Consider the following 71,321-nt stretch of genomic DNA (forward strand, 5'->3'; position numbering starts at 1 on the left):
CAACAGATCAGGAGGGGACCGCCATAGAGAAGAGAATTGGTCGTGCTTACAAATCTCAAGAGGAGGAGGCTCGCCAGGCCCCGGGAGCTGCACGAGGTGGCACTAGGGTCTGTTAGGAGGCTGAGGGAGGGGGGGATCCCGTGGGCAAGAGCCTTTCATGTAGTTTCCGAGGGAAGGAGCGGGCGAGGCGGGGTAAGCAGGTTTGGGGCTGGCTAGTTAGAATAATCTCAGTGGGCTCTGGGGCACAGAGGGGTCCCTAGTTGTCTGATTAGGGTAGGTGGATGGCGCCCAGGAACGTGACAGCCTGATAGAGGAGGTGGTTAGGGGTGTGGGGTCTGCGCTGGTTGGTTTGCATTTGAAAGGTGCACTCCAGGGCGAGTTGTCTACCATCTCCAGAAATTGGCTAATCCTGGGCCGGGGAGTCCCTTCCTTCCAGGTCAGCACGGCCCCAGATATCAAAGCATCAGAACACAGGAAATAAAAGGCATGACTGACACGGGTTCATGGTTTATACTGCTTGGAATAACGTTCGGTTCATTTGAAATCCATTTATGTCACCTTCCCAGCAGCATTATTAGGAACAAGAGAAAAGAGGAACGACGCAAATGTCCACCAGCAGAAGAATGCTTAAGCAAACAATGGGCTCACCATAGTATAGCGTAATATACAGCAAATAAAAAGAACGACATGCCAGAGCGCCTGGGTGGCTCAGTCGGTCAAGCATCTGACTCTTGATCTCGGCTCAGGTCATGATCTCACTGTTTGTGCGATCCAGCCCCACGTTGGGCTCTGCGCTGACAGTATGGAGTCTGCTTGGGATTCTCTCTCTCTCTCTCTCTCTCTCTCTCACGCTCGCTCGCTCTTGCTCTCTGCCCCTCCCCCACTCCCTCTCTCTCTCAAAATAAACATTTAAAACAAAAAAAGAAAGACGTGCCTATGTGCACCGATATCTACTGTTCGTGGAGATGTGCTACAATTTTAAATGGCAGGATGATTCACGTACACAATACCATCCCATTTGCGTAAAAACGAAAGGACTGACAACAAATCTTTATGTGGTATATGCACACACATGCACACAGATGAATAGGAAGACGTGTGCGGAAGAATCCACACCCGGGAGCTAGAAGTTGTTACCTCTGGGAGGTGTTGCAGGTTGGGTTCCCAGGGAGGCAGGTGCTGAGATGGAGTTGGGAGCGCCAAGGGTGTACTGGGAGGAGCACCCGGCAAGGGAGAAGGGCAGAAGCGGGACTGGGCAGGGGGAGCCGGCAGGTGGCAATGCAGCTCTGAAAAGTCTCTGGGAGCCCAGAGCAAAGGGTGCCATTGGGGGAGGGCTTGCGTTCCCGGGGAAACGGGGAAACGTCCAGCCCCGAGTGCCACGGTCTTGCTCAGCTGTTGGCTGGGTGGGCGGTGGAGAGGGGGTGTGGGGGGGCTGTCGACTGTGGGGGGTGGAGGGGGAGGAGGGGATCAGAGCAGCTCAGGCACGCATCAGCCACGGAGGACATGGAGTGTGGGGAGGAGGAGATGACAGAGAAACTTTTACTTTCCTAGCCCTTGACTTTGTACTGGAGACTGTATGCCTCTGTGTAAGTTATAAACAGAGGGACTGACGAATATTCTAACTGGCTCGCGCCTGTGACTCCTCCCCCTCAAGGCAAGTCCTCGCTTGCCCTCAACAGCTGCAGTGGCCCAGGGACCCACCCAGCTGCAGCTTTTACCCAGTTTCTTTTCGTCTGGCTTTAGCTAAGAAGACCATATGCTCGTATGCGCTTTCTCCGTTTCCGACGATGCTGTCCCAATATTAACGTTCCTTTCTAGGAACGGGATTGTGGCGCTTTGCAGATTCGGTGTGTCCAGTGCGATACTAATGCTGCGGACAGACGAAGCAAGAGCTTAGGTCCTCCCAGGGGAGATGGAGAGTCACATTTGCAGCTGCACGCTTTTTAGGGCGGCCTGTGCTCCTTGCCGAACGAGAAGTTCAAGTAAGGGGCCTTAGCATCCAGAGGAGGGGGGCATGGTTGTGACCATCTCAAGCATGGTTCACATCAAGGCAAGTTTCTTAGAGGGGTGGCGTTTGGACTTGGCCTTGAAAGATGGAGAAGGAAGGGAAGAGAATTCCAGTCAAAGGGAACAGCATCAATAATAAAAGAGGCAATGTGCAGTGTATTTATAGGCTCCAACATAATTCAAAAGTCCCAAAGTCAGATGGCCTTCAGACAAGTCCCAGTCCCGTGTCTCCCGTGTCTCCCAGGGTATCTTGCCACACGGCCCTGCGTGGTGTTGGCTTCATTGCCAAATTCCAAACAATGGCTCCCCTCCAGCTGTAGATTGCTTACAAAATGGCTGCCACCCTTCCAGACCTCACATCCTCACACTGGCCAGGGGAAAAGGGACTCACTCCTTCCGATAGCTACCAAGGAGGGTGCCGTTAGCCTCACTTTCCCATAAGGCTCCAGCACATGCTTCCTGACATCTCACTGGCTCTACTTGGGTTACATACCTATCCCTAGAGCAATCACTAAGGTCAGGGTAGACTTCTAGGCCCTGCAAGGACTTGATTGGAGATAGTTTCAGGTTAAAGACAACAATGCCAATTCCTGTGGTGGCAAAAGGGCATCAGAATTTACCATTTACTCCTAAGGCTAGAACAGGAGTCGAGATACAGATGTAGCGAAAGCCTTCAAAAGCATCGTTAGAGGGAAAGACAGGACAACACAGAGATCTATAATTTTTTTTTTCCTGCTACACTTTAATTGCCCTTCTCTGGCATGCGCCGCATAAATTAAGAGCTAGTTAATGCTGTAATGCGTAAAACAATTTCATGCATCTTAAATATTGCACTTGTACTTTAATTCCACATTAAGTGGTCCCCTGAAATTTTTAAATTTACAAAGTCACTGCTGTGCTACATGAAAAAGGTGCTAATTAAGTGTTAATCAGTAGCCAGATAACCTTCCCTGAACCCTGCCCAAGGTCTCCAAAATGACCCATTGCCAGAGCATGTGATGTGATGGCCACAGAACAGAGAACGAAGACACAGACGTGAAATGGTTTCTTAGCCACATCCCAGCCAATTAAGGCAGATTTGCCTATTATGCCGTTCTAATTAAATGACATCTACTATAGTGGACACGAGGCTAATAATAATAATAATATTTAATGCTGGCAGAGCTTTCCATATTCAAAACACTAGCTAATTAACAAGTGGGCATCCCTTCCTGGGCAAGGAGAGGGCTTCTTTCGGGTGGTCCTGCTAGAAATCTGAAGGCACGCACAAGGATGGATACGAGAAAAGTGGCTCCTCCCTTTAAGGGACTCACCATCTTATAGACGAGCGGTACTCAGAGTGTGGTCTGTGGCCCATGCTAGTCCACAGTAAGGTAAGCGTAAGAGTAGCCATTCTGAAACCTTGAAAGCAACTTGACCTTGTAACATCCAGGCCGGTGATGAGTGGACTCTTATTGAACAGGAAATTAAACACACACACACACACACGCACACACACACACACACACACACACACACACCCCACACGCACGTTTTTCACCACAGATGGTCTGAGAAGCACTGTCACAGACCTATTGGTGTAGAATAAGGGGATATGGATTTAGCTGCATTCCCACGAATAAAAGAGAAGAGGCTTAGCAGCATGCTATCTCACACCTCTATATTAGTCTGCTTGGAATGTTCCGCACCCCCAGCTCTTCCACGTTCTGTTCAACCTCTCTTTCACACACGTCAAGGCATCTCCGTTCCCGGACCGTCCCGCGAGGACACTACTTCCTTCGGGAAGGCTTCGCTGTGCCCCCTCCCCTCTCCCCTGCAACGGAGCCGCCCTGCCATCCTCCTCCCTCAGCCGGGTTATTACACTTTCCACGTGGCACCGAGTATGTTGCTTTGCCTGATGGGACTGACCGGTCCTTGAAGGTAGGGCTGATGCTCTATGGCTTTGAATTCCTAGCACAGGGCACATACTACATGCTCACTGAAGGTTTACAGATTCAGTTTTCAGAAAATGGTGGAGGGACCCCGGTGGGGGAGGGGCTCAGTCGAATAAGCGTCCAACTCTTGATCTTGGCTCAGGTCATGATCTCGTGGTTTGTGAGCACGAGCCGCTCATCAGGCTCTGTGCTGACAGTGCGGAGCCTGCTTGGGACTCTTTCTCTCTCCCTCTCTCTGCCTGCTCCCTCTCTCTCAAAACAAACTTTCTAAACAAATTGTCCGTAAAATACACATAACATGAAATTTGCCATTTTAACCATTTTGAAGCGTACAGCTCGGTGACATTAAGCGCTTTCACACGGTTGTGCAACTGTCACCACCATCTCCAGAACTTTTTTCATCTTGCCAAACTGAAACTCTGTCATTAAACACAAACTCCCCATTCTTCCCTCCCCACCCAGGCCCTGGTGACCCCCATTCTACTTCCCATCTCTATGAATTTGACTACTTTAAGTACCTAATATGAGTGAAATTATATAACATTTATCTCTTTGTGACCAGCCTATTTCACTTAGCATGTCTTCAAGGTTCACCCATGCTATAGCAAGTGAATTCAGAAGTGAATTCAATGGTTTTTGTTTATTTTTTTTTTTATGTTCATTTATTTTTGAGAGACACAGAGACAGAGCGCGAGCAGGGGAGGGGCAGAAAGAGAGGGAGACACAGAATCCGAGGCAGGCTCCAGGCTCCGAGCTGTCAGCACAGAGCCCGACGCGGGGCTCGAACTCACAAGCTCTGAGATCATGACCTGAGCTGAAGTTGGATGCTTAACCGACTGAGCCACCCAGGCGCCCCAAATTCAATGTTTTTTAAGTTTATTTATGTTTTTAGTAATCTCTATACCCAATGTGGGACTCGAAGCCACAACCCCGAGATCAAGAGTCGCACACTCCTCCAACTGATCCAGCCAGGCACCCCGTGAACCCAGTTTTAAAATCCTCCCATTATTATAGGGTTTTGCAATGAGCAGGGAGGGCATCCCCCCTCCCCACCATCCCGTTCTGCTTGTAGTTGAAGCAGAGCCGAGCAGAGAGAGGAAAGGGGTGATGGTGATCCAGGAGGTGGCAGCAGAAAACAAAGGGTCCCCGTGCTCCAGCAGAGTTCCTGGGCACCCATTCTGGCCCGTTTGCTCAGGTTCCTGGCCCAGCTATTTAGCCTCTTGAAAGTTGGAGTTCCCAAATCTGGACAGTAAGCCCAGCAAGGAACAGTCCCGAGAGGCCTTCTGACAATGGGCAGTGGAGTGTACATGACAGTAGGAATGGACTGGTTCTACCAGTACCCGCTGAGTGACCTTGGGCAATTCACCTAACCTCTCTGAGCCCGGTCTGTAAAATTGGGAAGATACTGCAGTGTACCTTTCTTTTCTTTTAAAAAAAAAAAAAAAGTTTACTTTTTATTTTGAGAGATAGAGAGGGGCACGGGGACAGGCAGAGACAGAGAGAAGGAGAGAGAGAGAATCCCAAGCAGGCTCCCAGCTGTCAGCACAGAACCCGATGCGGGGCTTGAACCCACGAATCGTGAGATCATGACCTGAGCCAAAGTCAGATGCTTAACCGACTGAGCCACCCCGGCGCCGCAATACAGTGTACCTTACAGGGTCGTTGAGGGGATCTGATGAGATAACGCATATAAACCACTCGGTAAACTTTAAAGAAGTGCATGTGCCAGCTATGGGTATTTTTATTACCAGTACAAAGGCCGCAATAAAGAAGACGGTAAGGCTCGCTGTGCACACTTCCTGCTGAGGATGTGAAAGATAGCTAGGGCGTGATTCGGCCTTCGTCTTTGGAGCATTTCGGATTTCATTCTTTTTTCTTTCCTCCTCCCTCTAAACCTTTGCCTTAAGAATGCGAGGGCCACCGCGCTGCCAATGCGAGAAAGAAATAGGCACCACGGAATTCACGAGGGCATCAGCAGGCGCGGGTGGGAAGCGTGAGCCGTGCAGCGGGTCGCGCGCTCATAACAAAACGCCAAGGGGCAGAGGCTTACCTTGGAGGAGCCCACGGCGGGCTTGAACCCATGAGCCATGAGATCAGGACCTGAGCGGAAAAGTCAGACGCTTAACCAACGGAGCCACCCAGGCGCCCCTCTGCTCCTTCTCTACTCACCTCTGTCCCCCTTTGCAGTTTGGGTAACCATGACCTCCTCCTGTTCCTTTGGTCCAGGGTGGTAACAAGTCGGGTGCTAACAGTTTCTGCTTCTTGGCTAACCCTGTGGTTACCCTACACCCACATCTCTGTTGATGGGCCCTTTGTACATAAATACTTCTCAAACTATCCTAATTGCTTCCTGTTGAGACCCTGCCTGATCCACGTGCCTGTGGTCAGGGCCATTCTAAGCAGGGTAATTGTCGCTGCCCGATGTCCCGCAGCCCCCCTCCTGCCTAGCTCTTCTCATTTTGGGCCGTGGTTGAAGGAAACAAAGGAGTCGGGCTACATCCAAGAACACGAGAGTTGAGGGTGGGGAAATGTCCTGGATGTTGGGAGAGACCGGGCTGAGCTCTTTGGGTGAGATCCCTGGGCCTGGGCGGGGCGGGGGGCGGGGAGGCGGTGGTAGGGTGGAGGGGAGTGAGGGAAGCACGGAAAAATCTCTTTTTAGGAATGCTGTTTGTCTGTGGGAACACACACCTCGCCCCTTGTGGCCTCCAGGGAGGCGTTTATTGGCCCCCATTAAAGTGGAGCCTGACCTCACCAGTCTCTTTCCGTTCCAGGCAGATCAGAGGCCTTCGGCTTTTCTGGAACATCGAAGTACGACAGCCACCACGTTCCCTTCTTCAAGAACCTACTTAGCCCCCCTTCCCAGAGATGCTGCTTCTCAGTCCCCTCTAAGGGGCCCCGAGGGCACGAGACCCTCCCCTCGGCCACAGGGGTAAGGGTAAGGGAGGGGCACCTGACCCAACCAGACCAATTAGAAGCCCTCCCAGGAACTTGGCCGGGGCGGGGGGCGCACCTAGGCAGTTCCAGGCAGTCTCCGTGGGCTACTTGAACGCTGTGCTCCAGGCACAGTTGTGGGCTCAGGGGAGGGCGGGGTGAACGCAGCGAGGAGGGTCACCCGAAGCAGCCACCTTCCACCTTGGGCACAGAGCAGCACCGGGAGCTGGGAAGGAAGAAGGTCCTCCTCGGAGGAAAGCAGCCATCAGAGAGCTCAGAGCCTCCGACACGGAGCGGGAGAGAAGAGGGCTGCCAAGGTGCCTGCCGGCCCCCCAGTTGCCGGTTCCCTTCCCCAGAGGCCGGCCGCGCTTCCTGCCCTTGAATCTCCGAGGTAGCCTCCTGTTCTTCCCATAAATTCTCCCTTTTTACTGGAGCTCGCGCAAGTGGGCTTCTGTTTTGTGCCGCTAGACCGTCCCTGCCCGAGGCGCACCACGTGATACAATTAGCTCACGGTCCCTCAGGGGCAATTTATCCTTTCTGCAGACTGTCTGCCATAAATTTCGAATCTCCACCTGGCTTCCCCTTGCCGACCAGTGAGTGTCCTTCTGGGTTCACTTTTGTTCTCGCGGGCCGCCAATGAGCTCGTGTCACCGGATCCGATGGCCTCTCCGTGCCCCGTCCCCTCTTGTCTCCTCACTGTTCCACATGGCTGACCGCCCCCTTCCTCCCCCACACTCCGCCCCACGTGGCTTCCCTGCCACCCCTCTCCCCTGCGTCTCTCTCTTCCTCCCTCTCCTGGTCTTCATTTGTCTCCTTGTCTGGCTTTCCTGGCGCCTCGAGTGCCCCACTTTGTTTGCCCCGTCAGCCTCTTCTGAACGTTCTTTCTGGCTCTCTTGGCAACCCCCCCCCCCCACTCTTACTGTGCTTTTTATCATCACCTGTCTCCAGACGCAGGTTTGCACCTCGGCCCCCGGTTCCGTCCCAGCTGCTGGAAGCCGCACGTGGGCCCCCCCACCAGCCCTCCGACTTTGTGAGCCCCGCAGTGGTCTCCGTACTTGCCCTCCCGGCCTGACCCTCTTCTTGTGTTCCCTAGTTTGGTTAATGAGGCAGAAAAGTTTCTGTGCCCTTCATCCGTGACTCTCGGAGCCGGGAAATTTTGGCAGGGAATTTTGGCCAGGCTCCGCGTCGCTTTGCCAGGAAATACCCACCTTGGGCCTCACTCAAGTCGTGATTCCAATTCCTCTGACTTTCTCCTTGCTGCTCACATTAGAACGAGTTACAGGAGCTCCTTGGAGCTAAGGTGCTCCCTGTCTCTCACACTCAGGTCCGGCCTGAGGCCCGTGAAGGAAGGGAGCCCCATGTAGCCGCTGTGTTATCCACACCGAGGAGGCTGCTCTGTCGGCCTTTGCCCCCCGGCCCTGAGGGATTCATTCCCTGGTGGGCATCAGTTAGAGACCTTCCATTCGGTGGCCTGGGAGAGCAACGTGAGGAAGGCCCCGTATGCTGACACCGTCAGTTCTGAGCTCAGCTCACTGCCTTCACCTCGCGACCGCAGATCTCAGATGACAATTCACAAGGCCACGTGTCCCTCTCTGGCACTGCCAGAGTGACCCCACTCCCCGCCGGCCACAACATAAGGACCCGTGCAGAAGGAAATGTGTTTCCTTGGGGGTGTCGCGGTCAGGGAAAGACGGGTGGGTATTCCCGAAGGACGGGCGGCTCTCCTCTCTAGAAGTGATTCAGGGCCCCACGTGCCTTCCATCTTGTTGCTCTGACGGGTTCGTTGGTACCAAGGTGTGGAAGGGGAAGGAACTCATGGGAGGCTTCTATGGGCCAGACCCGGCTGTGACATCCACCCTTTCTGTTCGCATGCCATGGGCCAGAACGAGGTCGCCTAGCCACACCTGGGAAACATAGGCAGAACCATTTAGGGAAGCGATTAACTCACTTCTGACCCAGGGCCTGACACACTGAGCACAGTAAACCATTGGTCTCAAGGCAGCATCGGCCGTTGCAGAGAGAGATTCTGAGGGACTGGGGCACAGACCAGGACTATCTTGGGGAAAGAAGGTGGAGGGTGGGGGTCTACCGGGAAGAAGCAGGGCTGGACCTCTGAGGAGGCCCCCCAAATCAGAGAGGTGTGCCTGAATTTGAGGTTACGACGGTCTCTGGCAGGACCCCCGCCTTCCACCCTCTTTCCCCAGAGGCCTTCCCACCAAGATAGTCCTGGTCTGTGCCCCAACTCCTGCTACACGTAAGCCCTTGCATGGAGACCCTCTGAGCGTCAACCCGGCCTGCTCCTGGCACAGCTACTCGACTTCCAGCGAGGGCCGGTCACCCCAGTCCCTGTGCTGCTGCGTCCCATAGCTGGGCAGTGACTGAGGAGACAGCCTCTGAGACAAGAAAGAGACAACCCAAGGCTCTGATGCTCACGACAAGAGACTCATCTATAAAAAGAAGTAATGGATCAGATAATCGAGTGACTGTGTCGTCCAACTCAGTAACCACTCGTCACGTGTGACTATTTACATTTAGTAGATTAAAATTAAATCAAATACAAAATTTAGCTCCTCGGTCACGCCAGCTACGTTCCAAGTGCTTAATAGCGACATGTGTCTGGTGGCCACTGTACTGGACAGCGAAGATGTGGAACATTGCCAGCATCGCAGAAAGTTCTATTGGGCAGCGCTGATCTGAAAGGTGCCTCACAGCGCTGGCGGCCCATGACTTGAGGAAAAACAATGCCCAGTAAAAATGTAACGTCTGGTTAGCCCGAGCACTAGACAGGGAGAGAGGGACGTAAGAAGGCTAGAGGAGAAGCAGAGGAAGGCACAGAGGAAACATCTAGAAAGGAGAAATGCCCAGATGCAAGACGCAGGGCGTCACAGACACTGGGGGTTGTTTACAAGATCAGAAGAGACTCAGGTGTCTCAAGCAAAAGGGGTTTGGCTGTGAGGCAGCAGAGTTCTGGAATTGAATAGATGGTGGGCTCTGAGGGGGTCCCAGGGATCTCTCTACCTCTCTCTTGTTCTGCTTCTCTCTGTTCACCAGCCATTCTCTGCTGTTCACAACTTAACCAGCCCCGGGAAGACTGACACTGCCTTCTGTCCACGCCTGAGTGGCTCAGATTCTCTGTGTAGCTAAGTGAAACATGGCCCAGTAGGGAGAACGGGACGGGCCAACTCGTCTTTCCTCACCAGACCACACGATGGCCATGGTTCCCAGATCAGCCTCTGATTGGCTGCTCCTGGGTCAGGGGCCCTTTCTCGCCCAATCGGCTGCAGTCGGTGGAATGGAGTGGGATGGACTACATGGAAAAGAATATGGCTACCCAGAGGGCAGGACGTGAAGGGTGGACAGGTTCCCTAAGAGGGGAACATGGGGGTGCAGACATAATGAAGCTTGGCTGGCCAGGATAAAAGGGAACCACATACCCATCAAAGATGAGTAGATAAGGGGGCCCCTCCACCCTTCCTTCCCCTAACAGACATTGTGCACCTATTATGGGTATCATTCTGTACTCAGCAGAACAGGAAAGGCCCAAATGAAACAGAAATAGAAATAGTGTTGCCTCTCCAATCCAGGCTCTTCTAGTTAGCTGTGTGACCTTGGGCAAATTACTTCCCTTCTCTGTGCCTCAGTTTTGCCGAAGATGATAACAGCACCTCCTTCATGGGGTTGTCGTGAGCTGCTTGGAACAGTGGCAGGCAACGTAGTGAGCATTATGTAAATATGGCTACGATTATTATCAGCCTGCGGGAGTTTATGGTCCTGTGTGGACCGCAGATGAGTAAATCAAATTGTAATGACACGTGATGAGTGCGATAACCAAGGTCGGGGAGAAACGTGCCTGGGTTCGAGGGCTAGGCAGTCCGTTCAGGCTTATAAAGAAAAAGCAGCAGCCTCTTTGGCTCTACCCCAATTTCTGCTACCCGGAAGGATCCGCTTTTGACTCTCTGATCTATTTATTTCTTCTCGTATTTACCTTCATACTTCTAAAGAATGTGCTTGTGCTGTTATTTCTTGATCTATTAATCCGAGACATTATCCATCTGTTATGGGTTGAATTCTGTCCTTCCAAAAGATGCTGAGGTCCTAACCACCGCCGCCCTCCCCGTACCTGTGAAAGTGACCTTGTTTGGAAATGGGGCCTTTGCAAGGTGATCGAGTTAAGATGAGGTCATTGGGGTGGGCCCTAATCCAATATGACTGATGTCCTGAGGAAAAGGGGAAATTCAGACCCAGACACAGACACGCACGCAGGGAGAACACCACGGGAAGATTGAAATTATGCCTGCCACAAGCCAAGGAGTACCAGAAGCTGGGAAAGAAGCCTGGAACAGATCCTTCCCTAGTGTCTTCGGAGGGAGCACGGCCCTGCCGATACCTCCATCGCAGACTTCTAGCTTCCAGAACTGTGAGACAGTACATCCTTGTTGTTTAAACCACCCGATCTGTGGTACCTTATGATGGAAGCCCTAGAAAACAAACCCATCATTGATTGTTTTTACTTGAAAGTCAAATTTGACTCCCCCTCTCCAAACCTGTACTGTCTCTTGCCTCTATTATCCTAGTAAAATTATATCACAATTTTTTTTTGTTAAATCAATATACAGTGTTGATAAGTATGTAAATGTATTCACTGCCATGTCGTGTAGTGTGCTTAGAATACCCGTCCCTTACTGTACAAAGTTTTGTTTTCCTTACAGTTAATATTTATCTCTCACCCCCTTTCGGTTTGTTCAGCTTCTGGATGCATTCCGATAACCGTCCCCCCACCTAGCTTCTTTGCTTTTTTTCTTTGAGACCCTGTTCCCGAATCCTGCACGCTGCTGCTGTGGTCAGCCTGGGTTCCGCTCCGGGCCTGTGGCCCAGCGATCCCCCTGGGATCTCCGCTCACCATCCAGGTGAGAATTCTTGCCTCTCTCCAATATGTGGGATTTCCAGTTTTCTGAATCCCGCGCTTTCCATGTCTATCGTCATTTTTTCTTTGGTAGCTGTCTATTGCTGCATAACAGATCACCCCAAAACTTCGTGGCTTAAGACGACAATCATCACTTAACTCCCTTTCCAGTAAAGCCCCGCCTGCTTTCGGCATGGCGCCCTTGCAGCCAGCTGAGCATGGTGTCCTGAGTCTAGAGCCCTGTGCATTCAATCTCCCCCAAGAGAGAGTGAGCTCCTAGGCTCCGCCAGGGCAGGAGATGGCAGATGGGCGTGAGGTCACCTGGCTGGGAGAGGTGGAAGGGTCTAATTGCTTCTTTCTTTTTTTCTTTTATTTGTTTGTTTGTTTGTTTGTTTGTTTTAGAGAGAGAGTGAGCACTAATGAGGGAGAGGGGCCGAAGGGGAGAGAGAGAGAGAGAGAGAGAGAGAGAGAGAGAGAGAATCTCAGGCAAACTCCACACTCAGCATGGAACCTGACACGAGTTTGATCCCATAGGAGGACCCTGGGATCATGACCTGAGCCGACATCCAGAGTCAGATGCTCAACTGACTGAGCCACAAGGCACCCCTCGAACAGACATGCCAACAGTCCTGTTTTCAGCCCATCTGTACCTTCTGCAGTACGTGGGGCCTCTGATTCCTTAGCCTTTCTTGGGTTCTGCTGTCTGAATCACCTTGATTCTTGCAGCTTCTACCTCCATAGGCACTGAGCTTCCAGCATTTTCTGGTCTGCTAAGTCAGTTACCTTTCATCCGTTTTCTTTCTGGCATCCAAGATGTTGACGACGTCTTTCTTTTTTTAAAAAAATTTACTTATTTTGAGAGAGAGAGAGCACCAGTTGGGGAGGGGCAGAGAGAGAGGGAGAATTCCAAGCAGGCTCCGTGCCGTCAGCTCAGAGCCTGACACAGAGCTCAAACCCGTGAACTGTGAGCCCGTGACCTGAGCTGAGATCAAGAGTCGGATGCTCGACCAACTGAGCCACCCAGGTGCCCTGACAACCTCTTTCAACGGCTATATTTTCTTCTTTCTCTCTTTTTGTCCCTGTGGATTTAGATCTTTTTTTTTTTTTTTTTTAAATCCTGTTACTGTCGTTTTCTTAGTGGTTTGGGGGGAGACAGTGGAGACAGTGTGCCCAGTGATCTGAGTGCTTCAGCAGAAACCGTGGCCTGTATTTCTTAGGTACTCTCTCTACAATAAATACTTACAGATTTCTGCCGAATCTTAAACTGGTGGGATGACAGTGGTGAGATAGTCAATTTTGAGGAGACATCTGAGGTGGACTGCCAGTCTCCACCAACCCTCTCTAGGATCCCTGCACCCTCACATCTTTCCCCTTGCTTGGAAAAAGTTCCCTGCTTCCTACCTCTGCCTTAGCATTCGGGGGCCCCGGGAGAGTCATTTGCTGAGTGACTCATTCACTCACGCCTTTGTTTCTTTGTGTTTCGTTTTGTTTTGTTTTTAAACTAAGCTTTAGGCCCAACGTGGGGCTTGAACTCAAGACTCTGAGATCAAGAGTCGCATGGTCTACCGACTGAGCCAGCCGGGTGCCCCTCACGCCTTTGTTTTTAGTACTTCACTTCCTGTTGGCTTGAAGATACGAAGAAGCATCCAGGACCTCCCAGAGCAGCCCACGGACAGGTTGGCCGAACGCCCCTTCTGGAGAGGCCGTTTGTTTGCGGACCGGCGTGTGCCTGTGGTGGGCGGGTTATATGGAGGGGGAGGTAATTCAAGTTGAGAGGGAGAGGGACAGGTCAGGGAAAGGAGAGAGATTGAGTCACAACACTGTGTTCAGGAACCCAAATTAGCAAAATTTGGGAGTTCCTAGGGAAGGCTGTGGTCAAGTAGCTAGAGCCAGCTTTTTTAGAAAAATTTATTTATTTTGAGAGAGAGAGAGAGAGAGACAGAGTGTGTGAGCAGAGGATGGGTAGAGAGAGAGAGGGAGAGAGAGAATTCCAAGTAGGTTACACACTGTCAGCTCTAGGCCCGATGTGGGGCTCGAACTCACGTACCGTGAGATCACGACCTGAAACGAAACCCAGTCGGATGCTTAACCAATTGAGCCACCCAGGCCCTCTATAGCCAACACTTTGCTACACAGAGGAAGCAGGGGAGAAAACAGCAAAGGTGGAGTCGTGGAGCGTGAACACGGCCTTGGCTCCCGCTGCTGCCCACGTCTGACCCGTTGTTGAGGGTTGAGGCACCAGGGGAAGGGTTTAGTAATTGGCCCGAAGGCCTTCTGGCTGCTCAAGGGCAGCCCGGATGGGGGCAGGGGACTGAGTTAAGGGACCAGGTGCCAGGAAAGCCCCCTTTTGAGAATGCAGCTTGAAATCCTCAGTACAGCTGGAACCCGGCTCCCTGGGCTAATAAACACCCAGCACTTACCTCCTACTTGTGCAGCAGGATGTGTGTGTGTGTGTGTGTGTGTGTGTGTGTGTGTGTGGTGGGGGGAGGGGTTGGTAAGCGGTTCATTTTTTTTTTCTTTTCATTTTTCTCTTGGCGTGCACAGATCTTAAATGTGCCGGAATGGCTCAGTTGGTTAAGGGTCCGACTCCTGGTTTTGGCTCAGGTCACGATCTCGTGGTTTGTGAGTTCGAGCCCCCACATTGGGCTCTGCGCTGACAGTAGGGAGTCTGCTTGAGATTCTTTCTCTCCCTCTCTCTGTCCCTCCCCCAACTCTCTCTCAAAATAAATAAATAAACTTAAACAAAAACAAAAAGCAAAAAATCATACAGCTCGGTAAATTTGTGTGTGTGTTTTATATATATATATATATATATATATATATATATATATATATGTATGTATATATGACCATCACCCAGATGGAGCTATACAACAATTACAGCACCAGCTCCAGAAGGTTCTGTCACGCTCTCTAGTCAACACCCGCGGAAGCAACCACTCTTCTGACGTCTAGCGCTATCGATTAGTTTTGCCTGTCCATGAACTTCTCATAAATGGAATCCAACAGCATTTACCCTTTTGTGTCTGGCTTCTTTTACTCCTCATAATGTCTGTAAGATTCGTTCCTGCTACTGAGGCCTCAACAGTTTGTTCTTTTATACTGCTGCGTAGTATTCCGTAGCGTGACTACACAATTTGTCCGTCCTTGCGTTGACGGGGATGTGCGGTTTTAGTGGACTCATTCACAACTTCGCCAGAGTACTGACACAGAGGCCCCCAGTGCCCCAGCAGTGTCTTAGGGTGGCAGGGTCCTTCCCTCGGAACCTCACCACACTTGCTGCGGGAGAAGTGGCCAGAAGATGAGGCCGTGGGTTCCTCGCCTGGGACAGCGACTTGTGTCTTAGATTCCCCCACCCGAGTTTCTTCTGCAGCTAACCACAGAGAGGCCCCCATCGCATATCAGGCCGATGACCAGGAACAACAAAAGCAGGAAAAGCCCCAGGGACGGGATTCCGAGCAGCTGACACGGCTTTAACCTCCTCACCCTGCCATTGTGAGGCCAGCCCGGACTGCGCTGTACTTAGTCCAGGCCTGCAGGCCCTTTATGAGATCTGCCTGCGGAGCAGGGGCCCCAGACAAAGGCCAGAGTTCTGCTGAGCTTATTGAAAGGAGAAAGAGCCCATTGATATGCGTGGGAGTCCCTCTGCCCCCCCCCCCTCACCCTCCCTCCCTCCTTCCCTCCCCCGGCCGGGGTGGAGGTCAGCTCAGCACAGAGCAGGCTTTGGGCAGGGCTGGACCAACTCTGAGGCAGCGACCCCTCCCAGGATCCACTTTCCTAGAGCACTGGGTCTGACCTGCACCCCGCCCCAGACTCCCCCCACCCCACGCTGGCTGTGAGAAAACAAGAGGAAGTTCCCTATCCCTGCCTCAGGCAGTGGGGCCTGCCTTCTACCAGACTCCTTGGAGGCCCCTGCCTCCTCCTGGGTGTTGATACCCTTCAACGAGCCCCCATTCAAGTTTGGCCTTGGTTCCAGCCTTGAACTTGTTGTGCCTTCTGCCGGGGAATGCCTTTCCCCTGCTCTTTGCTAGTCTGCCTCTTCCTGTCATTCACATCTCCACTCAAATGGCTCCAGAGAGGCCTTCCCTGGCCACCCTGTGGCTCAAGAGGTACCTCTGGGACACATCGCCTGTTCCATTTTCTCCATAGCATTGCTCGACTGTCTACTTTGGTGTTTATGTGATTATGAACTGCTCCCTCCATTAGGCATATAAACTTGCTATGGGCTGAATGCCCATGTGTCCATCCCCAGTCCCGCCAATTCCTATGTTGAAGCCCTAAGCCCCAATGTGGTGATATTTGGAGGTGGAGCCCTTGGGAGGTAATCAGGTTTAGCTGAGGTCATGAGGGTGGAGTCTCCACAATGAGATTAGTGCCCTTGTAAGAAGAGACACCAGAGAGATGCTCTCTCTTGGCCGTGGGAGGGCCCAGCAAGAAGACAGCCATCTGCAAGTCAAGAAGAGAGCTCTCACTAGGAATCAAATTCACTGGAAACTTGAACTTGGACTTCCCGGGCTCCAGAACCATGAGGAACAAATGTGTCTTTGCCTCAGGTCACATCTGTGGGTTCAAGCCCCACACGGGGCTCTGTGCTGACAGCTCAGAGCCTGGAGCCTGCTTCAGATTCTGTCTCCCTCTCTCTCTGCCCCTCACATTCTGTCTCTGTCTCTCAAAAATAAATATAAAAAAATAAAATAGCAACAGTCTTTTTTCTTAATGCTTCAAAGTTTCTGTGTGTCATGAATTCAGACAAGGTATAGCAGGGGCACCTTGTCACCCTTCTAGAATGACTGGGATCTCTTTTGGGAAGACTCCAAAGGCTGGTGGTGAAATCGGCCGAAGGTCTGTGCACTTCCCTGAGACCCAGTTGTACTGTCAGCCTGAACACCTACGATGCGGCTTCCCCAGGGGCTCTCTCCACATGAACTAGCTTGGGCTGCCTCACAGCATGGCTGCTGAGTTCAAAGTGGGAACATCCCAAGACGGTAGAATAAAATGGTGTCACCTTTCACGATGTGGGCTTTGAAATCAAATAATGTTACTTCTGCTATAGTTACACACCCACCGGGATTCAAGGAGAGAGCACAGGGGGTGCCTGGTGGCTCAGTTGACTCAAGCGTTGGACTTCTGATTTCAGCTCAGGTCATGATCTCACTGTTTGTGGGATCGAGCCCTGCTGTCACCTTGGAGCCTGCTTGGGATTCTCTCTCCCTCTCTCTCTGCCCCTCCCCGTCTCTCTCTCTGAAAATAAATATATATAAAACTGAAAAAAAAAATGGGGGAGAGAACATAGACCCCCCCCCACCCTTGATGGGGGAAGTCTCAAAATCACATCGTAAGAAGAGCTTAGGTTAGGATGTCTTGTAGTGGCCATATTTGGAAAACAGAATCTGCCACAGCACTGAGTAAATATTTGTTGATTAATGGCCACTTTATGCTCTCAACTTCTTTCTCCACCTCCGTGCTTCGTTACTTTACCAATTACACGACTCGGGAAAACTTACTGTATCAGTAGGTTCTTCAGAGAAATCAAACTAACAGGATACAAATATATATGTATGTGTATATATATGTATATATATACATATATATGTATGTACATACATATATATACATATATATACATATATATGTATGTATATATATATATACACATATATGTATGTATATATATACACACACATATATACATATTATATATGTGTGTGTATATATATATATATACACATATGTATAATACACACGCACACATGAAGACATTTATTTTAAGGAATTGACACATACAATTCTGGAGGCTGGCAAGTCTGAAACTTGTAGGGCCAGAAACTCAGGCAAGAGTTGATGTCACAGCCCACAGTTTGAAATTCACAGGACAGGCCAACAAACTGGAAACTCAGACAGGAGTTCACGTTGTAGTCTTGACGTTGAAATCTTTAGGACGGGCCAGCAGGGTGGACACTCAGATAGGATTTCTATGTCACGGTCTTGAGGCAGAATCCCTCATCAGAATCCATGCTCCTGTGTAATCCCCTCCCCTTGAGTGTAGGTAGGACCTGTTGACTCACGTTTAATGAACGGAAATAGAATAACAGAATTAGGCTATAGAAAGACTTGGTTTCCATCTTGCCCACCCTCTCTTGCTTTCTTGCTCAATCGCTCTGAGGGAAGCCAGCTGCCGTGTCACGAGCTGCTTCTGGGGAGGCCTATGTGGTGAGGAAATGTCTCCAGCCAACGGCCGGTGAGGACCTGAGGCCACTAACAGCCACGTGAGTGAGCTTAGAATTCCGCCCCCCCCACCCACTCCCAGTAAAGCCTGTGACTCTGGTCAACGTCTTGACCACAGCCTCACTGAAGACCCTAACTAGAGGTACCCAGTTAAGCTACACCTGGATTCCTGACCTGCAGAGACTATGACATAATAAACCTGTGTTGTCTGGGGCACCTGGGTGGCTCAGTCGGTTAAGCATCCGATTTTGGCTCAGCTCACAATCTCGCGGTCCATGAGTTTGAGCCCCACGTCGGGCTCTGTGCTGACAGCTTGGAGCCTGGAGCCTGTTTCAGATTCTGTGTCTCCCTCTCTGCCCCTCCCCTGCTCATACTCTGTCTCTGTCTCTGTCTCTGTCTCTCTCTCAAAAATAAATAAACATTAAAAAAAATAGGGGCGCCTGCATGGCTCAGTCGGTTAAGCGTCTGACTTCAGCTCAGGTCATGATCTCGCAGCTTGTGGGTTCCAGCCCCGCATCAGGCTCTGTGCTGACAGCTCAGAGCCTGGAGCCTGCTTCTGATTCTGTCTCCTTATCTCTCTGCTCCTCCCCTGTTCACTCTCTCTCTCTCTCTCAAAAAATTAATAAACATTAAAAAAAATTTTTTTTAAAAATAAACATGGGTTGTTTTCAGCCTCTAATTTGTGGAGGTAATTTGTTATGCAGCAATAGGTAACTAACACATTATATGGGTGATAAGTGCCTAGCACACTCCTTGGCATACAGTAGGTGCTCCATAAATGCAACTGGAATCTGATTCTTTAAAAAAAATTTTTTTTTAAATTTTTAAGTAATCTCCACACCCAACATGGGGCTCAAACTCACAACCCTGAGATCAAGATTTGCACACTCTACCGACTGAGCCAGCCACACGCCCCTGGAATCTGATTGCAACTGAGCTGTGGCCTCAAGTGAAAGTTCTTCCCGAGCAATTTGCACCTTCACAGAAAACCCCATTCCAAAGGCATTTTGTCATGGAATTTTCCAGCAAGCTAATGGGAGGGAGATTGCTTTTGAGACCACTTGAGGTGGTCCTCAGTTTTGATTCCAGGCAAGGTAGCTTTTCTCTCCCTCTTGTGGAAGAAACTACTAGCTGAGGGTGTCTCTGATGCAGGGGGCCCGGCACCTGCCTCAGGATAAGAATCTATATTGACAACAACAAATACCTACAGAGAAGGCTCTAGAGATACAGTGGGGAGCAAAAGCCCAGTGTCCCTGATTTCAGAGCCGTTACAGGCTCTGAAGAAACCTGTAGAAGAGGCTAGTAAATAATGCCGCCAATGCAAATATAATTACAAGCAGACACCAGTACTCTGCAGGGAAGGAATCTGTAAACTAAGAAACTGACCTAGACTAGAGGGCTCAGGGGAATTTCTTGGAGGTAGGGGGACACATAAGCTGAGATATAAGGACAAATGGGCACGAACTAGATGAAGAGGGGAAGGGAAAAGCATTGCAGACGGAAGGAGCAGCATGTGCAAATGTCCTGCGCTGGCAGGTAATATGGCGTACTTGAGAACTGATAAAAGATTGGTGTGTGACTGGAGGACAGACAGAGAGGGGGACAGGGTGAGAGAGGGGCCAGGGTGGTCAGCAGGGGCCAGACTATGCTGGCCTTGTACTAAGTAAGTTGGGGTGAGGGTTTGGATCTCTATTCGGAAAACAATAGGAAGCCATTGGAGAGTATGAGTGGGGACGTGCAGCAGCTGGGACCAGAGAGAAAGGTGTGCAGGTGAGAGACGGGAGGCCTCAAGCTGATGTAGAAGCGGCCCCCCTCCTTCCCAGTGGAGACGAAAGCCCAAAAGCATGAGCTAATGGAGGTGATATAAACAGATCTAGGGTCAAGTTCTGGATGTGCTTCTTACCAGCTGTGTGACCCGTGGCAAGTTTCTAAACCTCTCTGTGTTTCAGCCTCCTCATATGGCAAGTCCTACCTTTCGGGGGTCTGGGGCAGATCACATGAGAGAGGCCTGGCCAGTGCCAGGCCTAGAGCAGGACAGTGTGCTGCCCTCCCACCCCCCGGGTCCTGTGCGCCCCCGCAGACGTGCGATAAAATTCTGACCAAGATGATTTACTTTTTGCCACAACCGACACAGTGTGCCACAGAAGACAAGAAAGCAGTGGGACGGATGAAATTTGTCATTGATAAGGAAGTTCGCAAGCCGGGAAAAACGTCAGGCAGATAAGGTAGAGCATATGGGCGAACACAGAGAGAGAGAGGTGGAAGGAACGAGAGATTCCTAATATTCATGAGGCACTAAATATACAAGAGGCATGGAATATTCATGAGGCACTAAATATATTTCAGGCACCTGAGGCACTAAATATTCATAATAAACTAAATATACATGAGGCATATGAGGCACTCAATATTCAGCCACCCATTGGTAGCTCTCATTCTGGCCCCATGTGTCCCGTGCCCAAGAAATGCAAATAGCCTCCCCGGCCGCTCCTCGGGCTAATTGACGCACAGCCGTGGCCAGACACGCTGTTTCTGCGCCTCTCTGATAGAGCATGCGTGCGCGGTTGGCCCCAGGCACCTTCCAGACTTCTGTGCACCTCAGGCCTCCACCGTGGTCTCGTACCCACGCAACCAGTGGGGAAGGCCGACGGGGGCGGCGGAGAGAGACAGAGCATTGCCTGCACTCAAGCAGTGCGGTCCTTCTGTCCGCTTGGACCCTGTCCTCAGTATGTGAACCTAGCCCATCTCTCTCTCTCTCTCTCTTTGCTCCTCACTGTGTGTGTTTCCAGTTGCTTTGCCACACCGCCTGATTCAAGCTCTTTATCTTGGTTCGTGAGCCTTTCTTCCCTGTGATCTGGGGACAGCTTGCTTGGAAGTGTCCTCGGGGGCCACGGCTGCCTGGAGGTGAGTTCCCACCCGGCAACTGAGTAACGACGGCCGCGTGAAACTGTCCCGGCTCCGTGTCAGACGGAACGTTGTTCTGAGCAGGGCAGGCATGGAGGTTAGAGGCTTGGGAGGGAGATGGGGTGTGCATCGAGCCCGCTCTCCGGAAACCACGATTCTCCGCGATGGGGGAGCGCTTACCGATGCAAAACGCGCCGAGGGTTGAAGAGCGGTAGCCGGAGGGGCCTTGAAGACCCCCCCCCCCCCCCCCCCGGCAACTGGCGTAGGGAACTACTTGTGCCCACTGTGGGCTTGTTTCCTGTCGTAGGAGATTTCTAATCCCTTCAAGGACGTTACCAAGGATTCCCAAATTGGAAAACGGACACGAAACACCAAGAGGTTAAGAATCACTGGGGCGGGTGCCTCTATTTACTTATTCGCTTGTTTCTCTTTATTATTTGCCTCTATTTATTATTATTTGTCTGTTTATTTCCTTTTGGGAATTTTAAAAAGCTTTTTAAAGTTTATTTATGTATTTTGAGAGAGAGAGGGAGGGGCAGAGAAAGGAGAGAGAGATTCCCAAGCAGGCTCTGTGCTGTCAGCGAGGAGCCCAACGTGGGGCTTGAGCTCATGAACCGCGACATCATAACCTGAGCTGAAATCAAGAATCTGATGCTCGGGGGCGCCTGGGTGGCTCAGTCGGTTAAGCGTCTGACTTCAGCTCAGGTCATGATCTCACGGTTCATGAGCTCGAGTCCCATGTCGGGCTCTGTGCAGACAGCTCAGAGCCTGAAGCCTGCTTCGGATTCTGTGTCTCCTTCTCTCTCTGCCCCTCCTCTGCTCACTCTCTGTCTCTGTCTCTCTCTCACTCTTTCAAAAAATAAATAAACATTAAAAATAAAAAAAAAAGAAGCTGACGCTTAACCGACTGAGCCACCCAGGCGCCCCGATGGGCTGCTATTTAGAACATGGCCGTCTATCATCTATTGTGACAGAGGGAAAACAACTTCACCTCCTGGTTACAACCAATCAGTCACACGGCCCCAGTCAGCCTCAGCGGGCCAGGAAGTGCTGTTCCCCCACGTGCCTGGAAGGTGGGCAGCCAGAAACATCCAGCGGACATCTCTGATTTGACTTCCAGAGCGCCTTCCCCCGTGCGTTCAAAACCTCAAGGTCACAGAAGGGTTTGGCGATGAGGGAGTCCACGCTGGGCTGTAAGGCCCGGACCCCTGAGACCACGTTCAGAAGACCCTCCGAGGTTCTCGGACACCACAAACGTCCCTGCAGACTTCCTTCTGTGTCTTCCGCCTCCACCAAAGCATTTATCCCAGGCACAGTGGAGACGGTGGCTGATGGTTATCAAAAAAGACAGTCTCTGTCTTCTGGAGTGACACGGGCCGTGACCAGAGGGGAAGAAAGGTTCTGGGGAGAAAGGTGACGAACGGAAGGACGGCCAGGCAGCCGCGTCACCTTGGCACGACCTTTCCAATTCAACTCAGTAATAGGTAAGCACTTTGGGCTTTTTCAACAGCATTTCTGTTGCCTCCTAATAGGTGGTTTGCAAGTCAAGAAGTTTAGGTGGAGAGAGAGCTAAAGGTAAAGGTGAGAGGAGAGAGGGGCTTCTCGTTTTCTAGAATGAGCAATTAGTAATCATTCACTGGAAAGCAGGGGTGCCTTTCAAGGTGGAAACATTCCCCTGAGCAGTCATCCGTGACTGGATGCACTCCTATTACGCTTGACGCAAACACACACCCAGCTTTCTTTCACAGGTGGCTCCTGTGGCTTCGGGCCAATAGCCCTTTCTCTCCAACCCCCACTGAGTCCTGGACCAATGATACTTTACAAACCCCTTTCGGAGGCATTGCCCACTTGCCCAAGCCTGTTCCGGCATGTTCTGTTTCATCTACAGCCTTGCTAAAGAACACTGTGAAGGCAGAAGTTGCCAGATCCTTGGGAGTGTCCCGGGTTTCTGCCCCCTGGGGAGGGGAAGAGTGCCAGCCTGGAGAGCCGGCTCCAGTCAGATGGAAGGGGAGAGAGTTGGTTTTCTAGGAGGTCGCCGAAATGTTAGCCCCTGAGCTTGGGAATCACTGAGACTTGGGTCCGAGTTCCAGCTCCTGTGCTGCTATCTGTGCGACCTGGGGCTCGTTATATGTCACCTCCCCTGCGCCCCCGCCCCCCGAGCCTGTTTTCTCACACTGTGAGTAAGAGAAACTTTTCCGTATCGCGTTCTTTCAAGAATAAATGAAGCCGTGTGTGCTAAGTGCTTAGCACTTTGCCCAGCACGTAGGAAGTGCCCATTAAATGGCATGATTATAAACAAATATTGGAGTAATTAGATGAAAGTTAAACCCTAAGGAGGTCTTCAGCACAAGCTTAAATTTGAAGCTAGACCCCTCAGCACCTGCCACCAGGAGAACTGATTCCCCTGGGCACCTAGAACGTAGCTGGCTTTGACAGACATTATCTAGCTCCTCACGAGAGCCTGGAATGACTGTGCAGGTAGTCTATCACAACATCTTTTTTTTTTTTGTAATGTTTTTATTTATTATTTTTGAAAGAGAGAGAGACGGAGTGCAAGCGGAGGAAGGGCAGGGAGAGAGCGAGACACAGCACCCGAAGCAGGCTCCACGCTCTGAGCTGTCCGCACAGAGTCTGACGCGGGGCTCGAACTGATGAACCGTGAGATCATGACCTGAGCCGAAGTCGGACGCTTAACCGACTGAGCCACCGGGCGCCCCAACCTGTCACAACATTTTCAACAACCCTGTGGATTGTGGAAGGAACTTCAAAACAGCCAGCGGGCGTCTCCTGGTCTGTTTCTAGACCTAGGAGGGTTTTCTGACCTCAGCTTGTTTTAGACCCGTGTCCCAGGAGGATCCTGGCAGTCCCCAGTCAGCCCTTGGGCCTAGGTACCCAATCACCTGGAGGTGCTGCAAGTAACAATGACCCAAAGTCACGGTGGCCTGAACAAGATAGTTTATCTGTTTCATACACAGAGGTCCAGGAGAATGAAGTCAGGGCTGGTGTGGTGGCCCTGTTCCACTTTGTCCTCAGCTCTCCAGGTTCCTGTTATCTTGTCATTCAGCTGTGTGTAGTCTCCATTTCCAAGGTCACTTCTTGGTCCAAGATGGCTGCTCCGGCAGTGCCAGCTTTCATGTCCACATTCCGGCCAGCGGAATGTAGAAAATGGGGCAAAGGACACGTGTTGGCTGTATTCGAAGGAAGGCTCCTAGAAATTCGTCACATGGCTTTTCCCATTACATCTCCGTGGAGTCATGAGGCCACACCTGGCTGCCAGGAGGCATGGAGAAGTGGCTGGTCTGCAAGGGAAGGAAAATCGAAGGAGATCCGCAGAGTAGAAGTGAGAGGTGTGTGCCTCTGTTTGGAAAGTCTCATTTGGGGTTTCAGTTTTCTAGACGTAGTTTGTAACTTGCAACCAAAGAACAACTGAGACGATCATTGTCAAGATTGTTTCCCTCAGCCTGCACTAATGGAATTGCCTACAACAATGCCTAAGAATCAAGTGGAGGTGGTTGTTTAAAATATTGATTTTTTTCTGGGGCGCCTGGGTGGCTCAGTCGGTTAAGCGTCTGACTTCGGCTCAGGTCATGATCTCTCGGTTTGTGGGTTCGAGCCCCGCGTCGGGCTCTGTGCTGACAGCTCGGAGCCTGGAGCTTGCTTTGGATTCTGTGTCTCCCTCCGTCTCTGCTCCTCCCCCACTCAAGCTCTGTCTGTCTCTCCCTCTCAAAGATAAATAAACATTAAAAAAATTTTTTAATAAAATAAATATTGATTTTTTTTTTCCTGATCTTATCCCTCAGAAATTTCAGTTCCTTGAATCTGGAGTAGGGTCAGGGCTGTGTTTTTAGCAAACCTCTCTCCCACCCTCACCCACCCTGTTGTGGGAAATCCAAGGACTACAGTGTGAGAAAATACTGGTTTACAACCAATTCAGAAGGGTGTCAGTTACCATTGTTATATAACAACCAGCCCCAAATTTGGTGGCTTAATACGGTAACCATTTTATTTTGCTCACAGATTTTGTGGGTCAGGAATTTGAAAGGTTATAATAAGGACAGCTTATCTCTGCTCCATAATGTCTGGGCCCTCAACTGGGAAGACTCGAAGGCTGGGGGCTGGAACCATCTGGAAGCTCCCTCAGTCACCCGTTTAGGGGTTGATGTTGGCTGTTGGCTGGGACCTCAGTAGGGTCTACTGAGTGGAACACGAACACGTGGGCTTGCCCATGTGTCTTGGGCTCACTCATGGCGTTATTACTGGGTTCCAAGAGGGAGAGGCCCAAGAGAGAACCCTGAGGGCATTTGCTGGCCTTTAACGACCAAGCCTCAGAAGTCAGACAGGGTTACTTCTGCTGTAGTCACAGGTCAGCAGATTCAAGTTGTGGGGGGGAACATATATCCCACTTCACCTTACATTGTAGAAGGGCTTCTGGGATGAATGGGGGTTGTTGTGGTAGCCATCTTTGGAAAATATCATCTTCCACACGATTGAAACCCGTGCATCTACAGAGGGACCTTCAGAAATGGCAGGCAGGCACGCTTCTGGTCCCCACTCGGCCAGACCCAAATCTTTCCCTCCTCCCAACCGTTTTATGTGAGGTCCTTTATTATCAGCCAAGATTCTGCCTTTCCCCCACGTCCTGACCTGGAAGAAGCCTGAAGCTAGGGGAATGAGGCCAACCTTTTCACATATGGCTCCACCTGGTGCTCAGGCCTCCAAGAGGCACCTGTGCTGTCCTGGTCCTGTGGTACCCTTGGCCTTGCAGAATCCTGTGTGGGAGTCTCGGGAGCGAGCTGATCCAGGCGTGGAAAAAGCCTCTCACCGGGATTCCATATGGGGTGTTTCAAGGAACTCCACTCAGGATGTAAAAAAGTCATCTGTCAAGTGGCTCTCTTTGGCCAGCTGAGAACAATTGCCAAGTTTCCTCCCCCTAAATTGCACAGAAGGTGCAGAAGAATTCTTTTTTTCTTTTTTTTTCATTTTAATAGTAACTTGAACGGTGCCCTGGGATGTGATTTTTCACGAGGGGAACACTCCCGTTGAAACAATAGTGCCGATTCCTGGGGACTCTGTGCACTCTGGCTGAGAACGTCCTCGGACATGTGGCATTTTGACAGCAGGGCTGGCTTGGCTGGTTTCCTACCCAGGCCCATGCTGGCAGGCTTGGCAAAGCCCTGCCGAGCTGAAGGATGGTCCCCCTGTACTAGCCAAACTCCCCCTGACCTACTGGATGCCATTCCTTTGGTTAATATCAAGGAGTAACCTCAGGCTAATCTCAGAGACCTTCATCTGATGCTCTCATCTTCCAGATGAGGGAGCAGAGGCCAGAAAGCCAAAGTGAGCCATCTAAAGCTACGTGGCTGGCCAAACCTTGAATCCCAAACAATATTTCCCTCCTTCCTTCCTTCCTTCCTTCCTTCCTTCCTTCCTTCCTTCTCTGTCTCTTTTTCTTTCATTCTCTCTTTCTCTCTCTCTCTCTCTCTTTCTCTCTTTCTTTCTTTCTTTCTTTCATCTCTATACCCAATATGGGACTCAAACTCACAACCCCGAGCTCAAGAGTCACACACTCTCCTGACTGAGCCAGCCAGGCACCTGCCCCCCAAAACAATTTCTGACTCCCCTTAGGGCTCTTTGATGAAAGGGGGCCTTGAAAGGGGGGGCACTTCTCCCATCTTGCTAATGAGTGAAATGCCTCTCTCACCCTCTCTAAACCGTTCCTTCCTTTGCTGTGTATACCACCGTCTGGATTTGCTGTTCCCATCAACAGATGGAACAGACGTTTATTTGAGCTGATGTATGCATTAAGCTTCCTCTGGAATGAATTTGCTGCTGGTGGCTGTCCTGGTTCAAGCTGTCATTCAAATAACGCGTGACTCTTAGATCTGGGCTTTTCCCCTAATAAACTCATCAATGGTGCTGTTAGGAACCCTTGGGTTTCTTTTTTAATGCTGCCATCCAGAAGTCTCCAGTGTGTTACAGAGGGCAGGACTAGCTCATTGACACCATCCAGAGCAGTTTTAACCAAACCTGCACATTTGGGGGCACTTCTCCCAGGGAGAGGTAGCATCTATGCCTTTGCCCCTTGAATCTGAGATGGCCTTGTAACTCACTTCTAACCAACAGAATGCAGTGGAAGTGACAGTGAATGACTTCCCAGGCTAGGCGAGCCAAGGCCATGAAGCTTCCACCTAAGTCTCCCTCTTGAGACCTTCGCTGTCTGGATGTCACCTCCAGGGACATTTTACTCTCAGAACCCAGCCACAACGCTGGGAGAACCCAAGCCACATGGGAGGCGTCCCATACATAGATAGCATGCCCAGCACCAATGACCTCAGGTAGAAAACAAAAGTGGGGCTTACACCAAGTCCCTAGGTGAACTCCCCTGAGGTCCCCCTGTGACAAAACGGAACGAGAACACTGGAGCTGGGCTGTGGCTTCGCACCTTCTGTTCCCTCCACCTGGAATGCCCCTCCCTACTCCTCTGCCTGGCCAACTGCTAGCTACCCATTGCCCAAGACTGATTCAGTTACCAGCTTCTCTTCGGGGGTGGGTGGGATGCTTTCCTGACGTCCTCCCACTGCACACACTCGTGTGTGCTCACACTGACACACCCAGAGGCTGGGGGGAGACAAGTCCCTTTTGTGGACTCCATACTGGGCTATGCCCGCCCCTATTGTAGCACTCACCGTAATGTATTGCAATTGTCTGCCCAATTAGGCTGGGGGTTTCTGGAGGTTGGGATTACCCATTCCCTCTCTTTTGGGGCTCAGCTTAACCTCCCTGCACTATGGCAGATTGAACCCTGTGTCTGCTTCTCCTGTTTTGGCTTGCACCGCTTTTGTGGTTAACAAGGGATGGTAGAGCCCTTTCCGGAATCTTCTCCGGGGATCTCAAACTGAAGACCAGACCCCAGGAGGGTGTGCACTCCACGCCAAGAGGCTAGCCCCACCTTCCATCCTGGCCCAGAAAGGTGCGGCAGCAGGAGATGGGCAGGGTAAAAGAAGGCCCTGTGGGGCCTGATCTGTCTAGAAAGTGTCACTGGCCTTTCCCACACTGAGTCGTGTCACAGAAATTGTTGCCGACAGGGGTCAGGTGGTCTAACACTGAATTTGGAGGGCGGGGATCAGTGTGAATGGTGCCTTGCACTGAGGAGGGGCCCAGAAGGCCCCCGGGCTAATGAGGGCGGCCAGGCATTGTGATTGGCCTGAAGATCACTTGGGGGCATGGGGGGGGGGCGCTGGGAGAGGTCTTAGCCCGAGGGGGAAGAATGCCCACGTCAGGGAAGGCAGGCTGAGGGGCCCTTCGGTAACTCTGCAAAGGCTGTCAATCAGGGGAAGCTGGCGGTGAGAGAGCGGGCCACCAGATACAAAAGGGGACGTGTTTGATGAGCTCTGGGGGCTGGGCTGGACTAGAGGGAGGCTGAGCCAGAGTCGCTGGGAGCCTGTGATTCACAGGAGGCACCAGGGTTTTAACTGGGGACGTTTTAGGTCCAGGCATGGGTTTATTGTAGGGTGTCTCTCCTGGTGAAATTGTCAAAAGGAAGCTGACTTGTCAATGATGTCCGTGCCAGACCCTTGGGCCTGCCTTGGTTATTCGAGGAGGCACTTAGTCACAAAGGCAGCGCTCAGATGATGACATTGTGTGTGCTGGAGAGACTTTGCCGTGGGAGGGGGCGGGGGGGAGGGCGGTTGGCCGTGCCGGTTTTATTGTGCAAAGGATTCAGGACAGGCTAGGTGCTGAATAAATATTTGATCACTTACGCATATGGCGCCAGTGCTCCAAATTGTGTTTTTAAAATAAAACCCCAACATTCTATTTCCTAACTTTGAAGATTAATTTAAATTACTTGAACGTAGTCAATCTAGAAAATATTTGGAATATATGGATTAAAGTACCGAATGGTGGGGGAGACTCCTCTTCCCACTGAAAGTCGGTCATTGCCAGCCTTATGGTATATTTAGCTTCCGTGTTTTTTAGTCTACATGTTTTAAAATATAATTGTGATCAACTGTACACACAATTTGGTAATTTGCTCTTTTCTTGCTCAACGTGGTGATACAAGCATTTTTCATGTTATTGCAAACTCCTGGTAAACATCATTTTTAATGGCTACGTAATATGGATTGTATTTTCAATTTTCATTAAATTTCTGTTTTATCTTCAGTCTGATTGCTTCGAGGGGCCTAATTTCTGCCAGTCCTAATCTGCTTATCTGTTTATCAGGAGTCACGTTTCCACCATGGCTATCCCCTTTTCTGAGAGGGAGGCGGGGTTCGAGAAAAAGGGTTCCAAATGAGACAAACGTGGCATTTTCATGGGGTCACTGGCAAGCCAGAGACACTGTCAGGGCCGGACCACCATGGGCCCTGAGTGTCCCGCGGTCAGTCTCAACTTCAAACATTTTGTTTTGTTGTGTCCATAAGCACACTGGTTCTAACAGAGACCACGTGGCCCACATTGGATGAAAAAATATGGTCCCCACACGTACGGGCACATTGTGATAGTAAAGTAAAGGTTGGGTAAAGTGTGACGGAAAGGAATTATGGCGTCCAGGTGTCGGTGGGGGGTGGGGGGTGGTGGAGGCAGGGAAGTTATGTACAAAATATTTAACCTCCAACTTCTATAGGTGATGAATACGTCTGTCCAACACCAGTGAATGTATCCAATCTCCCTTCTGAAAAGAGGAAAGAAATCACGACTCCTTCAAACAGATAAATGGTACTGGGTGTTTAATTCATTAAGGGACATCCCTCCCCCAAAAGTGTGTGTGTGTGTATACAGTTCTTTTTTTTTAATGTTTATTTATTTTTGAGAAGGGGGGAGGGAGGGGCAGAGAAAGAGGGAGACACAGAATCCGAAGCAGGCTCCAGGCTCTGAGCTGTCAGCACAGAGCCCGACACGGGGCTCGAACCCACTGACCATGGGATCATGACCCGAGACGAAGTCGAATGCTCAGCAGAGCCACCCAGGTGCCCCATCACATGCAGAGTCTTGTAACCACTACCACAATCAAGACACAGAACATCTCCGTCACCCCAAACACCTGCTTTGGGCTCCTCATTTGTAGTCAAGCTCTACCTGCCCCCCTCGCCCCCAATGTCTGGCAAACCACCGCTCCATTCCCCATCACTGTAGTGTCATCTTTTCTAGAACCTCATACAAATGGAATCATGCAGCACGTAAGTTGTTCAAGACTGGCTTCTTCCATTCAACATCATGCTTTTGAGAGTCATCCAAATTGAGTATGTTAATGGTTTATTTCTTTTTATGGCTGACTGGTTTTCCCTGGATGGGTACACCACCCTTTGTCTAACTTCATTCACTCATTGATGGATGTGTCCAAGTTTGGGGTGATTGTAATTTTTTTAAATGTTTTATTTATTTTTGAGGGAGAGAGAGCAGGATCGGGGGAAGGACAGAGAGAGAGAAGGAGACACAGAATCCGAAGCGGGCTCCAGGCTCTGAGCTGTCAGCACAGAGCCTGACGCGGGGCTCGAACTCACTAACTGCGAGATCATGACCTGAGCCGAAGTCGGACGCTTAACCAATTGAGCCACCTGGGCGCCCAGTTCGGGGTAATTGTAAATAATACTGTTATAAACTTTCTTAGACAGGTTTTTGCATGAACCTACGTTTTCATTTAGTAACAGGCATGGGATTGCTGGGTCACATGGAAATTGTACATTCATCTTTGTAAGAAACTACTGAACCGTTTCTCAGAGGAGCTGTAGTATTTCACATTCCCACTAGCGACATGTCAGGGTTCCACGTGCCCCGCGTCCTTGCCATCACTTGATACGGTGAGTGTTTTTTTATTTTAGCCATTCTGATAGGTGTGCAGTGTGTATCTCATCGTTTCCCTCATGGCTAATGATGTTGAGCATCGCTTTTGGTTTATGTGCCATCTATTATCCTCTCTGGTGGAGTGCCCACGCCTTTTGACCGTCTTTCATTGGGCTGTTAGTTTTCTTACTGTTGGGTTTTGAGAACTCTTTACACATTTTATAGACAAGTCTTTGGTTGGATACACGATTTGCAAACATTTTCTCCAGTCTGTAGGTTGCTTCTTCATCCTCCTAATTGTGCTTTCACAGAACAAAAGTTTTCCATTTGGGTCAAGTTCAATTCAACGATTTTTCTTTCATAGGTTATACTTTTGGTCTCATGTCTAAGAACTCTGCTGAATCCGAGGGCATAAAGAATTTCTATGTTTTACACTGTGCACTTAGACCTGTGATCCATTCTGAGTTAGTTTTTGTATAAGGGGTGAGGTTTAGGTTGAGATTTATGGGGTTTTTTTTGCTTCAGACATCCAATTACTCCAACACCATTTGAATTGCCCTGTACCTTCATCAAAAAAAAAAAAAAAAAAAAAAAAAAAAAAAAAAAAAAACGATTGGCCACACTTTGATGGGTCTATGTGTGGACTCTCTATTCTATTCCATCGATTTATAGGCCTATCCCTCCACCAATATCACACTGTCATACTGTAGTAAGTCTTAAAATCAAGTAGTGTAAGTCTTCCAATTTTCTTCTTTTTCAAAACTGTTCTGGCTATCCTAGTTCCTTTGCTTTTCCACATACAGTTTCGAATCGGCTTGTCTATACCTACAAGAAATCCTGCTGCGGTGTCAATTAGAATTGTGTTAACCATATCGATCGATTTGGGAGGAGACTGGCATCCTGGCCATGTGCAGTCTTCTAATCCATGAACGTGGTATGCCTCTTCCCCACCTTGCTTAGTTTGTTTGATTGATTTAAGAATTTTCCCTCCCCTCTGGGTGAAAGCACATCTCAACATGTTGGCCTTCAAGATGAAAAGAGCACTATCTGGCATGGATTCTTTCCTTTTACCCAGACACATCCTACTTCCTTCAAACCCGGTAGACACGACTTGACATTCACTGGCAATTTTACACCTTGGGGGAAGGGGAAGAAGAGAGTCTTACGAGACCCATTTGTGCATCTGTTAGAGAATCGTGTTTTGGTGTATACACGGGTGTCCTCACGTACACGCATGTGCACATCTGTGGGCATCCAGGATGCCCACATGTATGTATACACACATACATATGTGGGTTTCTGCCCTACGCACACATATGCATACATAGGTGTCTCTCTACATGCACACACGGCCCCGCGCAGGCAGCCTCCGCCCTCCTCCCCACTTTGAGCGGTCACGTGATGCCAGGCTGAGAAGGAAGGCTGCTTGCCTCACATTCCGAGAGCTGGTGGAAACGTGACCTTGAAAGAAACAACACAAATGCACATATAGAGAGCTCCTTAGCAACTGCTTGCTGGAAAAAAGAAAGGCATCGGGGAAAAGAGCCAGGAAACAAGAAAGAAGGGGAAAAAACGGTGAGAGAAAATAAGCATGACCCTGTAAGAGAGGCAGCTGGATCCCATAGGGTTCTTGAGAGGCTTTCTCAGACTCCTGAAAGGGAAGGGGAGAGAAATGGGTGACACTTTTAGTCCTCAGGCTGGGACAGTGAGCCACGGTGACGTAAACTGAGTCAGGAAGGGAAGGAAATGCCACAGCTCGTGTGGCCACTGTATTAACACAGTGCTGGCATTACCTCTAACAATCTCGGCAATCCCGGGAGTTGGTGTCGTTAGCCCCATTTTACAGAAACAGGCCAGGAGAGGTTAAGGAACCTGCCCAAAGTCTCAGGAAAGGGCAGAGTTCGGCTACAAACCTGAACTGCCACCCTCCAGGTTCCTCCCTCTGTGGCTGGATACGTTTATCATGAAGCACTCGGGCTGTGAAATGGCCGAGGTGGTTACTTCGGGCTGTTTCGTGAGCCATCCGGAAAGCCCTGCGGAATCACAGGACCCCCCCGGGCAACAGACACGCTCGAGGCTATACCTCCCTCTCAACAGCTGACAAAACCCAAGTGCAGAGGGATGGCCACACGGCCTGCCAACAGCCAGGTGGACCTAGAAGCCAGTTTGCTCACCTTCCAGCTTCCACGACATCACCAGCGGTCTCAGGTCACTGAGGTTTGAGAGCCCAGCACGCGGCCAGGCAGCCCTGGAGAATTCTCAGTAATCCTTCCACGATGGGGCCTGGATGGTTTGGATGGGAAGCACGAGTTAGTGGCATGGCCCAGGACCTACGCCTTCTCGGCGCGTTCTCCCACGCTGAATCAGCTGAGGAAGTCTTTGAATATGCAGAAGCTAAGGAGTCAGAGGGCAGGAGAACTAGTTGTTGAGGCAGGAGGCCGTTGGAGTCATACTGCCTGGGTGCAAGCCCCAACTTCCTAATTAAGACCTTGTGCAATAAATTCGCTTCTCCGTGCCTCAGTTTCCTTATCCGTGAAATGGGGATATGTATTAGAGTTCTCCAGAGAAACAGGATATATCTTATATGATACAGATATCCTATTGGTGTGTGTGTAATACATACTGGTGAGTGTATAATTCCTGTTAGTACATATATTGATACATGTATGTGGATGTGGATATATATATACATATATATATATATATATATATATATATATATATATAACTGACACACATTAGAACAATTACCTAGAGCAGCCCATCAAAACATCTACGAGTATGCTGATGAAGAAGTGTGTATACATAGAAGCGTCTGGGTGGCTCAGTCGGTTAAGCGTCCGACTTCGAGTCAGGTCACGATCTCACGGTTTGTGGGTTCGAGCTCTGCATCAGTCTCTGCACTGACAGCTCAGAGCCTGGAGTCTGCTTCGGATTCTGTGTCTCCCTCTCTCTCTGCCCCTCCCCCCCTTTCTTTCTCTTTCAAAAATAAATGAATATTAAAAAAAATTTTAAAAGAAGTGTATATATGTATATGTGTGTGTGTATATATATATATATATATATGGAGAGAGAGAGAGAGAGAGAGAGAAATATTATAAGGAATTGGGAGGTGCCTGGGTGGCTCAGTCAGTTAAGCATCAGACTCTTGATTTCAGCTCAGGTCATAATCTCATGATTCATGACGTAGAGTCCCAAGTCGGGCTCTGCACTGTGTCAGTGCAGAGCCTGCTGGGAATTCTCTCTCCCCCTCTCTCTGCCCCTACCCCACTCGTGCTCTCTCTCTCTCTCAAAATAAATAAATAAACTTAAAAAAAAAAAAGGAATTGGCTCACATGATTATGGAGGCTGAGAAGTTCCAAGATCTGCAGTCAGCAAGCTGGGAAGCCAGGAGAGCCCGTGGTGCAGTCCTAGTCTAAGTCTGAAGGCCCAAGAGTGAGGAGAGCTGATGCTGTAAGTTTCACTCTGAGGGCAGGAAACCAATGTCCCAGTTCAATAAGCAGGCAGGCCAAAGTTTCTTCAAACTCAGACTTTTGGTTTTATTCATATCTTCAACTGATTGGATGAGGCCCACCCACACCGGGGAGGGCAGTTTGCTTACTCAGTCTACCAATTCAATTGTTAGTCTCATCCAGAAACATCCTCCCAGACACACACAGAATAATGTCTGGGCACCCCACGGCCCAGTCAGGTTGCCACATTCAATTAACCATCACAGAATGCTAATAGCCAAAGGATCGTCTTGGGAAATAAATGAGGCATGTAAGGCATCTGGAATAATTGCTGGCATATGATAGGTATTTCACAAGCGTGAGGGAAAATGACGTTGATCAGCACTGATGACGGCGGTGACGAGGGTGGTACTCGATGTCAGGCCAGGCCTCTCAGCCTTCCAATAAGTGACTTAGGGAGTGGCCGGGAATGGTCAGTGTTCTATGGGTGACATCCAGAGTTCATTACAGAAGCTGGAGGCTCTCTTTCTTGGAAAGACAGATGGATGGAAACAACTCCTAGCGTCCGAACGACACAGAGCCGTCGTGGTCCACCGTTGACTCCTTCAGGAAGATTGTGTCGGGGCTTCCTTACCCCTGAGGACACAGCACAGCTTCCTTCACCCTCCCGGCTCAGTAGCTATGCGATCTACCCACTGCCCAGGATGGACAGAGCCACCCATCAAAGCAATTACCCAGAGCAGCCCGTCAAAACACCTACGAGAATGCGGATGCCGAGGCCCGTCTCGGGCCCATCCCAAGTGCACGCACACGTTCCCATCATGGCCGCTCACCCCTGCGCCCCAGGCATCAGGCCCACTTGCCGCCGCAGGCCCCAGACACGGGAGCTCAGACATCAGAGGCAAAGCAGCCCTGCCCCTCTTGCCTCCTTCCGAGCCACCGCCTTCTGGGCTGTTTTCCCGAAGCTCTTCTCCCACAACAGCCGAGTGGGCTAACCTCTACCCTCCTGCCCCCCCCCCCACTCTCATTCCACCCGTGAGGAGATCCCCGCAAGTAGCTATTTTCGCCTGAGAGGAGAATTTCTCCAATAGAAGCTGTCAGCAGCCGGGGTGGCTGTGAGAGGCCCCGCCAATGTTTTCATGTCTCGCACACAACCCCATCTGGCGCTGGCTCACTATAAATCACCTCAGCGGAGAGAGAGGCCGGGAATATGCTGAATCATCTAATTGGCCACGAAAGACAGTGATAGAATGATTACCTTCCCCCCTCAGCCGCACAGAAGCCGGCCGCCCGCCGAGGACGCCCAATTGTCTTTCGTTTTCATGTTAATCAGGATCTTCCGGCCTTGGCCAAGGACGGGGCTGACACACACGGGCCTGTCTGCAACCCAGCCGTCCAGCCCTCCTCAGGACAAGGCCTTCTGTTCTGGCCGCTCGGCCCCTGCACCCTGGGGGGGGGGGGGGGGGGAACTTGGGCGACCCCCTCCGGAAAATTCAGCCTTGCCACCACAGGGGGCTTTGAGAGTCTCCCGTGAAGGCCACGTTTTCAATAGACCTACACTTCAGTGCAATTACAGGATCCCTGCCCTGTTCCGGATTTGTCCTGATTCTGTTCCGCACGCAACAGCCCTCGTCCTACCCCAAAGTCACATTTCTGAGGTTTAGACGGGAGCTGGAGAGCTATTTAGAGGCTTGTGCTCTGTACACAGCGGCTTTTCTCCTGGGTCCTTGGTTTTTGTTTTCCTTGGCACGGTGTGTTCACCGAGACCAGGCTAGCAAAACTAGCCGGGAAAGCAGGCCAAGAATCCTATGGAAGAAGGTTGCCTTCCTGCGCCCCGAACGCTTGCCCCTCACCCCGTAACATGAAGAAGCCGCCGGGAGTCCCTCCTTTCTCTACCCCAGCTGCTGCGACAAAAACAAAAACAAAACAAAAGAAAACAAACCCCAAAAAGCAAACCTACTATAACCTCCGGCAGAGCCTGTTTACCTGGAGGAGACTTCAAGTCGTTCAGGGACAAGGCTGGGGTTTGTGGGGAGAAGGGAAGGTCTTCGCAGGGTTGCTGGAGAAGCCTTCGGCTCAGGAAAAGTCTGTGTTGATTAGCGCCCTCATGGTTTTTAGCGCCCGCCCCTCGCCCCCAGCAGGAGAGCTCTGCTGTGGAAGAATAATGCCCCAGAGCTGAGAAACTTGCCTCTTTGCCGCCCTCCATTTTGTAAAAAAACAGAAAACAACCGGGAAGATGTGTCTGGCCCGATAATGATAACGATGGAATTAATGCTGAGCTGAGGGGACCCGCTTTCTGCTTTGCCTCAGGCCGTCAGCTTTTCCTGTAGTCATTAATCCTTGGGAAGTGCTTAAGTGGAGGCCATGAATTAGCTCCCCTGGCCTCACTGAAGCCACCAAACTAGGATCGTGGCCCTGTGTTTTGCCCCTGGAGTTGGTGGTTGTCTGGACCCTGGGCCCAGTGACTGCCGAAGGCCTGTGTCTGCTCTAAGTTCTGTGACCCCTGTGGGCCTGGGTCTGCCACAGGCCTGCGTTCACCAGGGGCCTGGGTCTCTTTGAGTCTTTGGTATAGGCCCTGCAATCACCATGAGCTTCTGGAGGGGAAAGGAATCACTAGGGGGGGGGGGGGGGGGCATTGCTTTTTTAAAGGCAGAAGTGAGTTTAAAAGGGATTTTTAAAAGCTTTGGGAAGACCATGAAAAATTGTCCCATAATAAAATGCTTCAGCAAGAAGAGAGAAGGACAGGGGCGCCTGGGTGGCTCTCGGTAGGTTGAGCCTCTGACTTCGGCTCAGGTCATGATCTTGCTGTTCATGAGTTCGAGCCCCTCATCGGGCTCGCTGCTGTCAGCCTGTCAGCGCAGAGCCCGCTTCAAATCCTCTGTCCCCCTCTCTCTGCCCCTCCCCCGCTGGCACGCTCCCAAAAGTAAATAAATATTAAAAAAAAAAAAAAAGGAAGAAGGGGCGCCTGGGTGGCTCCATCGGTTGAGTGTGTGACTTCAGCTCAGGTCATGATCTCGCAGTCCGTGAGTTCGAGCCCCGCATCGGACTGTGTGCTGACGGCTCAGAGCCTGGAGCCTGCTTTGGATTCTGTGTCTCCCCCTCTGCTCCTCCCCCGCTCATGCTCTGTCTCTCTCTCTCTGTCAAAAATAAAATAAACGTTAAAAAAAATTGTTTTTTTAATTAAAAAAAGAAGAAGAAGAAGAGAGAAGGATACATTTTGTCTTTTGAAAAATCAGTTCTTTGAGGACCTCCGAATGCGACTATATTTGGAGCTAGGGGCCTTTAAAGGGCTGATGAAGTTCAGATGAGGCCCTTAGCGTTGGCCCCAATCCAATATGACCAGTGTCCTTAGAAGAGGAGGAAATTTGGACACAGACAGGTACAGAGGGAGGACCCCTTGAGGACACAGTGGGAAGGCAGCCATCTGCAAGCCAAGGAGAAAGGCTTCAGAAGAAGTCAACTCTGCCAACACCTTGATCTTGGACTTCTATCTTCTGGAGCTTTGAGAGGGTACATTACAAGGATTGACTTTCAAGATGGCTCTGTCACATGACTGGCAAGGTGGCACTGGGTGTTGGCTAGCAGCTCAGCTGGGGCCGTGGTCTGGGAGCCTTGGTTCCTCTCCGTAAGGTGCTTGAATTTCTTCACAGCGCGATAGCTGCGTTCCCAGAGCGAATGTCCCAAGAAAGAAGGCAAGAATCCCTTACATATTTACGACCTAGCCTCAGAAGTCCTAGAGCATCACTTCTGCCACACTCTGTTGGTCAAGGCAGTAACAAAAGCCCACCCTGGTTCAAGGTTGAGGGTCACAGACTTCACCTATCGACACAAGAGTGGCAAGGATCTAGAAAAGCACATAGGACAGGAGGTATTGTTGTGGCTATCTTTGGAAAATACCTCCTGCTGCAACGGAGTTTGGTATTAGTCAGAGAAGGGCTGAGTCTAGAATTGATGAAACTAAGCTCAAACTATACATCTATAAAGAGAAGTAAGTTCTCATAATTCCTGATGCTCCTGGGACCCCTATCCTTGACTCTGTTTCTCTGGTGTAGGTGATTCTTTTTCCCTGAATATACTCCTCCAAATGCATCAGTATTACTGTGGTTTGACCATGCAAAAGGTGGACTCCCCATTCCATCAGTTAGGATGCCCGACTGCAAACAAAAGTCCCAGTCGATGGCACGGGGAGGGGGAGTGTTGGTCTTAAAGGCGTAAAAGCCTTTTAAACTAACTGGAGGAGTGAATTCCTAATGGCAGAAGGTCGGGCATCAGGCCCGGGGAGCACATGAGCATATGAGAACTTCAGAGCCACACCCCGAACTCACAAGGCCCACCCTGCTTATCCTGAATATGTGGATTCCCCAGTGTTCTCAGCTCTTCAGATCTATTCTGCTAGGATCTTGCTGCTCAGAAATCAGAGAAGTTATGGAGCCTGTGCAAAGAGTTCTCTCTCCCCCATAGAAGAGTCTGGGATCTCAGTAGGGGATTTCCAGAGGCTGAAGGGGTAGCCGTTCTTCCTCCAAGAACCATTTCTTAGAATAACCACCTCCCTGCCCACACCCCATTGTGTAGCAACCCTGCAGTTTGGGTGGGTTTGAACTCATCCCTACCTCAAGGGGTTAAGCCAATCACAGCGATTCCATCTCTCTTGTCATTAGCCGGTGATGATAATATCAAAGAGACTCTCCAGACTCTTGAGGGAAGGAAATGCTTTTTTGTCTTTCCTTGGATGTGACTGAGGAAGCATGCAGCCCTAGTTTCTGTCAGCGACCATCTAAGGGAGGTCAACCTGAGCATAGAACCAATTCTTAGAGAAGGGCAAAACTGAGAGAGGTACAGGGAAATGAGCCAGAACCTCAAGAGAATCATGCCTGAAACCCAGAAGACTTTTTAAAAAAATTTTGTTATTAAAAATTTTTTTTCATGTTTATTCATTGTTGAGAGACGGAGAGACAGAGCATGAGTGGGTAGGGGCAGAGAGAGAGGGAGACACAGAATCCGAAACAGGCTCCAGGCTCCGCGGTGTCAGCACAGAGCCCGACACGGGGCTCAAACCCACGAGCTGTGAGATCATGGCCCGAGCCGAAGTCGGACGCCCAACCGACTGAGCCACCCAGGCGCCCCAGTAGACTTGTAAATTATGTGAACCAATCAATCTCTCTTACGGTTCAAGCCAGTTTGAATGAGTTTTTATATAATTTCCAAGTCCTTTAACTGAGGCAAATTCAGGAAAACTGCACGATGTAAGATCAACACACGAAAATCAGTTGTATTTCTGTATACAAATTGTGAACAATCCAAAAAAGAAATTAAGAAAACAATGACATTTATGATAGTATAAAAAAGAATAAAATACTTAAAAATAGGTTTAACCAGGGGCACCTGCGTGGCTCAATCGGTTAAGTGTCCAACATCAGCTCAGGTCATGATCTTGCAGTCTGTGAGTTCAAGCCCCAGGTTGGGCTCTGTGCTGACAGCTCAGAGCCTGGAGCCTGCTTCGGATTCTGTGTCTCCCTCTCTATCTCTGCCCCTCCCCGCTCACACTCTCTTTCTCTCTCAAAAATAAATAAACATTAAAAAAAAAAAAGAGATTTAACCAAAGAGGCGCAAGATTTGTATACTACAAAACAAATGGAAAGGCATCCCATATTCAAGGCTTGGAGGACTTAATATCGTTAAAATCGGGCTGCCTGGGTGGCTCAGTCGGTTAAGCATCCGACTCTTGATTTTGGCTCAGGTCATGATCTCACAGTTTGCCAGATCAAGCCCTGCATCAGGCTCTGTGCTGCCAGTGCAGGGCCTGTTTGGGATCCTCTCTCCCTCTCTTTTTGCCCCCTCTCACCCCTCCACTTTCTCAAAATAAATAAATAAATTTTAAATATAACTATATATATATGGCAATGCTCTCCAAAGCAGTCTACAGACTCAATACAATCTTTATCAACATCCCCGATGTCCTTTTTCCAAACTGAAAAAGCAGATGCTGAAATTTGTGTGGAATTGCAAGGGACCCCAAATAGCCCAAATGATCTTGAAAAAGAAGAACAGGGATGCCTGGGTGGCTCAGTCGGTTAAGCATCCAGCTCTTGGTTTCAGCTCAGGTCATGATCTCATGGTTTGTGAGTCAGCCCTGCATCAGGCTCTGTGCTGACCAGTGCAGAGCCTGCTTGGGATTCTCTCTCTCTCCCTCTCTCTCTGCCCTGTCCCCACATTCTCTTGCTCTCTCTCTTTGTCTTTCTCAAAAATAAAAAAGACAGAAAGAAAGAAAAAGAAAGAAAGAAAGAAAGAAAGAAAGGAAGAAAGAAAGAAAGAAAGAAAGGAAGAGAGAGAGAGAAAGAAAGGAAGGAAGGAAGAAAGAGGAGAACAAAGTTGGGGGACCCACACTTTGCAATTTCAAAACTTACTATAAAGCTATAGTAATCAAAACAATATAATATAGGCATAAGAATAGACATATGGATCAATAGAATAGAATCGGGAGTCTGGAAACAAACCCACGCATCTATGGTCAATTGATTTTTGACAAAGGTGCCAAGGCCACTTGATAGGAAATGAATAGTCTCTTCAACAAATGGTGCTGGGACAGCTGGATAGGCACACACACACACACAAAATGAAGCTGAGGGGCGCCTGGGTGGCTCAGTCAGTTAAGTGTCCGACTCTTGATTCTGGCTCAGGTCACGATCTCACGGGGCCCTGTCGGGCTCTGTGCTGATCGTGGAGCCTGCTTGGGATTCTTTCTCTCTCCTTCTCTCTCTGCCCCTGCCCTGCTCGATTTCTTTCTCTCTCTCGAAATAAATAAATAAACGTTAAAAAAAAATGAAGTTGAATCCCTCCTTCAGACCATACACAAAAATTAATTAAAAACGGATCAAAGACTTAAATCCTGAGTCATCTACGCCAACATGTCAAGGCACAGTCTACTTGCCTTTACTCACTCCTTATCCTGACCATTTGCCCTTTAGATTTCCCTGAAAAGAGGGGGTTTGAAAAGCCAGTACTCCACAAGGCTGGCACACCAACTCCTTTCATATCTTACAGCACTGGAATAACATTTTATTTATTGCCATTGTTTAAAAAAAATTTTTTTTTTAAATCACAGTCTTTGAAAAGGGATTTTATTAAGAATCTCATTATGATGTCCCTTGCCCTCATCCCACATCAGATTAACACAGCCTTTGTGGACTGAGGCTGTGGGCGACGGGCCATCTTCTCAGCAGGGCTGTGCTAATCTTCACCGCTAATCCACATACCTGCTAAACCTCAGCAAGCCCAAAGAAAAGATTTCTGCAGCGAGGCACTTAAAGAGAGGTTCGGGCTTCCAGGAACTCCTTCCCATGGCTCAACTCTCAGCAGGGCCCTTATCAGAATGTGCCGGGTGAGATCATCACCATTTAAAACTAAACTGCCCACGTCAAACTAAGTGAACAACAACACCACGAGTGTGGCCTGGCCCTCTGCTCGTGCTCCTCATTTGCTTGAAATATGTGGGCGTTTGCTCGTCCCATGAATCAGGGGCCCCCGTGTCTGATCCAGGCGGCGGGCAAAACGTGGGCAAAGACAACTGGCTCTGCACGTGCAAAAGAAGGCAGCCGGACTCCTACCTCCCAGCAGGTACAGAAGTTAACTCGAAGTGAAAAAAGTTCCACGAGGCCAAAGAAACCTTCGGTAGGAGAGTCAGGACCCTCAACGGGCACCAAGTGCCAGAAGTCCCAGGCTCACACAGCTGCCTGAGGCCTGGCAGAGGGAGCTGGGCAAAACCCGTGGTCCTCCCCACCAAATAGGACTCTCCGGCGTGGTCTTCCACCCAGCCACGTGGACCCTTCTACAAACGTTCCATACATTTCCACACCGCCTGGACTTCGTTCTGGCTTGTCTCTCTGTTTTAAACACCAGGCTCAAATTCAAGACCAAGTGAAGGGGCGCCTGGGTGGCTCAGTCAGTTAAGCGTCCGACTTCAGCTCAGGTCATGGTCTCATGGCTCATGAGTTCGAGCCCCGTGTCGGGCTCTGCACTGACAATGCAGAGCCTGCTTCAGATTCTGTCTCTCCCTCTCTGTCTGCCCCTTCTCCTCCTCAAGAATAAATGAACGTTAAAACACGCACACACACGCACACACACACACACACACACAAGTTAAAATTTCTACCTCTTCTTCCATGAATCTGATTAAGATGTCCTCATCAGAAATCCTTGCTCCGCTCCCAGGCCCCATATGGCATTTTCCTTCTAGCTCTGGTGTGGCTCTGTACCTACCATTGCCCTCTGTCTTCCGGGCTGGTCTTAAGTTCAAAAATATTGGCACATTGTCTCCATACACCATGTAAACGTTTTAGAAATTCCAGTATTTCAGCATCGAAACTACATCTCTCACATTATTTCTCATAATTGGAAGTGACCCTGTAATCTTCTATTTGGGCCCCACTCCCCATTTTTGGCTTGTAAAGTACGATCACTGTGGTTAGGCCACTTATTTCATCCTGCTTTGATTATAATTATACACTTCTTTGTCTCCTCACTAGATTGTGACCTCCTTAGAGAGACATACTGTATTGATTAGGATTAAATGTGGCTCAAAGCAACAGAGACTCAAAATTGCAGTAGCTTCAATGTGATAGAGGTTTCTTTCTCATTTGTGAAGGTCCAGAGGTCGGCAGTTCATCATGGGAATGGCTACTGTCCTAAGAAGACCTCAGGGACCGAGGCTTCTTCCGGTTTACCATTCCACCATTCCTAAGGTGAAACCCTGTACTCATGGCCCAGAATGGTGGCTAGAGCTCCAGTCATTACATCTACCTTCCAGGCAGCAAGAGATGAAGAATAAAAAGAGAAATGGTCAAATAGCAACTATCTGTTTACAAAGGCTGCTGGAGGGGTGCCTGGGTGGCTCAGTGAGTTAAGCATCCAACTTTGGCTCAGGTCATGACCTCGCGGTTCATGATGTCGAGCCCCGCATCGGGCTCAGTGCTGACAGCTCAGAGCCTGGAGCCTGCTTCAGATTCCGTGACTCCCTCTGTCTTTCCCCCTTCCCCTTTCTCTCTCTCTCTCTCTCTGTCTCAAAAATAAACATTAACAAAAAATTAAGATAAAATAAAATAGAATAAAAGGGTTCTTGGAAGCAGCCATGTGATGCTTTCACTTATAGCCCAATAGCCTAATTTTAATCATGCAGCCATACCTACCTGCAAAGGAGGCTGGGAAATGTAGTGCCTAGCTTAAAGTCAGAGTTTGATTACCATGTTAGAAGAAGAGGCAGTATATTGGGGAATAGTCTCTGCCAGAGACGGTCTCGTGCATCTCAATATTCTTCTTTTTTTTCATTTTTTTTAACGTTTATTCATTTTTCAGAGAGAGAGAGAGGGAGTGCGAGTGGGGGCGGGGCAGAGAGAGAGGGAGACACAGAATCTGAAACAGGCTCCAGGCTCTGAGCTGTCAGCACAGGGCCCGACGCGAGGCTCGAACCCACGAACCGTGAGATCATGACCTGAGCCAAAGTCGGCCGCTCAACCGACTGAACCACCCAGGCTCCCCAGCATCTCAATATTCTAAATGACCCCAGCATAATGCCTGACGCGGAGCATCAAGGAATGAGAGATAGGCTAGCATACGATTGCAGAGTTCATTAAAATATCCAAAGTGTCTTTCAACAACATCATTATCTCACTTGATTTCTACAAGGAGAAAAGGCTCTCCTAACCAAACTAATACTGTAAATACGATCATAGCGGAATGAAGGCTTTTAAAAGTCATAAGCACACTGTATGCAAACGAAATCACTATTAATTATAAATGAGACTTAGCTGGTCAGCAAGACAGGTTCCTCAGCTGGCGACTACACCTGAACATGAAATTCAAAACAAACAAAAGCTCTTATTCAACCGGCCACTTCCTAAACCTACCGAAATAAGTACAATTTGCAGTATTGAATATCCAACTTTTTTTTTTAGTTTAGTCATTGATTTACAGAGAGAGTGCACGAGCAGAGGAGGGGCAGAGAGAGAGGGACAGAGAGAGAATCCCCGGCAGGCTCCTTGCTGTCAGCTGTCAGCACAGAGCCTGACACAGGGCTCTAGCTCACAAACTGTGAGATTGTAACCTGAGCCCAGATCAGGAGTCAGACGCTTAACCGACTGAGCCACCCGGCGCCCCCTGAATATCAAACTTTCTACTGTTTATACATTTCCTCAATTTTCAGAGCATCCAAAGTGTTTTGACTATCTGTTTCTCATCGGAACGAGGAACTTGGTATCTAGAGCTCTCTTAAAGAGTCCCCCAGGGGGGCGCCTGGGTGGCTCAGTCGGTTGAGCGTCCGACTTCAGCTCAGGTCACGATCTCGCGGTCCGCGAGTTCGAGCCCCGCGTCGGGCTCTGGGCTGATGGCTCAAAGCCTGGAGCCTGCTTCCGATTCTGTGTCTCCCTCTCTCTCTGCCCCTCCCCCGTTCATGCTGTGTCTCTCTCTGTCTCAAAAATAAATAAACGTTAAAAAAAAAAAATTAAAAAAAAAAAAAAGAGTCCCCTAGGGGCGCCTGGGTGGCTCAGTCGGTTGAGCGACCTACTTCAGCTCAGGTCATGGTCTCATGGCTCGGGTTCGAACCCCGCATCGGGTTCTGTGCTGATGGCTCAGAGCCTGGAGCCTGCTTCGGATTCCGTGTCTCCCTCTGCCCCTGTCTGCCCCTCCCTTACTCACGCTCTGTCTGTCTCTCTCTCTCAAAAATAAATAAACATTAAGAAAAACTAAAAACAAAGAAGAGTCCCCAAATTCTTTGATACCCCTCCCGTCAAGATTTGGGGTCTGAACGGGCTGGTGACTCCTTCAACCAGGAGGGTATGGCACCTGTGACAGTGTGTGACTTCTGTGCTAGGTCAGAAAGGTCCGTGTGGCTTCTACCTGGGTCTCTTGGGACAGTTGCTGGGGGGAAAACCAGTTGCCACATAAGATGTCCAACCACCCCAAGACCGCCATGCTGGGGTCGCACTCCAGGTGACAGCTTGTCCCTGCCCCGGCTCCCGACGTGTGAGCAAAGACCTGCCTCGAGGTGGTCTCGGTACATACAACGAGGAGCGAAAGGATGGCCTGGCTGAGCCCTGCGCCAATTCTTGACCCACAGATCTGTGAGCTTAATAAAATGGGTATTGTTTCGTGCCACACGCTCGGGGGTGGCTAACGTAGCGGGTAATGTCGTTAAGTGGGCACACGGCACTCACACACACGAGGACTTGCGTTTAAATCCTTGCTCTGCCCCGTGCTAGCAGGCGTGACCCAGGCCGAGTTGACTGATCTCTCGGGACCTTAGTCCCCCAAGTGGGGACGATGTTACATCTTTCCCAGCACTGGCGCCAGGATGTGGTGACCTGACCCCGCAAAGCGCCTGGCACGCGGCAGGTGCCCTGTAAGGTCCCGTCCTGGGTTTTCAATGAATGTCAAACATTCATGAGTCTCCATTTTGCTCCAGAACACATGCTCTTTGGCTTGCTCCAGGATGGCCCCATTCAAGTGCTAAGATTTGGCTGAAAGGCCGCAGACGCTATTAAAGGAGACTGGATCATTCGATTCGTGGCAGCCTGTCCTCACAGCCTCACGACCCCCTAATCTTCGCGCTGGCAGGCCGCCCTCGCTGAGCCACGGTGGACGTCAGTGGCGGTAAACCCTGGGCCACGTGTGGTTCGGCTCTGATCTGGTAAACACAAGTCTTGCCAAACCTGAAACTCAAGTCATGGGTGAGCGGTGAGCTCTGGGTCACGTTCTGGTTTTCCTCATCCAACAACTATAATCACGTAGGTTGTTAAAGGCGTAGATATATATATATATATTTTTTTTTTGGAAGCAACTTTGGAAGGGGCTGAACCAGCGGAACAGTTTACTGTAATGTAGTTTCCTCCCTCTAATCCCCCCATCCCCTTCCCCACCCCCACCCCTAGAAAAATCCCAACACTGCAGAGGCTACAAAGGACCCTGTTGCCTAGCAACAAGGGTGAAGCTAATCAACACAGCTCTGAATATTAATATTTTTCCAAAACACGACTTATCCTGAAATTGTGTGGCAAATACGAGGCCTTCCTCTCAATATAAACAGTCATTTAAAAAAAAAAAAGCCATCTATAATTAATTTCGTGATGTGTGCTCATTTCCCTCACTGGTGGATTAGCCTTGTTAAATAATAGTGGTAACACCACCAACACTAAATTTTGTAATTCTGCCAGCCTCGGAAGTCACGATGGGGTGAATGGTGTTTTAAGCTCATTCTCAAGCTGGAGAAATGGACATACGGAGGTTAAGTGATTTGTGGCAGAATCCGAACGAACGTACAGGCTTTCTGAATCCAAACCCAGGGACCTTGGCCCTAAATCGTGTGGCTTTCCTCTTATTCGATGATCTGTCTGTAACTCTTGGTGGCGCCTTTGGTGATTCAACCACTCTGGACCTCGGTCTCCTCTTCTGTGAGCTCAGGATAGTGAGGAGGTTGGATTGGATCAGCCCTCATGCCCTTGCAGCTCCAATATTTCTAATCCAGTCCAGAAGATGGCCGGAATAAATCTACAGGCCCTCTGTGGTTTAGAGGGTCTGGGGGATGTATTCTTTTTTTTTTTTTTTTTTTTAACGTTTATTTATTTTTGAGACAGAGAGACAGAGCATGAACAGGGGAGGGGCAGAGAGAGAGGGAGACACAGAATCCAAAACAGGCTCCAGGCTCTGAGCTGTCAGCACAGAGCCCGATGCGGGGCTCGAACCCATGGACCGCGAGATCATGACCTGAGCCGAAGTCGGACGCTCAACCGACCGAGCCACCCAGGCGCCCCTGGGGGATGTATTCTTAAAAGTAAGCACGGAGGGCAAGACAGGGAAGGGAAGGAACAGAAAAGATATGGCTGATGAGGGAAACAAGGCCTTCTAGAGAAACAAGAGCTGGATGTGAGGGAGGAAGAGTAGAAAAAAACCTACGAGGAAGATGGGAAGCTAAGGGCTGGGCTGCCAGCTGTCAGCAGGGGGCAGAGGTGACACCTCAGAGCCACACCCCGGAGCCCCGATGTGCGTGAGAAGCCTGCTGGGATGGTTCACTGCCCTCTGGGCCAAGGAGCCCCTGTTTGCTCAGAGATTAAAAAGGGGGTGTCTTAGGAGCAGCCCTCCCTTTGAGTTTAGTCAGGTTTGAGTCTTGTAGTTCTGAGGCAGCTCAGCCCTCACAGACTTTGCCGGAACTCGGAGTCAGTTGGGGAAGGGGTGAAGCTGAACTAAGCACCGTCTTTAGGCTCTTTTTTCTCCCCCGGCTCTACTTCCGGGAAAACTTGGTTGTCAGACGGGCGCTTCCCCGGGGGAGGCCTCGTACAGCTGTGGAACTTTCTTCGTCCTGACAGTTTGGGCGCTTTCAGTCCAAGCGTGTGTTGGCAGGGAGGGGTCTGTCCTTGGGGCCGCTGCCCAGCGCTGAACCAACTGCTGTGACCGAGAGCATGGGGTCTTCTGATGGGTCACGCATGGGCCACAAGCCCTCCCGTAGAGGGCTGACAGATAAAATACGGGATGCCCAGTTACATTCAACTTTCAGGTAAACCGTGAATAGTTTTTCAGTCTACGTATGTTGCAAATAGGGCACGGGGCATACCTATCCTATCAAGATTGTTCACTGTTCATCTGAAATTCAAATTTAACTACGTGTCCTCTGTTGTTCTTTGTTAGATCCGGTAACCCTCCTCTCACGTGCCCTGGGGAGGGGTGCGGGGCAAGGGGGCAGGTCAACCCAGCCTGAACCTCTTGCACATCCCTGATGTGAAGAGAATTGTAGTTGCTTAAGGCTTGTGGGCTCCCGAGAGGGCAGTGGAGGCCAGGCCACCCCGGCGGAGCAGAGCGGACTGGGTCAGGGAGGCCCTGGGACCCTTGCCAGCTCCATGGACCCTGGCTCGAACCTGTCTGCTTTGCTGAGCATGAGTCAACACCCCGGGGAGGCACCTGTCTTCCATTAGGGGGAAAGTGACTGTCTGAGTCTGCTCAGGCCGTCACAGGCTGGGTGGCTTAAGCCACAAAAATTTGTTTCTCATAGCTCTGGAGGCTGGAAGTCTAAGATCAAGATGCCAGCAAGGTCGATGTCCGGTAAAGGTTCTCACCTTGGCCTTCTTGCTGTGTCCACACTTGCCTTTCCTGGGTGCTTGCATGGACAGAGGGGGGTAGGGAAGGGAAGGAGGGGGAGGGGAAAGTGGGGGTAGGGAGAGAGAAACTTTCCCCTTCTTATAAGGCCACCAATCTTATCAGATTAGGACGTCACCCTTATGACTTCACTTAGCCTTAATTACCTCGTCATGGGCCCTGTCTCCAAATACAGTCACATTGGGGGTTAGGGCTTCAACATATACATTTTGGAGAGACACAATTCAGTTCGGAGCAGCAACAAAGTTCCAGCACGGAGGACTGGGTGGTTTTTTAAATGAGGGGGACCCAACAGTGCTCCAAACTGTCCCATAAGCTGGGACAGTGCCTGTCCCCTCTGTGAGCCCCTCCCCGCCCCCGCAGTCAGACAGACCCCTTCACAGTCCCCAAACGGGCTTTGGGTATTTCCTCCTTGGCACTGCTGCTCTTGCCTGTAATACCTTCCATTGTTCTCTCTTTGTGGGACGCCTACCTATCATTCAAGGCCCAGCTCAAATCACCCTTCCTCCAAGAAGTCTTCCTTGATTTCTCCCAAACCCAATCAATGTTCACCACTCGTTAAGCATTTATAAGTTACCTTTTCATGTCTACAGATCTTACCCCCAATTAGGCAGTGAGCTCCTTTGAGGTAGGGACCATGTTTCTATTTACAATAATTCCACGATGCCTTGCACAATGTAGACACTTGATCAATATTTGTTGATTGATTTATTGATCAACTGATGGAAAGTTAGCCAGGCATGCACACGGACCATTTCCAGGAAGTTTGCTGCCCTGGATGCAAAAAGAAAGCAAACATTTCTTTTTGATGGCATACAGAATAGCGGTTCTCAATGAATGTGTCCCCATCAGCTGTGAGTGGCCTTGCACAAAATTTGTTATTAACGATAAGATACACAAATGTCAAATCATTTGCTTAAAGAAATTAGACTACATTCAAGGGTATCCCTGTAATAACATCACTCTCACTCACTGGTCTTCCCTTGTGCTTTCTTGAGAGGGAAAGAATGTTCTAGAATGATAGTCATCAAGTCAGCAGTCAGGCATAACCCTGGGTTCACTTTCTGGGGTTGGGTGGGGGAGAGTTGTGTGGGTTGACATTGGCCATCTATGTCCTCCACTGGGAACAAGGACCACGTCCTTGAATTGTGGTCGGAATGGAAGGAGCACATCACAGATTTCAGATTCTCCTTAACTCACTCTCCATGCTGCCTTCTTTCTGGTAACGGTCACTATGTCTCCTTTGGCTTTCAGGGTCGGAGATCTTCTGCCTGAGCGGGAGAATAAGAAAGAACTGAGAAGGAAAAGAAATGCGTAAATAACTCCCGGGGGAACACTAATGCTATTTCGACTTGCAAACTGTTCGAGAACAGCTGAGCTGCCGGTGGAGGCAGATGAACATCACGGTTGGGGGCAGGGGCACTCAGGAACCTCCCCGATGACGGAATGGCAGATACCTGCTGTAGGGACACTCTCCTCCTCCTGCCTGTATGCCTGAGGGCCTGCCACTGTAGCACACACCGGCCAAACCCACAAATGCCAGAATCTTCACCTCTTTTGCCCGAGGACTTGCTCTTGGGGCTGGGGCCTGCTCTGCTCTGCTGAGGCTGAAAGTGAAAGTGACAAGGAATTTACACCCACTAGGACAGCTGGAGTATAAACACCCCAGCACCCTCGCCTCTCGGGTGAGAGAACCGTGGGACGTGTCCTGCGTTGCATCCTAGACAACCCCAGTGGGATTAAGCCCACGCTGCCTGCAGAGGCAACTTGCTTCATCAGGTGCCCTCCATTTTCTGCCCGTCTCATTACCCCTGTCTCATTCCCCCCCAATTCTTCCAGAATCTCCCCCACCTTTCCCCATAAACTTTTTTGCACTCAAGTTGCTTGACTTGGAATCTGCTTCTGGGGGATCCCGAACCAAGACACCTGCCGCGAGGCCTTTCTTTGAAGAGGGACGAGGGCCAACCGTGTGTCCTTTGGAAAGGGCTCTGGAAGCCCTTAGAGCTGCCGGGGGGGCACATCCTATCCACGGACTCCCACCCTGAACCTTCGAAACCCTGCCACCCTTGTTGAAGGTGGGACCTAGGAATCAGTATTTTACTGTAAATTCCCCAGGCCTTTGGATATTCATTCCGGAAGCCACTATCATGACAATGTCAGTGGGACGAAGAGAAAACCCCATGTTTGGGTGGGGACGAGCTTTCTCCAAAGCCACAGATTTGGAAAGACAAGACGTGGGTCCGGGTTTCGACCCCACCAGTTCCCAGCCATCGTGTGATCTTGGGCAAAGCACTTTATGGAGCCTTTTTTCCTCACCTGAACCCCGGAGGCCCAAATCCTATCGATCTCACTGGGTCAGCTAGGGATAAAAGGGATGATGTGGGCGGAAGTGACTTGCAAACCGAAAAGGGCTGTCCGGGCTCTGGGTTTCCTCCCAGGGAGCGGCGGGGGGAGGGGGGGGGCAAGGTTGCTCTCGAGCGCAAACCGATACCTGTGCAACGCTGGTGTGGAGCACAGCCCTCGTTCAGTGTCAGAAAGGGGACAAGCCACTGCCCCAATTGCCTTCTGTGCTGTGCATTTTGGCTTTTCTTCACCTCATTTCACCCCGCCACTCCTCATCACCCTACCTCACCCCCTGGTCTTTTAATTACTGAGCACGTGGCAAACGATCAGTACTCTGGGCCTGTTAGCATGATGAATGAGCAATTAAAACTACATAAGCAATTACACCAGCTCCAAATGTTCCCCGTTCAGCCCTGGCCGGGCTTCTGTGCTTGGCCGGCTCCTCAGCCAAAGGGCTGGGCCCTTCTGCCGGACAGAGGAGCCCTCTCTGGACCCGCAGTTTCACGAAACCACTGGGCGCCCGGGGCTCGCACCTGTCCTGGGCGCAGCAGCAGAGAAAGCCTGTCCACTGTCGCTCAGTCCCAGCCAACAGGCTGTGCTGACCCTTCAGGAAAAAAAACCCAGTTTGCATTAATTCCAGCCCATTGGCTGAATTGCCTAGCAGAAATAATCTACCAGAAAGCGAGGGGGAATCGTCGGTCACGGTTAAAGTCTTATAAGAAAGTCTCTTCACAAGAGGTACGGTAAAAACATAATAAACATTTTAAGTCTGATCAATGCTGGCGTAAAGGGCGCATATGTGTGTATAATGTCAGGGAGGGACAAGCCCTATTGTCAAGATCTCTGATCTTAGGGGCGCCTGGGTGACTCAGTCAGTTAAGCGTCTGACTTCAGCTCAGGTCGTGATCTCACGATTCGTGGGTTCAAGCCCCGCGTCTAGCTCTCTGCTATCAGCGCAGAGCCTGCTTCGGATCCTCTGTCTCCCTCTCTCTCTACCCCTCCCCTGCGTTCTCGCGCTCTCTCCAAAATAAATAAACATTAAAAAAAAAATCTCTGATCTTAGATTCTGGGGGCTGGTGGGGATAGATGTGGCCACTTGCCAGGGGGTGGCGGTTATAAGGAGTCCACTGATCTTTATTAAAGAAGAGACATCAATAAGGGGAAGCTATGGGGCTGAGCACAGTGGGACAAAGGAGAGGAGTTTTTCTGCATTGAAAGTTTTCAAATGTGTTCCCCTTGCAGCTGAGGTATCCCTTGATAGGGCCAAGTTAAAGGAAAAGGTTTAACAATAAAATGCCACCCTAGGCTGACACCACCCTTCATCACAGACTGACTCCACGGAGCTTTGCTCTTACCCTCTGGAGAGACCTGGCCCCCTCGGCGAGCTTGACTTTGACCTTGAAGATAAACAGCCAACCCTGAACCTGAGGCCCCACCCACACTTGCAGAACCAGACCGCTCAGCAGAGATAGGCAGAGGGGTTCTGCTGGGTCCTGGACAATCCTGGGTTTCCTGCCAGCCTGGGGTCCTCAGGACAAAAGGACTTGCAGCCAGCAGAGTGAAGACAGTGAGACATTTGTCACCATCGGGGCAGAGGTGCACGTCAGTTCTGTTTGGAGGCATATAGGCGGCGGACGGACCGGTCAGATCATTTCTTCCCTCTGTGTACAAGTGGGAGTGCAAACTGTCTTGGACATTTGTTTCTTGGATTTGAACTTAGCTGAGGCAGGCGGGTCTCAGCTTGGATCAAAACAAACCCTGCAACAGATTCAAGTGCAAGTACTTTATTTGGGAGGGAAATGAAACGGAGGAGGGACTACTGCCAATACAAGGTCATTAATCAACTCATTTAGCACCGTGGGCAACTGGGGCTTAGCCCCCCTGGGGAACTCTGGGACCCACAGGAGCGTCTGCTATCCCAACAAGGGGTGAGGCACCCCCTCAGTTTGTTAGTTGGAGGGAAGCGGCTGGGAGGGGGATCTTTGGCTTACCACCTGCTCACCAGAGCCGGGCCAGGGGGCGGGGTGGGGGTGGGGTAGGAGTTGGGGGGGGCCGAGTAGGCAGCAGAACTCCTTTGACCAGAAATAAAAGACCTCAGGCAGAGAGTTGCAGGTGTTCTCAGTAAACAACCATCAGAAGCTCTGTGCTGGCCAGTAGGTAGCCACTAGCCATTTAAATCTAAATCCATTAAAATGAAACGCAAAATTCCATTTCGAAGTCACCCTGGTCACAGTCCAAGTGCTCAATAGCCACATGTGGCTAGTGGGCACCCGTCGGACAGTGCAGATAGGGAGCATTTCTATTATCACCGAAAGTTATCTTGCACAACACTGTGTTGAGTGCAGGGATGGGCACTGAGGGGGTACCAGTGGGCAGGGTACCAACGGTGTCCACTAGAGGCAGCCAGAAAGGAGCAACAAGTCACAAGTGGGCACGAAAGCTCATGAGATCCTTGGGCTCAGCAGAACCCTAAGAGGTCCTGGAGCTCGGCAATCTACTGCCCAGAGAAGAGGACTTAAACCATCCCACCCAGACGGCTTTCCTTCTCCAGCGATGTCTGCCTCTTCCGTCCCCATTCCAGACAGACTCTACACGAGGACGAATGAGGTTTTCTCCGACACATCCGGTTCCCGTCAAGATGAGGAAACACCAATCAGCCTTCTTTGCTTTATACACACATTGAAGCGGTTGGCTACCCCCACCCCCACCCCCAATTTTCCTCCACGTTATAAAGTATAGTCTAGTGGTTCTCATAGCATTTATGTTTTCTCTCTCTTCCCTGAATCTTTCCAGACCTCCTTCAAAAAACTGCAGCAAAGGCTTCTGTGGTTTACACATGACAGTGTAGTGGCTAATGGTATGGGCTGTGGAGCCAGCCTGCTTGGGTTCAAATCCCAATTCAGCTCCATCAATTACCAATGTGTGACCTGGGGCAAATTAGCCCCACTGTAAACACCCAATGAGCATCTGCCATTACTTCAACTTTATCTTCCACTGTTACTCAGGATAAATCATCGTGTTCCCAAACACGAGTGGGTCAATTCTACTCTGCCTTCAGTCACAAGTTTTCCCCTTCCCAGTGACCAAGACTGTAGACACATACTACCCTAGTGCAGTGTGTGAACCTTGTTTTCCACCCCCACAAACAAAGAAACCAAAACTCTAAAAGACTTTTGGGGATAACTGGGGAAACGTGAATGTGGATTAGATACTGGACGATGTATTAGCTGTTTAATTGCTCTCTAGAGCTAAGTAACAAATTACCTCCAATATTTAATGGCTGAAAATAATCACAAACATATATTATCTTACACAGTGCCTGTGGATCAGGAAATGAGAACCGTTTTGACCGAATGGTTCTGACTCAGGGTCTCTCATGAGGTTGCAGTCAAGATGTTGGCTGGGGCTGCAGTCAACTGAAGGCTTGACTGGGGCTGGAGGATCTGCTTCCAAGTGGCTCACTCACATGGCTGGCAAGTTAATTCTCACTATTGACAAGAGACCTCAGTTCTTTGCCATGTTGGCCTCTCCATAGGTTACTTGAGTGCCTTCACAATATGGCAGCTGGCTTCTACTCGAGTGAGTGAGCCCAAGAGACAAAGAAGAAGCCACAATGTCTTTTATGACCTAGCCTCAGAAATCACGCTGTCAGTTCCTCAACATCCTATTGGTTACTCAGGTCGGCCCTATTCACTCTGGGAGAAGAATCCACAAAGGTGTGAATACCAGAGGTGGAGACCACTGGGGGCCATCTTGGAGACTGGCTACCACATATATGAAATGATGTTAATTTTCTTAGTGTGATCATGGTATTGTGGTTTTATAGGAGGATGTTCCTGTTCTCAGGAGACGCATACACAAGTATTTAAGGGTGAAGTGTACTGGCATCTGGAACTTTCAGGTGAGATGACAGAAGCATAAAGTACTTACATCCATATGAAATTTCTGAGGGTCAACCATTTTTGATCAACACAAAAGGCAAATTCATGTGGTTCAGCCTAATATAAATAGAGCAAATGTGGCAAAATGTTAGCGATTGTTTAATATGGCGGGGGTGGGGGGGGGTGGGGGGGGTAATTAGGTGTTTCCTTGTAACGGCCTTTTAACTTTCTTCTATGTTTTAAAATGTAATTACTTTAAAAAAAAAAAAAAAAGTAGTGCTTCCTCCTTTCCAGGGAAGTTCTAACAGAAATTTGCACTCAGTCTCCACAGACTGTGATCACAGAATTATTATTATACTTCATTTTTAATTTTTTTACTGTTTGTTTATTTTTGAGAGAGAAAGAGAGTGAGCGACAGAGTGCGAGCAGGGGAGGGGCAGAGAGAGGGGGAGACGCAGAATCTGAAGCAGGTTCCAGGTCCTTCTGCTCTGCCTTTTCTGCCTAGTCAGTCACTGTGCAGGTCTCCCCGTTTGCTGATGACCTTGGGAGATTGCCACTGAGCTGGACATGGCTATATTATGCTGATAACTGTTACAGTCTGCCTCCTCTACCTCCCGACGGAGAACAGGGACCTAAATCGATAAATACTCCATGAATGAATGACAGGTCATGACCCTCCCTAATTCCCCATGGCACAACTGAAATCCGGTTACACAGTCTAAGAAACATTTAAGAGGGCTTGCCTAGTTCACGATAAAGCCTCTCAGCAAGCTAGAAATAGAAGGGAGCTTTCTCGATTTGATAAAGGGCATCTACAGAAAACCTACAGCTAACCTCATACTTAATTCTGGAAGACCAATTGCTTTCCCCCTAAGATTAAGAATAAAGCAAAGACATCCCTTCTCCCCAGTTTTATTCAATGTTGTACTGGAGGTCCTAGCCAGTGCAATAAAGCAAGAAAAAGCATAAAACTTGGACGGGAAGAAGTAAAACTCTCTTTGTCCTCAGCTGATATAATCGTGTATATAGAAAATGCAAGGAAATCTATAAACAAACTACTAGAACTGATAAATGAATTTAGTAAGGTCATGGGATATAAAGTGAATATTCAAAAATCAATTGCATTTCTCTGTGTTAGCAACAAAAAAACTAAAAAATAAAAAACAGGGGCGCCTGGGTGGCTCAGTCAGTTAAGCATCCGACTTTGGCTCAGGTCATGATCTCCTGGTTTGTGAGTTCGAGCCCTGCATTGGGCTCTGTGCTGACAGCTCGGAGCCTGGAGTCTGCTTCGGATTCTGAGTCTCCCTCTCTCTCTGCCCCTCCCCCACTCACACTTTGTCTTGCTCGCTCTCAAAAATAAACTTTAACATTAACATTAATTAATTAACCCATTAATTAAAAAAACATTTGGGGGCACCTGGGTGGCTCAGCTGGTTAAATGTCTAACTTTGCCTCAGGTCACGATCTCACGATTAATGAGTTCGGGCCCCGCGTCGGGCTCTGTGCTGACGGCTCAGAGCCTGGAGCCTGCTTTGGATTCTGTGTCTCCCGGTCTCTCTGCCCTACCCCACCCGCGCTCTGACTATCTCTCTCTCTCTCTCTCAAAAATAAATAAACATTGAAAAAGTCAAAATCAAAAACATTTTATAATAGCATTTACAAAACATCAGATACGTAGGAATAAATCATCTCCTGTCATGTTGACATACCCTCTGCTTGAGCCTTCCTTTGCAGCACCCCCAGTGTCCTATCGGTCTCTGCCTCTGTTCATACTGCACCCCCAGGGTTCGCCCTGAATCTCTCTGCCAGGATAAAGGGACCCCACCCTCTGCGTTTAAGGCTCTACCTTCTCTCTGGCTTTCAGGACACCCCTTTGGACCCTTTGTAGATTAGAACTCTATAGCACTGACCAGAGCGGAAAAACAGGGGGCATGGAGACAGCAAGTCTTTGCTTCAAATCCCAATCCCGCTACTTCATTGCTGCGGACGCGGGCAAATTATAACCCCCTGATTGTCTCCTTAAAAAGGAGACTAGTAATGCTCATCTCTACACGACGGCTTTGAGGCTTGAACACTATAATGGAGGGGGGAAAGTGCCTCACATGGTGACGGATTCTCAAAGAATCCGAGTGGTTGTCCACGTTACTACCATTTTTTGATTTTTCTTCCCAGCGGGACCCAAAGCTCTTCAAAGGCAAGGCTAGAATCCGGCTCAGGGTCTTATGTGCAAAAGGTCCTCAGTACCAGTCTGCTAACTATCCATGCCTTCACCCCAAAAGGGTGCACCGGTCCACCAGAAGGAGAAATCCATCCTTGGTAGGTGAAGCATTAGGGTGATAACTCGAAGTTCATCTGAGGGGGACAACACTCCTTCGGCCCCATCTCAAGGCCCACGCCCACTATCCACAGCATTTCATAACTTCTCCTTCGCATTATGCTAACATCCCCAGCATCCTTTGCTTACTTTCTCCATCTTAAAAGCATTTCTTGGGGCATCTGTGTTTTCAGTCGGTTGAGTGTCTGACTTGATTTTGGTTCAGGTCATGATCTCACGGTTGTGGGACTGAACCCTGCATCAGGCTCCGTGCTGAGAGCGGATTGGGATCTACCTCTCTCTCCCTCTGCCCTTTTCCCTCTCAGACTCACGCAAGTGCTCTCTCACTCTCTCTCACTCTCTCTCTTTATAAATTTTTTTTTGAAAAAAGCATTTCTTAGCCCTTTCGAAGAACCCGTGTTCTTTTTTTTTAACATTTATTTATTTTTGAGACAGGGAGAGACAGAGCATGAACAGGGGAGGGTCAGAGAGAGGGAGACACAGAATCTGAAACAGGCTCCAGGCTCTGAGCTGTCAGCACAGAGCCCGACGCGGGGCTCGAACTCACGGACCGCGAGATCATGACCTGAGCCGAAGGTGGACGCTTAACCGACTGAGCCACCCAGGCACCCCAGAACCCGTATTCTTAAAAGTAAAGCATGCACCTTGGAATTCCTGGTATTTACCACAATCCCGGTTCAGTGCCTCACCTCGGTGCACATGTCTATAAAATGGACGTGAGAATGATGCCTGGAGGGTTGTTATAACACCCGCGATAGATCTGCGGATCCTTTGTACAATGGAAGACCCTTGCAGCCAATGGCTGTTGGCTGCCAAAGCTCAGTAACTACATTCTGAACATCTTTGAATTATATTGGACTTCCGTTTTCTCACTCGTAACGTGGGGAGGAGAATAGTATCCACCTGCAGGGTCATAATTGAAGCTCAAATGGGACCATTCATATCAAAGGCTTAGCCCGGGACCTAGCATTTATAAGCATTCAATAAATATCGGCTACAGAAGTAGATTTACTGTGAACCCAGTAAAGCACCGAGGCACCTCATTCCCACACACGGGGCCCTTCCAGGCTTGGCTCGGGGGGAGCAGGGTGCTTCCGTTTTGTACAGACCATCGTTTGTTTCCAATTTGACTGCCGCTTAGTCATACCTCCCGGTGAGTCTGGTGGTGTAGGAGTAGCCACGGGCATATTTGGGATTTGGCTGTGGGAAAGTCGGAGCGAGGATACAATTCGTTTTTGCAAAGCTGGTGTTAGCCAACACACCTGACACAAATTTGGGAACATTCTTACTGGGCTCCTGGGAGCCCTGGGAGTGGAGGGTGCGTGCAAGAGGTCGTCTCACAATATATATGTCTGTTCTCGGTATCTGTTACAACCTAGTAAGTCACCCCAGAACTCAGTGGCTTAAAACAACGGCAATCATTTGTTTTGCTCACAGATCCGCAGTGGGCGGGCCTCAGTGGGACAGCCCGTCTCCGTTTCACACGGCGTCGGCTGGGGTGGCTTGGAGGCTGGGGGCCGGAATCGTCTGGAGGTTCCTCACTCCCAAATGTGGTGGTTGACGCCGGCTGTTGGCTGAGATGCCGGCTGGCCGTGGCCTCTCTGAGTGTGGCCTGGGCTTCCTCACGGCCTGGCGACTGAGTTCCCAGGGCGAGTGTCCCGAGAGGGCCAGGGAGAAGCGGTATCACTTTCTGTGACTTAAGCTTGGAAGTCACCAACTGTCACTTCTGCTGCAGTCACAGACCCGCCCAGATTCAGGAGGAAGGACAGACCCCACGCCTCAGTGAAAGGAAGGCCAATATCCCGTTGCGAGAAGAGCGTGTGGATGGCAGACCTTGTGACCAATTTGAAAAATACGATCTGTCACAGGGTCCTATGGCTCCCACCGCCCTGCAGTCACCCCCCCGTCCCCCAAGCAGGTAGGTAGTGGAGAGAAACAAAGCCGGAAATGTAGGGTGCCAGAAGCTGGTCTGTGGGAGATCTTCCAGTCATCGGATGTGGAAATTGTAAGTGACGAATCCCGTTCTCATCGATGCCTACTCGGAATGGAAATTCGCTGCTGTCAGGAATATACTCAATAATGCAGTGTCTGCAATTAATAACGCGCCATTTAGTTTTATTTCCTTTCTGATGGGAATTGCACAAAATAGGATTTATCGGAATCCATGTGTTTGTAGGGCACAGAACTAAAGCAGTCCTAGAAACACAAGCCCGTCTGCCACACGAGCAGGAAGCAGCCCAGTTTTTCCGATTGCACTTTAGCGTATCTGACGCATCCTGTCCTGATGAAGTCTGGGGGATCCAGAAAAAGCAGCACACAAAATTGCTACCGATGCAGCGTAACAGCCGAAAGAAACAAGTGCTCAGGTGACAAAACTCGTGTGTTCATCAGCACGTCGATGCAGGTAGTTGAAGAGTAATTTTATTTCATTACGCAATTCTACAGCTTAATGTTTTGTAGTGTTTATGTATTTTTGAGAGAGAGACAGAGACAGAGAGACTGAGAGACAGAGCACGAGCAGGGAGGGGCAGAGACAGAGGGAGACACCGAATCGGAAGCAGGCTCCAGGCTCCCAGCTGTCAGCGCAAAGCCCGACGCGGGGCTCGAACTCACAAACCGTGACATCATGGCCTGAGCCGAAGTCGGACACTTGACCGAGCGAGCCACCCGGGCGCCCCGCAATTATGTGGCTTAATATGTACACCTTAATGTCACATTAATTGTGTGTGTATGTGTGTGTGTGTGTTTAGAATGACTCATCGCACCAAAACTCAAAAAGGACAGGAAGATCGAAGTACCTCGGTAGTGAGACCAAAAAACAAACAAAGGAGACGTACGGATGCTTCAGAATGTCACTCTGGGATTACATCACAACGGAAACTCACTGCCAGTGACAACCTGTGAACCCGAAAGGAACTTCACAGCGGCGTGATCTTTCTATTGTCTCCATAGAAAACGATATTAAAGCATCGCTACCGTATGAGAAGCAATCAAAGCCGTGCAGCCCAAAAGAGGAGAAAAAAAGAATCACAGAAGTGTTTCAGACAGTTAATTAGTAAATATATTATTGTTTTCCCCCTGGATGTTGTGAAGTTTGAGGCCTTCGTGAGCTCCCAAATGCTGTAATTTGTTGTTTCTTTTCACACGTAAACATTCACGTTCATACTAGGTTTTGTGTTCTTGGTTTATACGAGAGTCCCCCCAAAATATTTCATCTTCAGACCCTGCTATTAGCCACAATCAGTTCCTGTTGGCTCTTATTATTAAAACGTCCTTGTAATAACAGGGCCCGTGCATTTGGCAGTTTACAGGCGTGAGAAAATGGACGATAAATGCCAATCCACTCGAGCTGGCATCCTTCTCTTTTCGGCTTTTTTCTTTTCTCAGGATGAAAGCTCGGAAGGGGGTCGGAGGGGCTGTCTCGGTGTCCTCGGGACGCCATAAGAGAGTACCACACGCTGAGTGCCTTTCACGACGGAGCTTGATGGTCCCGGACTTCTGGAGGCCGGAAGTCCAAGATCAAGGGGCCTCCAGGCTGGCTTCCCCTGAGGTCTCCCTGTGCGGCTTGCAGACGGCTGCCCTCCCACGGTGTCCCCGTGTCCCCACATGCTCCTCCCTCTGGGTGTGTCTGTGTCCGAACCTCCTCTTCTTAGAGGGGACGCCAGTCAGGCTGGATTAGGGTCCCCCCACCCCCGTATGACCTCATGTTAACCTAATCACCTCTACAGTCACCTTCCGAGTTAATGCCAAGTAGTCCTATCAAGGGGAGCCAGAACCATGGCAGGAGAGGGAAAAGCCCTCAGCGACTTTGTACTAGCAGCAGGAGTCCTTTCAGCTTTATTTTGAGAAACTTTACATGTTTTTTTTTTAATGTGTATTTACTTTGGAGAGACAGAGCATGCGCGTGCATGTGCGCGTGGGGGGAAGGCAGAGAGAGGGGGAGACAGAGGATCCGAAGCGGGCTCTGCACTGACAGTGACAGCAGAGGGCCGGATGCGGAGCTCGAACTCACGAACCCAGATGGTGACCTGCGCCGAAGTCGGATGCTTAACCGACTGAGCCACCCAGGCGCCCTTATTTTGAGAAACTTTAAAGCGCTGCGCACGGGGCTCCCACCCCAGAAAGGACATCTGGCCGGTCCTGCCCTGAGAGGCCCCACTCTGATTAAAGTGTTGCCAGTATTTCCACTGTGCTGTTCGGCGAATGTTTAATATCCACTGTGGTGGCCTCCCTCCGTGCTAAGCCGCCTACCTGGGTGGTCCCCGTTACCTCTGCCGGGACTGATCAGTTGGCTACCTTAGGGGCTCTGGTATGATCTGGAGCATTACTGGTCACCAGGAGTGACTATGACGGGTGACACGGAGAGAGGAGGCAGCTCCTGACCCCAGGGAAAGCTAGAGCAGGACCCCGACCCCCCCCCCCCCCCCCCAGAAAGCCAAAACACACCGGGCAGCGCCGGATACGCCCATCTCTGTGCCGGGACCGTGACCCCAAGAGTCTGGCCCTCATGTCGCTCTCGAGAAGCGACTCATCCCCCACGTTACACATCAAGCAAGTTGGGCTCAGCGATGGCAAGCGACTTATTCAAGGTCACACGGCTTGTTATGGCAGAGCCGCGATTCGAACTCCAGACATCACGATGACAAAGCCCTTGGCGTGTTTTTTCCGTTAGTTTCACGTTCACGCGATCTCAGCTGGAAAGGACTTGAGAAGCTGTTGAATCTAATTCTTTTATTTTGCAGGCGAGAGAGAGAGAGAGAACACAAGCACACAAGCAAGCGAGAGAGCACTCTGGTGTCTCTTTTAAAGGTGCTAATCCTATCATGAGGGCTCCATCTCACGACCAATCACTTCCCAAAGGTCCCATCTCCAGATGCCATCACACTGGGGACTAGGGTTTCATCATAAGAATCTGGGGTAAGGGGCGCCGGGGTGGCTCAGTCAGTTAAGCATCCCACTCCGGCTCAGGTCATGATCTCGAGGTTTGTGGGTTCGAACCGTGCTGACAGCTCAGAGCCTGGAGCCTGCTTCCAATTCTGTGTCTCCTTTTCTCTCTGCCCCTCCCCTGCTTGCTCTCTCTCTCTCTCTCTCTCTCAAAAATAAATAAACGCTAAAGAATCCGAGGTCGGGTAGACATAGACATTCAGTCCATAATGCTTAAGATCCCAGAGACGAAAGAAACTCTGAACGCACATCCCGGCTGTCAAAGTAGTGGGGTCCTTCTATTCTGGCCCTGTGCCCACCATGCATTTTGCAGAGAACGTAGAGCACAAGCGGGGACCTCCAGTGGGCCCTGCATTTACCCTACGAGTCCCTCTTGCTGAAGCGGTCCCGGGCTGCGTGCCCCGTAGCTCCAGTCTTCAGGGACATTCGCCTCCTCTTTGGGAAGCGTGTCCTAGTGCGGCAGCCGTACTGTAAGAGGAGCAGCCCTCGACAGGAGGATGTCCAGAAAGGAGAAGGACGTCAACGGCAGGCCAGCCAAGGACCGGTTAGTGGAACATGGAACATGTAGCTCGGAGGAGAGAGGAATCGGGGGGATCAGGAGGGTGTTTTTCAAGCATCGAAAAGAAGAGTAGGAGCTTCCTCGTCGGACAGGTACTAAAGGACAGGATGAGGACCAATGGTCGGAGGAACCAGAGAAACTGGTTTGGGTCCAATCAATGAGGAAAATGTATGGTTCTGTGAATCTCTTACACATAAGAGATACCGCACGAGGTGGAGGGGAAAGAAGGCCAGATTCGGAGTCAGAAAAACTAGATTCAAAAGCTGCTTCCTCCCTCCGATGGCAAAGTCACTGTAGCAGGAACGAATAATTCTCCCCCGATATATGTTCTCCCCCTTTTCATAGAAATAGAATCCGCGATTTTTACCTGGAAATGTGATCATCTGGAGCAAAGGCTACGTTTCCCAGCCTTCTTTGCAGTTAGATGACTAAATTCTAGAGTGAAAGCAGAAGTGGTGAGTGCAACTTTCGGGAAGCATCCTTAAAGGGAAACGGCATGCTTTCTTCCCCCCTTCTTATTCTTCATCCATTCTTCCCTTCCGCTGCCTGGGATGTAAATGTGATGGATGGCGCTCCGGCAGCCATCTTGGAACATGAAGGTGAAGGACTACATCTGAGGTTTGGCGAAGCAACAGGTGGATCTCTGGTCCCTGTGACTTTGTGGAACAGAGCTGCCTGTCCCCCGACTCTCATGGGAAAGAAAAGTAAACTTTCATTTTGTTTAAGTCACAGCTATTTTGAGTCGCTGTATCTAATCATGACTGAAGCAGGTGCCTATTCTGGGGCTTTCTGAGCCTCAGCGCGTAACTTCGTCTGTATAATGGGAATCGAATGCTCACCGCACAGACCTCCCGATAATGGGCAGGTAAACGTGTTGGTGTTTGTGAAAGTACTGAGGAAACTAGACAGAGTTACAAAAATGTAAGACATTTGTTGCTGGGCCCCAGGAAAAGGCGTGGCGGGGGAGGGGGTGGGTGGTTGGGGAAGGGAGATTGTGTCAAAGAATCATCAATATTTTCCCCCTTCCACAATGCTTCCTCAAGATTCTGCGTTCTCTGGCTGCATACATCTTGATCTCACAGGTCCGGGCCTTGGTGGGAAGGTAAGGAGAGTGCACGGGAGGCTTCACCAGTCCCTGTGAGCCTTTCAGAGGATCCGGGGCGGGCTCTGCGCTTTCAGGCTGACAGCAGCGAGCCCGATGTGGAGTTCGAACCCATGAACTGTGAGATTATGGCCTGAGCCAAAGTCGGACACTCATTCAACTGAGCCATCCCGGCGCCGTGGTCATAAAGGTTCTTTGAGCTCCGGCCCAGACAGGTCAAACCCAGAAAAAAGAATCCCACCACGAATGGAGATGCTGAGTACCGAGGTGGCCCCCGAGGCGAGTGTCACAGGCTCTGCTGGACGTCCCTCTTATCTCCACATGCCTGGAGCAGTCCTGGATACAGAGGAAGTCCTCTGGCAGCTGTTCAGTTGACTTCAACATCCAGGGGCCCCCGGGTAGCTCAGTCGGTTAAGCGTCCAACTTCAGCTCAGGTCACCATCTCACCGTTCATGAGTTCGAGCCCCACGTCAGGCTCTGTGCTGACGGCTCAGAGCCTGGACCCTGCTTCGGATTCTGTGTCTCCCTCTCTCTCTGACCCTCCCTGGCTCACGCTCTCTCTCCCTCTCTCTCTCTCTCTCTCTCTCAAAAAAATAAAATAAAATAAATAAATAAATAAATAAACTTAAAAAAAAAAAAAAAAGATGAGAAGCCTCTCTGGCCCTGACCCAGCTCAGGTCTGAGGACTGAGGTCTGTCACCATGGGGCCTGCTAAGCCGTGGCCAGCAGGACCAGCTGCCCTGGTCACACCGCTGGAAGGGCCACACGGGGTGTCGCAGACACTGGTGGTGCCCCACCCTTATCCCAACAATACTACTCGTGCTCATAGGTGTCAACCACCTCGGGCCCAAAAGCACCTGCCACTTGCCCTCCGCCAAGGGCTTTCCCTGGCCGGTGAGGGAGGCAGGCTGGAAACATGGGGAGTACAGTCTCCCGGGAGCAGCCGTCCGTCAAGGGCACACAGGGTTTGCTGGAGGATTACCCCAGCATCCCCGCCCCTCCGTGGGGCCAGTTCTGAGAGGCAAACGCGCGACCTGCATTCACATCCTTGTCCCGAGATCCGCTGCCGGGGGTGGCCGAACTGAGACCCAGGGTTAGCAGATGAAGGCGACTGGAGCCCTGACAGGCTCACACAAGAGTGTGATTACGACAGGGGACCAGCGCGCAGCCAGGCCTGGCAGCCCGGGAAGGCCGAGGAAAGAGGCCGGGGTTCCAGGCTCGCTGAACGGTGGCTGTCTCGGCCCAGCACCAAGGACACCCGGGAGGCAGCCCCCATCCCTCATGGACTCCGAGCTTCTGGAGGGAGGGCAGGGTCCCAATGCGCCCCACCCACCATACGCCCCCCACCCCCGGCCCAACGCCTGGCACAAAAAAGGTGCTCGTTGATGAACTTGAATGGACCCGAGGCCAATATCAGGAATCCTTCCACTTGCCCGTGAGACCATTCTGTCTCCTGGTTGCCCTTCCCCTACCAAAGCCCTCTACTCATTCACGCGCTCCTGCATTCATAAATGCGCACCAACGTGCCGGGCGCCTACCACGCGAGAGGCGCTAAGCAAGTTCCAGCTTCTCCTCTCTACTACCTTCGCCTCCCATTCTTCCGTCCATCAGTCGTTGAGAATTCTTGGCATTTAAAGCAATTTTTATTTTACTTTATTATTATTTTTTTTAATTTAAATCCAAGTCAGTTAACATACAGCGTGGTATTCGTCTCAGGAGTAGAATTTAGCGATGCGTCACTTACATACGACACCCCAGTGCTCGCCCCAGTGCCCAGTGTCCTCCTTAATGGCCCATCGCCCGTCTAGCCCATCCCCCCACCCGCCTCCCTCCACCAACCCTCTGTTTGTCCTCTATAGTTTAGAGTCTCTTTTGGTTTGCCTCTCTCTCTGTTTTTATCTTATTTTTTTGTCCCTTCCCCTATGGTCATCTGTCGTGTTTCTTAAATTCCACATATGAGTGGAATCATATGACACTTGTCTTTCTCTGACTGACTTACTTCACTTAGCATAATACATTCTAGTTCCATCCACGTTGGTGCAAATGGCAAGATTTCATTCTTTTTGATCGCCTAGTAGTATTTCTACATCTTCTTTATCCATTCATCCGTTGAGGGACACTTGGGCTCTTTCCATAATTTGGCTATTGTTGATAGTGGATAATTCTTTGCATTTTATTTATTTTTAAATGCTTATTTATTTTATTGATTTTATTTTTTTTAATATTTATTTATTTTTGAGAGAGAGAGACAGACCACAATCAGGGGAGGGGCATAGAGAGAGGGAGACAGAATCCGAGGCAGGCTCCAGGCTCTGAGCTGTCAGCACAGAGCCCAACGCGGGGCTTGAACCCATGAAACGTGAGATCATGACCTGAGCCCCAGTCGGATGCCCAGCCGACCGAGCCACCCAGGCCCCCCCCAATTCTTTGCATTTTAAAAGAGGCAATGGAGGGGCGCCTGACTGGCTCAGTCGGTAGAGCATGGGACTCTTGATCTGAGGGTCGTGAGTTCAACCCCCAGATTGGGCATGGAGCCTACTTAAAAAACAAAAAACAAAAAACAAAGGCTATGGAAGGTAGTACATTTCTTCAAAGAAATGGCTTTCTAATGATGAGTGGACAATGACAGTTTTTGATATCTTCAAGAAGAGAGAAGAAGCCCGAAACTCATGCCTCTTAAGTGGAGTAATCTGCTCTGCCTCAGGTTAATGGGCAGTGGGTCTAGCGTGCAGACCCTACGCCCGGCATCAACACACATGTCCACACCACTGGACTCGGTTTCCCATGCTCTGTCTGCAAACATGTACACAGACGCCCTTATAAACATCCATGCAAAAACACACACCTGAACATCAACACTCCCCACAAGCCTGCTGTGTGCACACACGAGAGCCGTCTCTCCTCCCCCCACAGCTGGCCTGAGACTAGTCCCCATTGAAAACGCAGCCACTGTGTGATTGACGGGCCAGCCGGTAGCTTCCTTCAGTTGGAATCCAAGATGCCATTACCATGGCGACTGCAGTCCCTTGCAGCTCTGTTGTCTTCCATGCTCCTGGGAGTTGAAGGTGATACCTGGGAGGCTTTCCTTCTGGAAGCCACTCCTTCCTCCAGGAGTGGCTTTTCATTTTTCCCTGGGGCCGTGCTTCTTCGGAAGGAAGGCGTAAGCTGATGTTACACCTCCCTCTGGCTCGCCCTCTGCTAATGGTGAGGAAGGTTTTACGGAGAGTTGTTGTGCTTTAATCAAGCTTGTGGTCTCCTGGAACTTTCCAGCTACTCTCCTGAGGTGTCTGATGTCATGCTTAGCTAAAGGGAGTAAGAAATCCACCCCTTTCTTCACAGGTCACCCTGGGACTAGGGCTATGACAATGGACTCTCTGAGCTGGGAGGGAGCAGCACTCAGTGGAGCGCATGGTTCAGATCCCGTTCCCCCCCCCCCCCCACCGCCCCGCCGACCCTGCCTCCTCAAGACCGAGGGACCCATTCCTCCAGCTACTGGGGTGTCAGCTGTTGCCAGCTCTCAGCTGATTCTTTCTCCAGAAAGCGTCAAAGAGATCTGCCTCACTCAAAGTCTCACTCTCCTCCCTGGCACAGACCACACTCAACGACTGGCCAATTGGGGTACAAATACCCGGGATTCATTGTCTGGCCGTTTCGAAGAATGAACAGGTGGACACAAAGTGAGCTCTAAGTCTAAGAAACTAGGAAAGCTCTCTTTGCAGAGAGGGGACATTCGAAAGTGAATGCCCGAGGACTACAGGCGAGGGTCCTCGTTTCATAAGGTTCTGGTCAACCTGCCCTCCCTCCCTTCCCCTTGGTCCTTCTCAGGTCCCGCCCTTATTGGCTTGATAGCTATGGACGCTGGGTTGTCCATTCCTGTTTGGCTCGTTCCCGTTGTACGAGGGGTGGCCTGTGGCCACACTTAGGTCTTTTGTCACTTAGGGGGAGTAGGCGGGGTCTGTGACATTCCTAAGAGGAACCTTAAGCCTGAGGGGGTTTGCTGTGGTCACACACTCCCAGCGTTGTTCCAAAATAGGTGTTTTCTCCCACGCAGGGACCTCGGGCCCTAATCTTTCCCTCTCTGCCTACTGAATCCTATCTTCTCCGATCATATAAAGGCTCGTCCCCTCCCCTCAACTCCGGAAGGGCCATACCATTTCCAAGGCTCCCAGGGGATCATGGGAACATCACAGTTCAGCCCCTCTGTTCAATTCTGCTTCCCTACCACTCTTACAGATGTTGACCCTAAAGGCAGCCCCCCCCCCCAAAACCATCTGCACACAAATTTCCATCTCGGAGCCTGTTTCCAGGCAACTCAACCCAAGACAAAGGGTCTGGAGCTCATCTGACACTGCCCTCCCATTCACAGATGAGGAAACTGAGGCCCAGAGAGGGGCTGGGTACCGTTAAGGTTACTCGGGGAGTTAAAGTGAAATGGAGTTGCCTGACCCAGAATCTCGGCATTGGAATAGACCCTAAAGGTCCCATAATCTAAGCACAGAGAAATGCATAGAGAAAGCATAGAGAAAGAGAGAGGGGGAGGCAGAGAGAGGGGGGAGAGAGAGAATCCCAAGCAGGCTCCGTGCCATCAGCACAGAGCCCGAGGCAGGGCTTGAACCCACGAACCGTGAGACCGTGACCTGAGCTGAAATCAAGAGTCGGACGCTTAACCGACTGAGCCACCCAGGCGCCCCCAGCCAACCTGCACATGAAAAGTGCCTGGGAGCTTTAAGATCCCAATGCCCAGGCCACAGCACAGGCCACAGAGCAATGAAATCACACTTCCTGGAGATAAGATCCAGGCATTGGTAATTTTTTTTTAAGCTGTTAGGGTGGTTCTGATCAAAAGTTGCGACCAGTGTGGTAGGGAAAACCAATGATGAGAGATCTGAGGAATCTCTCCTTTTCGTTTCTAGTGGTATCAGATAAGGTTTGATCAAGGAAGCAGAACCGCTCTGAGTGATCCAGAATAAGGGTTTATTGTGGGGTTGGGCCTGACTCCGTTGTGGGAGCTGATTAAGCTGCCCCCGTGAGCGGTGACCTGTGTCTGAGGGAAGGCCGAGGGCAGCAGGGCCAGAAGTTGGGATGAAACCAATGCACATTGTAGCAGTTATCCATTGCTGTGTAACAAATCATGACAAAACTTGAAAGACGATTTGTTGTCTCACAGTTTCTGAGGGTCAGGACTGGAGTGGCTAAGCTGAGTGGCTCTGGTTCAGGGTCTGTCATGAGGCTGCAGTTAAGGTCTCAGCCTGTGGTCATCTGAAAACGTGAACGGGGCTGGAACCTCTGCTTCCGAGATGGCTCGCTCACATACCTGCTGCTGGGAGGCCTCCATTTCTTACCACACGGGCCTCTCTAGAGCAATCCTCCGGACATGGCAGCTGGCTTTCTTCGGATCCAGTGACCTCAGAAAAAGAGAGGAAGAGAGTCTACGATGGAAAGTGCAGTGTCCTTTAAATTTTTTTTTTTTTAACGTTTATTTATTTTTGAGACAGAGAGAGACAGAGCATGAACGGGGGAGGGTCAGAGAGAGGGAGACACAGAATCTGAAACAGGCTCCAGGCTCTGAGCTGTCAGCCCAGAGCCCGACGCGGGGCTCGAACTCACGGACCACGAGATCATGACCTGAGCCGAAGTTGGTCGCTCAACCGACTGAGCCACCAAGGCGCCCCAGTGTCCTTTAGAACCTAATTCAGGGGCGCCTGGCTGGCTCAGTCAGTTAAGAGTCTGACTCTTGATGTCGGCTTAGGTCATGATCTCAGGTCGTGAGATTGAGGCCCGCGTGGGTCTCGGCGTTAAGCGTGGAGCCTGCTTGAGATTCTTTCTCCCTCCAAGCTCCTGAGTGACTCAGTCGGTTAAGCGTCCAACTAGGGCTCAGGTCACGATCTCATGGTTCATGGGTTCGAATCCTGAGTCGGGCTCTGAGCTGACAGTTTGGAGCCTGGAGCCTGCTTCGGATCCTCTGTCTCCCTCTCTCTCTGCCCCTCCCCTGCTCTCTCTCTCTCTCTCTCTCCCCAAAATAAATAAACTTTATGAAATAAAACCAGAAAAAAAAAAAAAAAGGATTCTTTCTCCCTCCCTCTCTGCCCCTCCTCTGCTTGCTTGTGTACATGCTCTCTCAAAAATAAGATAAATCGGGGCGCCTGGGTGGCTCAGTCGGTTAAGCATCCGCCTTCGGCTCAGGTCATGATCTCGCCGTCCGTGAGTTCGAGCCCCGCGTCGGGCTCTGTGCTGACCGCTCAGAGCCTGGAGCCCGTTTCAGATTCTGTGTCTCCCTCTCTCTCTGCCCCTCCCCCGTTCATGCTCTGTCTCTCTCTGTCTCAAAAATAAGTAAACGTTAAAAAAAAAATTAAAAAAACAAATAAAATAAAATAAATTAAATAAATAAATAAAACCTAATTCATAAGCGGCATCCCATTGTTATTACCCTTCTCACGCTGGCCACACAGATGAACTCAGTACAATGTAGAAGAAAGGACTCAGGGATATGAATACCAGAAGGCAAGGCTCACCGCGGGCATCTTGGAGGCCCGTGTGGGCAAGCGCAGAGACAAGCCAGAACCCTCCAGGCCAGTTAGAGTCCACGCTTCACCGCCCCTAACCTCTAAGGTCTGGGTCATCTGCGGGAAAAGCTGGCACCCTCAGCCACGACTGCAGAAGCACCTGCCCCAGGACCTGGAGAAGTCGAAGGAGATGATCCAGAAAAGGCCAAAGCAGCCATGGGCCTGGCACGTACCCTAAGGCCCAAGAGGGGAGCCAGCAGATCAGCAACAACCAAAGGGCTGGAGTGTGTGTGGCGAGGGGGGGGGGGGGGTAGGGGGGATGGGGGCAGCCAATGAAGGAGGTGCTCAGAAGGAGTTTTGGGTTTTTTTTGTGTTTTTGTTTTTCTCCTTCTCCTCCGGGCTGGAGCGAGGAGGAGCGAAGACGGCCGTGGGTGGGCCGGAGTCTGACAGTGAGAACACAAGAGACCCCAGACTCCCCAGAACCTCAGGGAAACCCCTGGCCCCTGTTCCCTCTTGAGACTCATGACAGGCCCACCGTGGATTGAGCCTCTTTCATTCTGTAGAGGGGAGGGAGTGGGGGAGAGATGGCAGATGGGTGATTTGAAAGCTGATTCCATCTCCGCTGGAGTGGACAATAATTTCTCCCTACTTCACATCAATACCTCTAGACAGCCAGATGAAAAGCATGCTTTAATGGTCTGGTCACATCTAACAACATGGCCACTCATACTGTTAGCCCGATGGCTCTTGACTCCAAAATATCTCACACTAATGTTCCCCCGACATTACAAAATGGCACACACACACACACACACACACACACACAAAAGGTACAGAAGACCTGCCTGGTCTGTCATTTCAGAAACCCTAAAAATGTTTCTCCCACTCGCCTACTCGTGCCTGAAATTCCCACATCACGGCATTAACCCTCCAGACAAAAGCTTAAAATTTGCTTTAACACGTAACTACCTATAAGAGGGGTCATGTTTTAGGCTATTATCAGCCATTTACATTCCTTACCGCAAATGAAATCTGGAGAGGCGTGTGACATAGGGGATAAATGAGAGAGCGTTAGACACTTGACAGGAACAGATAAACAAGAATGGAGAGCCTTGAAAAGATATTTTTTTATGTTTTAATTTACATCCCGGTTAGTTAGCATGTAGTGCAATGATGACTTCAGGAGTAGAACCCCGTGATTCATCCCCTATGTATAACACCCGGTGCTCATCCCAACAAGTGTCTTCCTTCGTGCCCCTTGCCCATTTAGCCCATCCCCCCACCCACAGCCCCTCCAGCAACCCTCAGATGGCCCTCTGTATTAAAGAGGCTCTTACGGTTTGTCCTCCTCCCTGTTTTTATATTATTTTTGCTTCCCTTCC

General features: G+C 50.2%; 2 long non-coding RNA genes across 3 annotated transcripts; both read right to left on the reverse strand.

The window, feature by feature from the left end:
- Positions 1-5,658: 5,658 nt before the first annotated feature.
- LOC109248025 (uncharacterized) lies at positions 5,659-7,553 on the reverse strand. The gene is made up of 3 exons (XR_002071916.2): positions 6,952-7,553; positions 5,992-6,041; positions 5,659-5,866 (listed from the first exon to the last, which is right to left on the reverse strand). It is a non-coding gene; the product is annotated as an uncharacterized LOC109248025 (long non-coding RNA).
- Positions 7,554-17,520: 9,967 nt separating this feature from the next.
- On the reverse strand, positions 17,521-35,532 carry LOC109248024 (uncharacterized). 2 transcript variants are annotated; one of them, XR_002071913.2, is made up of 3 exons: positions 34,023-35,532; positions 32,862-32,970; positions 17,521-17,828 (listed from the first exon to the last, which is right to left on the reverse strand). It is a non-coding gene; the product is annotated as an uncharacterized LOC109248024 (long non-coding RNA). The 2 variants fall into 2 exon arrangements; XR_002071915.2 differs by lacking the exon at positions 17,521-17,828 and adding an exon at positions 31,994-32,148.
- Between the last annotated feature and the right edge of the window lie 35,789 nt (positions 35,533-71,321).

This window comes from Panthera pardus, unplaced genomic scaffold (genome assembly GCF_024362965.1).
Source record: "Panthera pardus isolate Hobbes unplaced genomic scaffold, ASM2436296v1 HiC_scaffold_27, whole genome shotgun sequence".
Taxonomy (NCBI): Eukaryota; Metazoa; Chordata; class Mammalia; order Carnivora; family Felidae; genus Panthera; species Panthera pardus.